This window comes from Pongo abelii, chromosome 7 (assembly GCF_028885655.2).
Source record: "Pongo abelii isolate AG06213 chromosome 7, NHGRI_mPonAbe1-v2.0_pri, whole genome shotgun sequence".
Taxonomy (NCBI): domain Eukaryota; kingdom Metazoa; phylum Chordata; class Mammalia; order Primates; family Hominidae; genus Pongo; species Pongo abelii.
This window is the reverse complement of record NC_071992.2, coordinates 53,871,067-53,943,005: the sequence shown is the minus strand read 5'-3', so window position 1 is coordinate 53,943,005 and position 71,939 is coordinate 53,871,067. Positions and strand designations below refer to the sequence as shown.

The 71,939-nt window shown below is 42.0% G+C and overlaps 2 protein-coding genes across 2 annotated transcripts; one reads left to right on the top strand and one right to left on the bottom strand.

Moving 5' to 3' along the window:
- Positions 1-30,281: 30,281 nt before the first annotated feature.
- On the top strand, positions 30,282-42,149 carry LOC129060970 (transcription factor E2F5-like). Its single transcript, XM_054561542.2, has 7 exons — positions 30,282-30,391; positions 31,232-31,393; positions 34,327-34,373; positions 35,581-35,645; positions 37,272-37,539; positions 40,268-40,315; positions 41,880-42,149. The coding sequence occupies exons 2-7, from the start codon at positions 31,311-31,313 to the stop codon at positions 41,987-41,989; spliced, it is 621 nt and encodes a 206-aa protein (XP_054417517.1). The 5' UTR covers positions 30,282-30,391; positions 31,232-31,310; the 3' UTR covers positions 41,990-42,149.
- Positions 42,150-42,595: 446 nt separating this feature from the next.
- LOC129060786 (ribosomal biogenesis factor) lies at positions 42,596-48,542 on the bottom strand. The gene is made up of 4 exons (XM_054561064.2): positions 48,441-48,542; positions 45,522-45,638; positions 43,044-43,160; positions 42,596-42,752 (listed from the first exon to the last, which is right to left on the bottom strand). Exons 2-4 carry the CDS (start codon positions 45,633-45,635, stop codon positions 42,681-42,683), a joined length of 303 nt encoding a protein of 100 aa, XP_054417039.1. The 5' UTR covers positions 45,636-45,638; positions 48,441-48,542; the 3' UTR covers positions 42,596-42,680.
- Positions 48,543-71,939: the final 23,397 nt, after the last annotated feature.

The following is a 71,939-nucleotide window of genomic DNA, read 5'->3' as shown; positions in this document are numbered from 1 at the left end:
ATGGGAACCCAGATGTCTAACTCCAGAGCCTAAGGGCTTGAGCCACCTCACAGTGGTGCCTCTAGAGAAAACCAGGTAAGCGCACATTCAAAAGCAAAGGACTTTCAGTTGTTTTTAGCTTTTTTTTTATTTTTAATTTTTAACTTCATACAGACATTTATTCTGCGCCTGCCCCGGGGGCGGGGGAAAAATCGGGTGGGGGAGGGGAGGTTCAGACAGCCCCACAGAAGGGGAAGAGGCCCAAGAACCAAGACGATCAGGAGGCTGGTGGGCCTGGGGGCTGGCCTTGTTGTCAGAGGCCGGGGAAGTCCAGGTGGGCTGGGGGAGGCTAGTGGTGGAAGGCCAGAGGTCTGGGAGGGGCAGAGGGATGGGCACAGGCGCCAGGGGCGGCGGCAGGGTCTCCGGGGACTGGGAGTGGCGGCAGGGGCCTCGGGGAGCCCATTTGTGGAAGGACAGAGGTCTGGGAGGGGCAGAGGGATGGGGACAGGGACGACGGCCCGCGGCAGGGACTCCGGGGGACTGGGAGTCCGGTGTCGGGGTTATTCTAGGCTTTTGGCCCTCTCCTGCCGCCGGCTGCTCCAGTTTCTTTCGCTTTGCGGCGAGGTGGACAGGGCTAGCTCTCGGGATCGATGGCAGTTTGGGAAGAGGCCTGGGGCTCAGGACAGGCCAGGGCGGCGGGAGAGGCGGACCGGTGGCGTGGCTGGATCTGGGCGTGCTGTCGAACCTTCCACATCGCCAGCTGCAGGCAGGCGTTTGCGTCCTCGCTGGAGTTGTGGCCGTCCTGGCTGTCCTGGATGATCTGTCCCAGGTAGTCGGCCGCGAGATTCCTGAGGGAACGCTTGTAGGGGAAACCCAGGTAGTGCGGGAAGAGCACGGCCGTGTCCACCACGGTGCTGTGGATCAGCTTGAGGGCCAGCAGATCGCTCTCCAGGCTGCGGCCGATGAGGATGGTTTGGGCGCTGAAAAAGCTCAGCAGGATGGCTTGGACTTCGGGCAACGTGACGCTCGTCTTGGCGACGTCGGCCTCGGTCACTCCGGAAAACCTGGTGTTGTAGTCCACGATCTCGTTGTCGGGCTTGACGAAGGTGTACACCACTTGCATGTCGGCGTCCACCACGGTGACGCGGGTCAGCTCCAGGCCATGCGTGGTGTAGCACATCTCACAGTCCAAGGTGTAGATTCCTGGATAAGCGTCTGTGGAAAACTCTTTCTTGAAGGTCTTCACGAAGCCATGGAGGCTCCCCTTGCGGCCGTCCCGCACGTGCTGCTTTGCCACCTGGCAGCCCACTGAGCCAGGAGCAGCTGCACAGCAGGTGTACTGGCTAACCCGGCCTGCAGCCACTTGGTGGAGCGGATCCGCCCCCAGTGATAATAACACAACTGGTCGCATAGACAGCGGCCCGAGGAGGACACCAGGTAGTCGGTGCCACAACAGCAGCAGACCCTGCAGGAGGAGTCGCCGGGCCCCTTCCCCTGGCCAGTGAAGAGGACGGCGCCTCCGGGCCGCTCGGGGTGCGGGCAGGGGTAGCCGTTCTCCTTGAGCTGGTCCTGGGTGAGCAGGAACTCCTGGAGGCGGCTGCACAGGGCGGCCCTGGTGAGGCCCGGCATGGAGCTGGGGGTCAGGCCCTTCAGTCTCTTGAGGGTGTTCAGGACCACATTCAGGTACATGTTCTTGTTGGGGCTGCAGTCGTAGGCCACCTTCTCCTCGTTCAGCGCCTTCTCCTCGGCCTCCTGCTTGGAGGCGCAGAACTTGAGACACTCTTTGGTGAACAGTTGGAGATAGCCTCGGCGGATGACGGTGGGGACTTGGCAGCGAGACCTTCGGAGGATAATGGGTTTCTTCCAAGTCGGTAAGGATGGACGACGGACGATTCGCTTAGAGCTGAGTGTGGTGGAAGTCTTGCATGCCCTCCCTCGTCTGTTGCGACCAGTCTTCCGTGGCTGTGTGCCGACCCTGGAGCCATTGGAGCGTTGGCTGCTGCCGGCCACCCGGGTTCTCTTGGCATCGGTGCGACCTGCGACCAAGCAGGGGCTGGGAAAGTGGGCGATAATCTTCCTCTCCCTGGGGGCTGAGATGCGGGCTCCACAGGGCCTCTCTGTCAGCCTTGGGGCGGCTGGCAAGCAGCAGGCCGTCCCCCTCTGCGCGGGGAGGTACCACGCCTCCGTCGCCATCTTGGGCCATGCTGGGGGCACCGCCGGACCCCTATTCTGGGGCTCCGCCCGGATGTCCACGAGTGCTGAGGCCTGGTTGTGCATCTGGGGCACGGAGAGCCCGAAGCTCTGGGCAGGCTGATGAGAGGGCAGTGGGAATTCTGGAGCCTCGAGGGCCGCCTCCTCGGCCACCTTCTTGGCTTCTGGGTATGCAGGAGGGAACCAGCAGGGAGCTGTGGCTCGCAACATCTTGCTGCCTTCGGGAACACCGACCTGGCTCTGCTCCTCTCCCAAATGGCGGCTTGCCTCGTGGGCCGCCTCCTCGGCCACCTTCTTAGCTTCTGGGTATGCAGGTGGGAACCAGCAGGGAGCTGTGGCTCGCAACATCTTGCTGCCTTCGGGAACACCGACCTGGCTCTGCTCCTCTCCCAAATGGCGGCTTGCCTCGTGGGCCGCCTCCTCGGCCACCTTCTTAGCTTCTGGGTATGCAGGTGGGAACCAGCAGGGAGCTGTGGCTCGCAACATCTTGCTGCCTTCGGGAGCACCGGCCTGGCTCTGCTCCTCTCCCAACTGGCGGCTTCAATGTGTGGCGTGGCCGCCCCGCCTCACCTTTATACAGGCACAGGGCAGAGTCGGTGGGACTTCCCCTTCATTGGATTGGTCCTTCAGTCTAGTCACACTGAACCTCATCTTCCACGAGACTTCAGCTTGGGAATTCCTCAGGGGGTCCGCCCATGGAATCAACTGGAATTCCCGGTTGCCAACCTTGGAGCTAGGTTCCTTTTCTTAAGTTAATTGACTGTCCCTGCACAGCAGCCCTATAATAGCGACCGGAATTGGGCTACCTAGGATTAAATTAAGGTTCAGGGATGTTGGTCAGCTTGCTGGGCCCACACAGCAACCCATGGAGCCAGGACTGGGCCAGCAGTCTGCTGCATGCTGGAGGGCGTGCCTCTCTCTGGGGTTGCCTTTCCCTGCTCTGTGCACTTCTGCACTGTGGGCAAACTGAAGACAGGAAGTGGACCGCATCCACTTCTCTCCCAGGATTTGGGCAATATTCAGTAAAGGGGGTCTTCCGAAAGTTCATAGAAAATGTACATTTTGAGAAACCTATGCATGGATTTCAATTCGTTTTCACTAAAAGAAACATGTACTAACTTCTTACAACCTTTCTGAACTGGATCTCATTGGAGGCACTAAGAAGGATGAGACATCCACTGAAAAGGCCTCCTATCAGTGCAACTTGAAGTCCGCTAAAATTGCAGCAAGAGCAAACATCCAATTGACGGTGAAGCTTGGGTGGAAGAATGAAGAAATCATTGATGTTTGAAGAAAAGCTTCTAAGGACACTAGCCCAAAGAAATCAACTCTTTACGGATGTATGTCTTGTTTCAAGAAGAGATGAGAAGATGTGGGAGATGAATCCTGCAGTGGCTGTGAAAACCATTGTGCCCAGATCAGCTGCAGTGATGACGAGAGCTATCAGTGGAAATTTTCCACAGGAGGGATCACGATCCTGAGGCATCTCTTTGATGCATTGTAACCGGAATTTGGAACATGGCTTTGCCAATATGATCCTGAAGACAAAGCGTCATCAAAGCGATGGCTACCAAGAGATGGCAGTGGTCCAGTGAAAAGAAAAGGAGGCCAGTCCAAAGGCAACATCATGGCATCAGTGTTATGGGACGCTCAAGGCATTTTGCTTGTTGACTTTCTGAAGAGCCAAACATCTGCTTATTAGGAGAGTGTTTTGCGAAACTTAGACAAAGCTTTGGTAGAAACTTGCTGGGAAAGTCTCACTCGAGTCCCTTTTGACACCATCAATGCTCTGCTCATTCCTCTCAGCAAACAAGGACCATTTTGACAGTTTCAATGGGCAGTCCTTAGGAATTCATCTTACGGCTGCTTTCGTTCATTCCAACTTCTTTTTGTTTCCTAATTATAAAAGTCTTCTTGCGTTGCTTGGAAAGATGAGAGAAAGTCTCCTTGCCTTGCTTGGAAAGATGAGAGATGAGATCCTGCTCTTCTCTCCCAGGACGGAATGGTCAGACTTGAGTTTCCTTTCTCCTCACTCTTGTCTTCCTTGCGGGAGCTGCTGTGCCAGACAGACCTTCTCCCGTGTCTAGACACTGGTAGACTCGTTGAAGATCCTCACAGGCAATCCTCCGTGGGGTCAAAGTGGAAGGACTTATTTCTTTAGGGCTCAGTAGTCCACATCCTGACGCGCACCTTCACCAGGCCAGGGTGGGGAAAAGGAGGGTGAAAGGGGGTGGCTCAGAGCCCGCTTCTTCAGCTTGGGGGTATCCTGGGAGGAACCGTTGTCCAGTGAGCAGGTCTTCATCTCCACCAAATTCCCTAGTGGGAAATTTCTGGCAGCCCTTCTTGTTCAGCAGCTTATGGGGGCCAGGTGGACCTCGGCTAGTCACCAGCCGGAAGGCCTTTCTCCATTTCAGTTAGTTTTGCAGTTGCCTAGGTGACTATTGACCTCATTATCCAGAACAGCAAAGGGACCAGGGGTGAGAAGAGTGGCCATCTGTGTTTGCAGCATATTGCTGCCTTATAGGAGTTGTGCAGTCATCGGTTTTGTGAAATTCCACCTGGCTGACTTGTGGGAACGCCTCCACAAACTCGCTAAATTCAGTAGCTTTTGCCTTCCAAGATTCATTTACACAATGTTAAATGCTTTAAATGAACGAGCATGAAGAGCGCTGGGCTGGAAAGTGACGTTATGGATGGTAAGGCCTCCTCGGAGTAGAGGAGTAGAGTTTTACTATGATAACTAGGGGGCAAATAACAAGGAGCTGAACGTCATGCATAATAAACGAAGCACACACTCACGAAGCTCCATACCAATTACTTTCAAATGGAAATAATGATATTTGGAAATACAACTTAATGGGAAAACATTAAGTAATCTCATCAAACTTTCTTTAGTGGGTGGCAGGGCTATGGAAGGAAATCAGCAATGGTTCTGGTTCCTACTTAACTTTCTTCCATTAAATTCACCCAACAAGCCTCCAGAGAAGATATTACTGCTTTGATATTACAAAGGGAAAAACAGGTACGGCATCTCTAAAGAGCAAAATACTCTAGGACTGGGATGACTTTAAATCCACACGTAAATTTCTGATAGAATTTTGCCATAAGGTACCTTACACCTTACTATAAACTTATTTTACAATAAGTCTTGAACATCATTCAAAGTTAAGATTTTGAAGAGTTTCCTCCATTTGGTTTTGTTTTAGCTGCATAGTATTCTTCTGTAAGGATGAACGTACTCTGATTTAGTTAGCCAGCCTCTTGCTGATGTACAATTAAGTAGTATTTAAATCTTTCACTCTTGAAAATACTGTTTCTCACACATAAATGTATGTATAAAATAAATAGCTGAAGTAGAATTGTTGGAGTTCAAGACCAGCCTGGCCAACATGGTGAAACCCCATCTCTACTAGAATCACAAAATTAGCCTGACATGGTGGTCCATGCCTTTAATCTCAGCTGAGGCAGGAGAATCACTTCAGCCAGGGAGGCAGAGGTTGTAGTGAACTGAAATCATGCCCGTGCACTCCAGCCTGGGTGACACGAGCAAAACGCTGGCTCAAAAAAAAAAAAAATATATATATATATAGATATATATATATATGTATATATATATGTACATATATCCAATAGAATCCTATTCAGCCTTCAAACAGAAAGAAATCTTAACATTTGCAACATGAATGAGCCTAGAGGATGTTATACTGTGTGCAATAAAGCAAAGGCCAGACACAGTGGCTCAGGCCTGTAATCTCAGGGCTTTGGGAGGTCAAGGCAGGTGGAAGAGTTGAACGCAGGAGCTGGAGATCAACCATCTCTACAAAAAATACAAAAATTATCCAGGTGTGGTGTTGGATGCCTGTAGTCCTAGCTACTCAGGAGGCTGAAGTGGGAGGATCTCTTGACCCCGAGAAGTGGAGGCCGTGGTGAGTTTTGTTTGTGTCACTGGGCTCCAGCCTGGGTGACAGACTCAGACCCTGTCCCAAAAAATAAATAAATACATCATAAAGTTTTAAAAAGCAACCAGAGAAAGACAAATACTGTACGATCTCACTTCTATGTGCAATCTAAAAAAGAGGAACTCAGAGTCTTAGAGAGCAGAACGCTGGTTACCCGAGGCAGGGGCCGGGGACGGATTGGGAGATGTTAGTCTAATGATACAAAATTTCAGAGATCTGTTGAACAGCATGGCAACTACAGTGAATTACTATGTATTGTATACTTGAAAAGTGCTATAAGTGTAGATTTTAAACAAATTCTCATCACCATAAAATCAGAATGTGAGGAAAAGGGTTTGTTATTTAGCTTGATTTTTTGTCATTCCACAATGTATACATATATGGAACTTCATGTTGTACACCATAAATATATATCATTTTTATTTGTCAATTTAAAATGAAAATTTAAATAAATTATAAAAATAAAATGAAATAACATACACTAAAAAAGACTTTTACTTATTAAATCTCCAGTAAAGGACTCTAAGTTATAAAGGAAAATAAAATTCCAGGAACGGGAAAATCAATCAGAAATGCCCTACTTCAGCGCTTTCTGAAATTTGTCTGACACAGTGAAAATCCAGTTCTTCACTAAGTCAGTGTTCTGGAAGTGTTAGTGTGTGTGTATATACGTGTGCGTGGGCCCACATACACAAATTAAATTAATGGAAATGTAAGCATCCAAATTTCAGTTTAATTTAGTTATATACACATGCACAAACACACTCACACACCGAAAACATTTACAAAATCAGCCATTCCACCAAAACTAGCTGCTTAGTGTCTCATCTCTCATTGACGATTCCAAATAGAAACGTGAATTTAGAGAGGCATGGTGGTTCATTCTCTCTTGGAGCCCTGTTGGAAGTTGACTGACTGATTCAGACATTGTGTTTGCTCTTGCATCCTTGGTTCTTTTAATTGTGACGTTAGGGTGTCCATTTTAGATCTTTCCTGCTTTCTCTTGTGGGCATTTAATGCTATGTTTCCCTCTACACACTGCTTTCAATGTATCCCAGAGATTCTGGTATGTTGTGTCTTTGTTCTCATTGGTTTCAAAGAACATCTTTATTCTGTCTTCATTTCGCTATGTACCCAGTAGTCACTCAGGAGCAGATTGCTCCGTTTCCGTGTAGTTGAGCGGTTTTGAGTGAGTTTCTTCATCCTGAGGTCCAGTTTGACTGCCCTGTGGTCTGAGAGACGGTTGGTTGTAATTTCTGTTCTTTTGCATTTGCGGAGGAGTGCTTTCCTTCCAACTATGTGGTCAGTTTTGGAATAAGTGTGATGTGGTGCTGAGAAGAATGTATATTCTGTTGATTTGGGGTGGAGAGTTAATGTAGATGTCTATTCGGTCTGCTTGGTGCAGAGCTAAGTTCAGTTCCTGGATATCCTTTTCAACTTTCTGTCTCGTTGATCTGTTTCATGTTGACGGTGGGGTGTTAAAATCTCCCATTGCTATTGTGTGGGTGTCTAATTATCTTCTGATGACACTTGAAAGATCAAGAAGTAGAAGCGCAAAAAAGTTATGCGTCCAATATGACAAAGCTAGTAAGTGGTGGAATTGGAATGGGAACCCAGATGTCTAACTCCAGAGCCTAAGGGCTTGAGCCACCTCACAGTGGTGCCTCTAGAGAAAACCAGGTAAGCGCACATTCAAAAGCAAAGGACTTTCAGTTGTTTTTAGCTTTTTTTTTATTTTTAATTTTTAACTTCATACAGACATTTATTCTGCGCCTGCCCCGGGGGCGGGGGAAAAATCGGGTGGGGGAGGGGAGGTTCAGACAGCCCCACAGAAGGGGAAGAGGCCCAAGAACCAAGACGATCAGGAGGCTGGTGGGCCTGGGGGCTGGCCTTGTTGTCAGAGGCCGGGGAAGTCCAGGTGGGCTGGGGGAGGCTAGTGGTGGAAGGCCAGAGGTCTGGGAGGGGCAGAGGGATGGGCACAGGCGCCAGGGGCGGCGGCAGGGTCTCCGGGGACTGGGAGTGGCGGCAGGGGCCTCGGGGAGCCCATTTGTGGAAGGACAGAGGTCTGGGAGGGGCAGAGGGATGGGGACAGGGACGACGGCCCGCGGCAGGGACTCCGGGGGACTGGGAGTCCGGTGTCGGGGTTATTCTAGGCTTTTGGCCCTCTCCTGCCGCCGGCTGCTCCAGTTTCTTTCGCTTTGCGGCGAGGTGGACAGGGCTAGCTCTCGGGATCGATGGCAGTTTGGGAAGAGGCCTGGGGCTCAGGACAGGCCAGGGCGGCGGGAGAGGCGGACCGGTGGCGTGGCTGGATCTGGGCGTGCTGTCGAACCTTCCACATCGCCAGCTGCAGGCAGGCGTTTGCGTCCTCGCTGGAGTTGTGGCCGTCCTGGCTGTCCTGGATGATCTGTCCCAGGTAGTCGGCCGCGAGATTCCTGAGGGAACGCTTGTAGGGGAAACCCAGGTAGTGCGGGAAGAGCACGGCCGTGTCCACCACGGTGCTGTGGATCAGCTTGAGGGCCAGCAGATCGCTCTCCAGGCTGCGGCCGATGAGGATGGTTTGGGCGCTGAAAAAGCTCAGCAGGATGGCTTGGACTTCGGGCAACGTGACGCTCGTCTTGGCGACGTCGGCCTCGGTCACTCCGGAAAACCTGGTGTTGTAGTCCACGATCTCGTTGTCGGGCTTGACGAAGGTGTACACCACTTGCATGTCGGCGTCCACCACGGTGACGCGGGTCAGCTCCAGGCCATGCGTGGTGTAGCACATCTCACAGTCCAAGGTGTAGATTCCTGGATAAGCGTCTGTGGAAAACTCTTTCTTGAAGGTCTTCACGAAGCCATGGAGGCTCCCCTTGCGGCCGTCCCGCACGTGCTGCTTTGCCACCTGGCAGCCCACTGAGCCAGGAGCAGCTGCACAGCAGGTGTACTGGCTAACCCGGCCTGCAGCCACTTGGTGGAGCGGATCCGCCCCCAGTGATAATAACACAACTGGTCGCATAGACAGCGGCCCGAGGAGGACACCAGGTAGTCGGTGCCACAACAGCAGCAGACCCTGCAGGAGGAGTCGCCGGGCCCCTTCCCCTGGCCAGTGAAGAGGACGGCGCCTCCGGGCCGCTCGGGGTGCGGGCAGGGGTAGCCGTTCTCCTTGAGCTGGTCCTGGGTGAGCAGGAACTCCTGGAGGCGGCTGCACAGGGCGGCCCTGGTGAGGCCCGGCATGGAGCTGGGGGTCAGGCCCTTCAGTCTCTTGAGGGTGTTCAGGACCACATTCAGGTACATGTTCTTGTTGGGGCTGCAGTCGTAGGCCACCTTCTCCTCGTTCAGCGCCTTCTCCTCGGCCTCCTGCTTGGAGGCGCAGAACTTGAGACACTCTTTGGTGAACAGTTGGAGATAGCCTCGGCGGATGACGGTGGGGACTTGGCAGCGAGACCTTCGGAGGATAATGGGTTTCTTCCAAGTCGGTAAGGATGGACGACGGACGATTCGCTTAGAGCTGAGTGTGGTGGAAGTCTTGCATGCCCTCCCTCGTCTGTTGCGACCAGTCTTCCGTGGCTGTGTGCCGACCCTGGAGCCATTGGAGCGTTGGCTGCTGCCGGCCACCCGGGTTCTCTTGGCATCGGTGCGACCTGCGACCAAGCAGGGGCTGGGAAAGTGGGCGATAATCTTCCTCTCCCTGGGGGCTGAGATGCGGGCTCCACAGGGCCTCTCTGTCAGCCTTGGGGCGGCTGGCAAGCAGCAGGCCGTCCCCCTCTGCGCGGGGAGGTACCACGCCTCCGTCGCCATCTTGGGCCATGCTGGGGGCACCGCCGGACCCCTATTCTGGGGCTCCGCCCGGATGTCCACGAGTGCTGAGGCCTGGTTGTGCATCTGGGGCACGGAGAGCCCGAAGCTCTGGGCAGGCTGATGAGAGGGCAGTGGGAATTCTGGAGCCTCGAGGGCCGCCTCCTCGGCCACCTTCTTGGCTTCTGGGTATGCAGGAGGGAACCAGCAGGGAGCTGTGGCTCGTAACATCTTGCTGCCTTTGGGAACACCGACCTGGCTCTGCTCCTCTCCCAAATGGCGGCTTGCCTCGTGGGCCGCCTCCTCGGCCACCTTCTTGGCTTCTGGGCATGCAGGTGGGAACCAGCAGGGAGCTGTGGCTCGCAACATCTTGCTGCCTTCGGGAACACCGACCTGGCTCTGCTCCTCTCCCAAATGGCGGCTTGCCTCGTGGGCCGCCTCCTCGGCCACCTTCTTAGCTTCTGGGTATGCAGGTGGGAACCAGCAGGGAGCTGTGGCTCGCAACATCTTGCTGCCTTCGGGAGCACCGGCCTGGCTCTGCTCCTCTCCCAACTGGCGGCTTCAATGTGTGGCGTGGCCGCCCCGCCTCACCTTTATACAGGCACAGGGCAGAGTCGGTGGGACTTCCCCTTCATTGGATTGGTCCTTCAGTCTAGTCACACTGAACCTCATCTTCCACGAGACTTCAGCTTGGGAATTCCTCAGGGGGTCCGCCCATGGAATCAACTGGAATTCCCGGTTGCCAACCTTGGAGCTAGGTTCCTTTTCTTAAGTTAATTGACTGTCCCTGCACAGCAGCCCTATAATAGCGACCGGAATTGGGCTACCTAGGATTAAATTAAGGTTCAGGGATGTTGGTCAGCTTGCTGGGCCCACACAGCAACCCATGGAGCCAGGACTGGGCCAGCAGTCTGCTGCATGCTGGAGGGCGTGCCTCTCTCTGGGGTTGCCTTTCCCTGCTCTGTGCACTTCTGCACTGTGGGCAAACTGAAGACAGGAAGTGGACCGCATCCACTTCTCTCCCAGGATTTGGGCAATATTCAGTAAAGGGGGTCTTCCGAAAGTTCATAGAAAATGTACATTTTGAGAAACCTATGCATGGATTTCAATTCGTTTTCACTAAAAGAAACATGTACTAACTTCTTACAACCTTTCTGAACTGGATCTCATTGGAGGCACTAAGAAGGATGAGACATCCACTGAAAAGGCCTCCTATCAGTGCAACTTGAAGTCCGCTAAAATTGCAGCAAGAGCAAACATCCAATTGACGGTGAAGCTTGGGTGGAAGAATGAAGAAATCATTGATGTTTGAAGAAAAGCTTCTAAGGACACTAGCCCAAAGAAATCAACTCTTTACGGATGTATGGCTTGTTTCAAGAAGAGATGAGAAGATGTGGGAGATGAATCCTGCAGTGGCTGTGAAAACCATTGTGCCCAGATCAGCTGCAGTGATGACGAGAGCTATCAGTGGAAATTTTCCACAGGAGGGATCACGATCCTGAGGCATCTCTTTGATGCATTGTAACCGGAATTTGGAACATGGCTTTGCCAATATGATCCTGAAGACAAAGCGTCATCAAAGCGATGGCTACCAAGAGATGGCAGTGGTCCAGTGAAAAGAAAAGGAGGCCAGTCCAAAGGCAACATCATGGCATCAGTGTTATGGGACGCTCAAGGCATTTTGCTTGTTGACTTTCTGAAGAGCCAAACATCTGCTTATTAGGAGAGTGTTTTGCGAAACTTAGACAAAGCTTTGGTAGAAACTTGCTGGGAAAGTCTCACTCGAGTCCCTTTTGACACCATCAATGCTCTGCTCATTCCTCTCAGCAAACAAGGACCATTTTGACAGTTTCAATGGGCAGTCCTTAGGAATTCATCTTACGGCTGCTTTCGTTCATTCCAACTTCTTTTTGTTTCCTAATTATAAAAGTCTTCTTGCGTTGCTTGGAAAGATGAGAGAAAGTCTCCTTGCCTTGCTTGGAAAGATGAGAGATGAGATCCTGCTCTTCTCTCCCAGGACGGAATGGTCAGACTTGAGTTTCCTTTCTCCTCACTCTTGTCTTCCTTGCGGGAGCTGCTGTGCCAGACAGACCTTCTCCCGTGTCTAGACACTGGTAGACTCGTTGAAGATCCTCACAGGCAATCCTCCGTGGGGTCAAAGTGGAAGGACTTATTTCTTTAGGGCTCAGTAGTCCACATCCTGACGCGCACCTTCACCAGGCCAGGGTGGGGAAAAGGAGGGTGAAAGGGGGTGGCTCAGAGCCCGCTTCTTCAGCTTGGGGGTATCCTGGGAGGAACCGTTGTCCAGTGAGCAGGTCTTCATCTCCACCAAATTCCCTAGTGGGAAATTTCTGGCAGCCCTTCTTGTTCAGCAGCTTATGGGGGCCAGGTGGACCTCGGCTAGTCACCAGCCGGAAGGCCTTTCTCCATTTCAGTTAGTTTTGCAGTTGCCTAGGTGACTATTGACCTCATTATCCAGAACAGCAAAGGGACCAGGGGTGAGAAGAGTGGCCATCTGTGTTTGCAGCATATTGCTGCCTTATAGGAGTTGTGCAGTCATCGGTTTTGTGAAATTCCACCTGGCTGACTTGTGGGAACGCCTCCACAAACTCGCTAAATTCAGTAGCTTTTGCCTTCCAAGATTCATTTACACAATGTTAAATGCTTTAAATGAACGAGCATGAAGAGCGCTGGGCTGGAAAGTGACGTTATGGATGGTAAGGCCTCCTCGGAGTAGAGGAGTAGAGTTTTACTATGATAACTAGGGGGCAAATAACAAGGAGCTGAACGTCATGCATAATAAACGAAGCACACACTCACGAAGCTCCATACCAATTACTTTCAAATGGAAATAATGATATTTGGAAATACAACTTAATGGGAAAACATTAAGTAATCTCATCAAACTTTCTTTAGTGGGTGGCAGGGCTATGGAAGGAAATCAGCAATGGTTCTGGTTCCTACTTAACTTTCTTCCATTAAATTCACCCAACAAGCCTCCAGAGAAGATATTACTGCTTTGATATTACAAAGGGAAAAACAGGTACGGCATCTCTAAAGAGCAAAATACTCTAGGACTGGGATGACTTTAAATCCACACGTAAATTTCTGATAGAATTTTGCCATAAGGTACCTTACACCTTACTATAAACTTATTTTACAATAAGTCTTGAACATCATTCAAAGTTAAGATTTTGAAGAGTTTCCTCCATTTGGTTTTGTTTTAGCTGCATAGTATTCTTCTGTAAGGATGAACGTACTCTGATTTAGTTAGCCAGCCTCTTGCTGATGTACAATTAAGTAGTATTTAAATCTTTCACTCTTGAAAATACTGTTTCTCACACATAAATGTATGTATAAAATAAATAGCTGAAGTAGAATTGTTGGAGTTCAAGACCAGCCTGGCCAACATGGTGAAACCCCATCTCTACTAGAAACACAAAATTAGCCTGACATGGTGGTCCATGCCTTTAATCTCAGCTGAGGCAGGAGAATCACTTCAGCCAGGGAGGCAGAGGTTGTAGTGAACTGAAATCATGCCCGTGCACTCCAGCCTGGGTGACATGAGCAAAACGCTGGCTCAAAAAAAAAAAAAATATATATATATATAGATATATATATATGTATATATATATGTACATATATCCAATAGAATCCTATTCAGCCTTCAAACAGAAAGAAATCTTAACATTTGCAACATGAATGAGCCTAGAGGATGTTATACTGTGTGCAATAAAGCAAAGGCCAGACACAGTGGCTCAGGCCTGTAATCTCAGGGCTTTGGGAGGTCAAGGCAGGTGGAAGAGTTGAACGCAGGAGCTGGAGATCAACCATCTCTACAAAAAATACAAAAATTATCCAGGTGTGGTGTTGGATGCCTGTAGTCCTAGCTACTCAGGAGGCTGAAGTGGGAGGATCTCTTGACCCCGAGAAGTGGAGGCCGTGGTGAGTTTTGTTTGTGTCACTGGGCTCCAGCCTGGGTGACAGACTCAGACCCTGTCCCAAAAAATAAATAAATACATCATAAAGTTTTAAAAAGCAACCAGAGAAAGACAAATACTGTACGATCTCACTTCTATGTGCAATCTAAAAAAGAGGAACTCAGAGTCTTAGAGAGCAGAACGCTGGTTACCCGAGGCAGGGGCCGGGGACGGATTGGGAGATGTTAGTCTAATGATACAAAATTTCAGAGATCTGTTGAACAGCATGGCAACTACAGTGAATTACTATGTATTGTATACTTGAAAAGTGCTATAAGTGTAGATTTTAAACAAATTCTCATCACCATAAAATCAGAATGTGAGGAAAAGGGTTTGTTATTTAGCTTGATTTTTTGTCATTCCACAATGTATACATATATGGAACTTCATGTTGTACACCATAAATATATATCATTTTTATTTGTCAATTTAAAATGAAAATTTAAATAAATTATAAAAATAAAATGAAATAACATACACTAAAAAAGACTTTTACTTATTAAATCTCCAGTAAAGGACTCTAAGTTATAAAGGAAAATAAAATTCCAGGAACGGGAAAATCAATCAGAAATGCCCTACTTCAGCGCTTTCTGAAATTTGTCTGACACAGTGAAAATCCAGTTCTTCACTAAGTCAGTGTTCTGGAAGTGTTAGTGTGTGTGTATATACGTGTGCGTGGGCCCACATACACAAATTAAATTAATGGAAATGTAAGCATCCAAATTTCAGTTTAATTTAGTTATATACACATGCACAAACACACTCACACACCGAAAACATTTACAAAATCAGCCATTCCACCAAAACTAGCTGCTTAGTGTCTCATCTCTCATTGACGATTCCAAATAGAAACGTGAATTTAGAGAGGCATGGTGGTTCATTCTCTCTTGGAGCCCTGTTGGAAGTTGACTGACTGATTCAGACATTGTGTTTGCTCTTGCATCCTTGGTTCTTTTAATTGTGACGTTAGGGTGTCCATTTTAGATCTTTCCTGCTTTCTCTTGTGGGCATTTAATGCTATGTTTCCCTCTACACACTGCTTTCAATGTATCCCAGAGATTCTGGTATGTTGTGTCTTTGTTCTCATTGGTTTCAAAGAACATCTTTATTCTGTCTTCATTTCGCTATGTACCCAGTAGTCATTCAGGAGCAGATTGCTCCGTTTCCGTGTAGTTGAGCGGTTTTGAGTGAGTTTCTTCATCCTGAGGTCCAGTTTGACTGCCCTGTGGTCTGAGAGACCGTTTGTTGTAATTTCTATTCTTTTGCATTTGCTGAGGAATGCTTTGCTTCCAAGTATGTGGTCAATTTTGGAATAAGTGTGATGTGGTGCTGAGAAGAATGTATATTCTGTTGATTTGGGGTGGAGAGTTAATGTAGATGTCTATTCGGTCTGCTTGGTGCAGAGCTAAGTTCAGTTCCTGGATATCCTTTTCAACTTTCTGTCTCGTTGATCTGTTTCATGTTGACGGTGGGGTGTTAAAATCTCCCATTATTTTTGTGTGGGAGTCTAATTGTCTTTTGATGACACTTTAAACATCAAGAAGTAGAAGCGCAAAAAACTTATGCGTCCAATATGACAAAACTAGTAAGTGGTGGAATTTGAATTTGTGCCCAGATGTCTAACTCCAGAGCCTAAGAGCTTCACCCGTCTCACTGTGGTACCTCTAGAGAAAGCCAGGTAAGCACACATTCAGAAGTAAAGGCCTTTCAGTTGCTTTTAACTTTTTTTTTATTTTTAATTTTTAAATTCATGCAAACATTTATTCTGCGCCTTCCCGGGGGGCGGGGAATAATCGGGTGGGGGAGGGGAGGTTCAGAAAACCCTCAGAAGGGAATAGGCCCAGGAACGAAGACTATCAGGAGGCTGGTGGGACTGGGGGCTTGCCTTGTTGTCAGAGGCCAGGGAAGTCCTCGTGGCCTGCGGGAGGCTAGTGGTGGAAGGACAGAGGTCTGGGAGGGGCAGAGGGATTGCACAGGCGCCAGGGGCTGCGGCAGGTTCTCCAGGAAAGGTAGTTAATACTGTCATTTTTTTGTTTTCTAGTTGTTTGGAGATATTTTCTTCCTTTCTTCCTTTCTATCTTCTTTTGTTGCTAAATTATGTTGTCTAGTGGCATGTTTTGATTCCTTGCCTTTTTATGTATCTGCTATAGGTTTTTGCTTTGTTGTTACCATGAGGCTTACAAAAAAAATCTTACAGTGCGGTATTTTAAGCTGATAACAACTTTGATCCAAAAACAAACAAACAAACAGAAACCTAACAACAAAAAAGCCTCTACGCTTTTATTCCAGTCCCCTCCTCACATTTTGAATATTTGATGTCACAAATTTTATCTTTTTATGTCGTCTATTGCTTAAAATTATTGCAGCTATTATGATTTTTAATAGTTTTGTCTTTTAACTTTTACAAGAAATCCAGAATACTTTAATTCTGTGATGATGCCGCATGAATTGCTTATATCTTTAGTCAGTGTACTTACTTTTAAGCAAGTTTTAGACTTTCAGATTGTTTTGTGTTTTTCCTTAGCATCCTTTTTTGTTTGTTTGTTTGTTTTGAGCTTGAAGGCTTCCCTTTACCATTTCTTGTAAAACAGTTCTGGTAGTCATGAACTCCCTCATCTTCTGTTTTTCTGGAACAGGCTTTATCTCTTCTTCATTTCTGAAGGACAGCTTTGTGGGGTTTGATATTCTTGGCTGGCAGGGTTTCTTTCAGCACTTTGAGTACTGAGGCAGGCCAGAAGCTTGGGGCAGATGTGGCCAGCACAAGAGTGGTGCATTCTGAAGCAAAAGCTCACTGAGATATCCCTGGTGTTCTGAGTTGTCCAGAGCCCTGAACTGCTGACATCAGCCTGGCATTGGTGCAGCCCAGAGATTGAGTTTGCTTTGAAAGCCTGAAGCCTGGGGTTATGTTGTCCTGCTTGGCACCAGGCTGGATCTAGAGCTTCAGCCCATCGGTACTAGCCTGGAACATGGGGTTGTGGTGGTCTCACCAGTGTTGGGTTTTACTTTGGCAATCCTAGCATTGGAGCTAAAGGGATGGTGTGTCTCTCCTTGCTGTGCTTCCTATGGTTGAGGGAGGGATGATGGAGTAATATAAAACTGCCCTTCTTACCCTCTTCGATGTGACTTTTCTTATTATTGTGCTGCAACCAGACAGTGTGATCTCTCATATGGCTTATTTAGCTCTTGTGAAGGTACGTTATAGTATGGATACTTGTTCAAATTGACGTTTCTGTTGAGGAAAATTGCTGAAGAGTCCTACTCTGCCATCTTGCTCCATCACCTCCTAAATAAATCATTGTTTTAATTTCACCAGTAAAGACTGACTGTCCTCAATTATGAGTCCATAAGTTTCCTCTTACATCTTAATATTTTTGTGAAAGTGAGGATATACTTTCTGATGTTCCTTTTCCAACCTAAAATACAATTACTGAAGTAACATACAAATAGTAGAAAGATTAGGGGAAAAGGTTAACATAGTCTAGAGTAAAACTTGCCCAGTATGCAACCACTCACAGAGAACCACTGTCAACAATTTTTAGTATTTCCCATTTCTTGCAACTTTTTATAGCTGAGATCAAATGCTTATTATTCCTACTTATTAATATTATTATTATTATTGAGGCAGAGTCTCTGTCACCCAGGCTGGAATGCAGTGGTGAGATCTTGGCTTACTGCAACCTCCACCACCCAGGCTCAATCGAGTCTCCTGCCTCAGCCACCCAAGTAGCTGGAATTATAGGCATGAACTACCACGCCTGGGTAATTTTTGTATTTTGGTAGAGATGGGGTTTCGTCGTGTTGGCCAGGCTGGTTTTGAAGTCATGGCCCCAAGTGATCCGCCCACCTCAGGCTCTGAAATTGCTGTGATTATAGGCGTTAGCCACTGCACCCAACCTATTTTTCCAAATTGTAAACATGATTTATAATGTCTTCATAATTTTGATCTATCATATTACCCAGAATTAACCATTCTTATTAGTAGGTATATAAGTTTTTATGTTTTTTTCCTATTTCACACAACAAATAATTTGTTCACAAATGTGTGCCCCATTGTTCTTTATTTTAGTAGCTTCCAGATTATAGTTATCAGAAAAAGTCAGAGAAATGGGCACTTCCACACTTTTAACACTGTGAGGAGTGTTTGGGAGCACCTACCTGAGCCTTGAGGATTGGTGATACAAAAGCCATAAAAGGCTTCAGGGAGTAGCTGGGAGCTGACCTAGGAACTCCGGGACTCAAATGTCAGATGTCATCAATATATATAAAATTTAAGAATTTATGGTTATATTACACCTCTACTTAGAACAACGTTCGGACACCCACAAGACCCTGCCTAGTCTGGCCCTCCTTCCTCTGCCACCTCGTCTACACACTCCCTCTTAGATGACTCCAGTCTCACTGACTCTCCTTCAGCACTCTCACATGACCTCTCCTCCCACCTCAGGGCTGCTGCACAGGCGTTTCCTGCTGCCTGAAATGGACTTCTGCACGTGTGTGAACACACACGCACACACACCACCACCACCACTGCACCACGCATACACAAACACACAACTGGCCACTTCTCCAAACCGACTGGTCTCAGTTTTTTTTTCCTTCTTTTAGATGTTTTTGTAGGCAGAACAGTGGTCCCTCAAAGATGTTCATGTCCTGATTCCTAGGACCTGTGAATATGTTCAGTTACATAGGAAAGGGGAACTAAGGTCAAAGTTGCTAATCTGCTGATTTTAAGATGGGGAGATTTTTCTCTTTTTTTTTTTTTTTTTTTTTTTTTTTTGAGACGGCATCTCTCTCTGTCACCCAGGTTGAAGTGCAGTGGTATGATCTTGGCTCACTGCAACCTCCGCCTCCTGGGTTCAAGCAATTCTCCTGTTTCAGCCTCCCTAGTAGCTGGGACTAAAGGTGCCCACCACCATGCCCAGGTAATTTTTGTATTTTTAGTACAGACAAGGTTTCACCGTATTGGTCGGGCTGGTCTCAAACTCCTGATCTCAAGTGATCTGCCCACCTCGGCCTCCTAAAATGCTGGGATTACAGGCATGAGCCACCATGCCCAGCCAAGATGTGGAGATTTTTCCTGGAATATCTTGCTGTGCCTGTTGTAATCAAAAAGTTCTTCAAAGTGGAAGAAGGAAGAAGAGAGTGAGAACCAAGGAGGTGAAAGCTTGAAAATGACCTTTCTGCTGTTGGAAGAAGGGGTCATGAGCCAAGAAGTGTGATAGCCTCTGGAACCTGGAACTGCAAAGAAATTGATTCTTCCTTGGAGCATCTAGAAGGAGCACAGCCTTATCAATATTTTGATTTTAGCTCAGTGAGATCCATTTTGGACTTCTGATCTATAGAACTATGAGATAATAAATTTGTGCTACTATTAAATCATAAAAAAAAGGAAATCCTGTCAGTTTTTGACACCATAGATGAACCTGGAAGATATTTTGCTAAGCAAATAAGCCAGGCACAGAAAGACACATGATCTCATACATAGAATCTAAAATAGTCAAATTCATAGAATCTAAGAGTGGGATGGTGGTTACCAGGAGCTTGGGGAGATGTTGGTCAAAGGATACAAAATTTCAGTTAGACAAGAATAAATTTGAGAGATCTAATATGCATCGTGGTGACTATAGTTAATAACAACATATTTGCCTTCTTGAAAATTGCTAAGAAAACAGAATTTGAGTGTTCTCATCACAAAAAAAAAAAGACCAGTATGTGAGATAATGCATGTTAACTGGCTTGATTTAGCTATTCCACAATGTATACATATTTCAAAACAACATTTTGTAAACAATAAATATATAAAATTTTTAATTACCAATTTTATTTAAAAAATTTGATTTGTCTTAAGCAACTACATTTCTGGTCATTTGCGACAGTTAGCAACGGAAACTAAGGGAATGCAGTGCATACAGATGCTTGTCCTGACTCTTTCCTTAATCTAAAGTGACTGAAGTAGGTTCCTGCTTATTGTGCTTCTCAGCAACCTGGGTTTTTGCCTTACTATCCTTTATCACAATATGGAATTATTTGTTCCTTTGTTTGCCCATGTTTCACTCTAGGCCAGGGACTGTCTTCTGTGTTACCAGTGCTGACCCAGCCAGTCCATTATAAGCTTTCAACAAATAGCTATTAGTTTTGAGTTAAGTGAGAGGACATTCCTAGTCAGCAAGACAGTGTATGTCAGAGCCAAGAGGCAGAGAAACATGTGGGTACATTTGAGAGGCTATAAATCAGATGACTGTTGTATGAACAGAATATTGGATTGCAAGCAGATTTACAGGCCTAAACTAGGTTAGAGGCAGGGACAATAAGAAATGGAGAGATTCTGGTGACTTCACATTGTGGAAGTGACAGAACCTGGTGCTGAGTCTATGGGAATAGGAAAAATTAGCAATGACTGCCATATTGCTGGCTTGGTAAATGGAGTAGATAGTGGTGATTTTCACTTAGAAGTTATCAAAAGGGAGAAAGAATTGAGATGAATGGTAAATTCAATTCTGGACATGAATACGATGCCTGTGGGACATCCTAGGGTAGGTCTCTGGCAGCCTGTCAGAATTATAAGTTTGGAACCCAAGATAAAGTTGAGGGCTTCCTGTTTGACTTGGATATGGTTGATTTATGAAGTTTATGTAAGGAAAATGGTTTTTAGCAGAAAGAGGAACAAGAATGGAACTCTGAAACACTAGTAGTTCAGTAGCAGACGGCAGAAGAAAGGGAAAATAAGACAAGAGAAAAGCCTGAGGGTATGGTAACACCAAGACTAGAGAATGATGTTTAAGGGAAGAGGGAGTAGCCAACCAGTGTCCAGTGCTTCAGAGGATGCAACAGGACTTAATAGTGTCCACTGGTTTTAGTAACAGAGGTAATTAATGTTCCAGAAAACATTTTGGGCTTTTAGACAGTTTATACTAAAGAATTACTGGAGCAGAGTATAATAATCGTTTTTAAGTCCTTTACTTAATGTTGTCAAATTACAAAAAGATGAAATTAGTTTTCAGTCCAATAGCAGCATATGATTGTGACCAACCATCTCACAGCATCAGAAGTAGCATGGCATCTCTGGGTTTACGTCCTGACTTTATAATATTTAGTGCCCTTGGGCAAGTTACTCAGCCTTGGTTTCCTCTTTTGCAAAAATGGGACAATAATATTACCTACCTCAGATGGTTATGTTTAAAGAAGTTATCAAAATGAGTTTTTACTTTTAAAGCACTTAAACAGCATCTGGCACATAGTAAATGCTACATTGAAGTGTTTGTTGGATAACTGACAGATACATAGAGAGATGGATACATACTTGTATACATACATACATACATAAAATAAATGTTGGGTATTCTAATTTTTTTTGTATTTTGCAAATTTGAAAAGTAATGAATAGTATTTTTTTTCAGTCAACTTTATATATATACTTGACATACATTAAAATGTTCCTGGCCAGGTGCAGTGGCTCATGCCTGTACTCCCAGAACTTTGGGAGGCCAAGCGGGCAGATCACTTGAGGTCAGGAGTTCGAGACCAGCCTGGCCAACATGGTGACCATCTCTACTAAAAATAAAAAAATTAGCTGTTCCTGGTGGTGGGTGCCTGTAATCCAGCTACTTGGGAGGCTTAGGCAGGAGAATTGCTTGGACCCAGGAGGTGAAGGTTGCAGTGAGTGGAGATCACGCCACTGCACTCCAGCCTGGGTGACAGAGAGATACTCCATCTCAATCAATCAATCAATCAATCAATCAATAAAATGCTCCTATTTTAAGCAAGCAGTTAAATTAGTTTTGATAAATACTTGTACCTGAATGATCATCACCTAAACCAGTTGTGGAACATTCCCATCACCCCAAACAGTTCCCTTTTGCCTCCTCCCAGTCAGCCCTCAACTTCATCCTCAATCCCAAGCAACCATTGCTCTGCTTTCTTTCCTGTGAATTAGAATACTCTTTTCTAGAGTTTCATGTCAGTGAAGTTGTACTCTGTGCTTAGCTTCTTTCACTTGGCATGTTTTTGAGATCCATTCATATTGTTGCATGTACCAATGGTTCATTCCTTCCACTCCCCGAGTGGTATTTTGTTTTATGGATGTACCACACTTTGCTTATGAATACATTTACTCTACTAAATGTATAGTTTTGGTTGTTATGAATACTGCTGCGAATTCATGTATAAGCCTTCATATAGACACATTTTTATTGTTTTAATGTGTATTCATTTGTTATTCCTTTATTAACTCATTAAAAGTTTGAAAACTTTTTCAAGAATGTTAACTTTTTTGGGTTTTATGAGTTGTATCTTTTGTCCGTGTTTTATTTTGTGGTTTTATGTTTTCTTTTATATGTTTTAATTATTGAGATAGTCAAATCATTTTTATTTCTTCCATATGTGTAACATTTATAAGTTCCCATGAAGGAAATTTTTGACATTTTGCTGTATATGCATGTATGTTTGTGTATGTGTGTGCTCAGTAATTTTGGGAGTTTTAATCAGTTTTGAGAATGGGCTATTGGGCAGTTACAAAGACAGCTAACATGAAAGTTGGGGTAAACTCAAGTCATAGTTCATATTCACTATAATTCAGGATTTTTTGGATTATTTTAAAACCCATGTACATTCTAGTAGATTCTGTCTAGTAAATTTTTCTTGAATATGATAAATCTAGGTTCCTGACACCATTTGTTATCCTTTAGGCAATGAAATCTTGTGTATAACTTAGTTTTCTGATTAGCTTAGGTTTATCTCTTTGTTGCTTTTTTGTTTGTTTTTCTTTTTTTTTTTTTTTCCTTGAGACAGAATCTCACGCTGTCACACAGGCTGGAGTGCAGTGGTGTGATCTCGGCTCACTGCAACCTCTGCCATCCAGGCTCAAGTGATTCTCCTGCCTCAGCCTCCTGAGTAGCTGGGATTACAAGTGCCTGCCACCACGCATGGCTAATTTTTGTAGTTTTAGTAGAGACAGGGTTTCACCATCTTGGCCAGGCTGGTCTTCAACTCCTGACCTCATGATCCACCCTCCTCGGCCTCCCAAAGTGCTGGGATTACAGGCATGAGCCACCGTGCCTGGCCCTGTTATTTATTATTATTATTATCTTTTTAATTTTTAAAATTTTTGTAGAATTTAATACCACGCCCGGCTATGCCAGACACTCTTCTATTTCAAATATTATACTCATTTAATCCTCACAGCAACAATATCTTCATAGTTATCTTACAGATGAGGAATTTGAGGCTAAGTAGCTTGCCCAAGGCCACACAGCTAATAAGTGGGGTCTCCCTCAGAGCCCATGTTCCTAAGCTTTATGCTGTGTTGCTGACAGGGTGAGGTTAAAATATGGAGGCCGGACACTGTGGCTTATGTCTGTAATCCCAGCAATTTGGGAGGCCGAGGAGGGTGGATCATGAGGTCAGGATTTCGAGACCAGCTTGGCCAACATAGTGAAACCCCCTCTCTACTAAAAATACAAAAATTAGCCAGGTGTGGTGGCATGCGCCTGTAGTCCCAGCTACTCAGGAGGCTGAGGCAGGAGAATTGCTTGCACCCAGGAGGCGGAGGTTGCAGTGAGCCAAGATTATGCCACTGCACTCCAGCTTGAACAACAGAGCAAGACTCTGTCTCAAAAAACAAAAAAAAGTAGGTGCAAATCTCAGTAGTAGAATAGCAGATTCACACTTAATCTTTCTCCTGTTTTAGGAAGTTAATACTTAAAAGAATTATTATTTATTTTTTCTTTTTTTTCCTTTTTGAGACGGGGTCTCTCTCTGTCACCCAGGCTAGAGTGCAGTGGGGCAGTCATGGCCCACTGCATCCTCAACCTCCTGGGTTCCAGTGATTCTTCGACTTTAGCCTCCCAAATAGCTGGGACTGCAGGCACGTACCAACTTGTCTGGCTAATTTTTCAAATTTTTTTTTGTAGAGATGGGGAGCTCTCTCTTTTATCCAGACTGGTCTCAAACTACTGGACTCAAGCAATCCTCACACCTCAGCCTCTCAAAGTGCTAGGATTACAGGCATGAGCCACTGCATCAGCCAAGAAAATTTTCAAAGTATGCAATTGAAAATGTAGGCAAGCAGTCTCTAGATCTTAATAATTTATAGGTTTCTGAGGTTCAGCATTGTTGTCCTAGTTAAATAGGCACTTTATCAAATATCTTTTTTTCATTTGAGTCATCTTTGATGATTTCTATTGGTAAACGACAATAGAAATGAATTTCCTTTTTTAAAAGTTTATACAAAGTTTATTAAAATTTTTTTAAAAAATTTAAAGCTTATGCATTCCAAAAATATCAAATACAGTAGCAGTTAGTTTGGAGTGACAAGATGACCCCTGAAGATTTTTTAAGGTGAGATTTCCTTGTGGTAGAGTAGTGACTGGGAATTGAAACATGCGGCTTCTGGAGGGAGCACTTTTTGTCTTTAAAGTAAGTTATTTATTATTCTATATTTAATTTCCTTATTGATTTGGTAGCCCCTACAGACCCATGAAAACACATAGTGGCCTCTTCCAGGAACTATTTCCTGTTTGCTCCCACCTTAAGTAATCTCTCATTTTTCTATCTCTTATAATATTTTGTCTATTTTAGGTACTGTTTCATTTTTTAAACCTCATTCTATAAAGTGTTGGTCACAATCCCAGAGCTTTAGACATGTATGCAATTTTTTGTTACTGTTTATTATTTTTCAATAATAAATGGAAATTAAGATCTTTCTGTTTTTTCAGGCCATTTTATACACTTTATATGAAACTTCCTGTAGACCATTGTTATTTGAATTGCTTCTTCAATGCAGTTATATAACTTGGAAACTTTTGGCTGTGCACCAAATTTATTTAAAGTTGTTTGAAATTATATAAGTCCATTTGAAAGTGTTTTACCACAAATGTATTTATGAATATGCAGTTAATGCTAAATTCCACCTTGATCATTCATTAGCTTTGTGAATCTCTTTCCAATATAACAGGGAGAACACTAAAGCTGCCATGAGCATTAAATTAGATAATGTCTCTGTAAGATTCTATTACACAATTATCCTGTTACTGGCTTATAAAAGGTTCCTCTTAATTGTGGATTGAAATAAAACATTCTGCATTAACAACTAAAGATATAAATTATCTTTAACAGTGTTTAAAATTAGATAATAATTAGTCTAAACCTCATCATGAAATAGATCAACATAAAGTACCATGTGGCTCAGTTGAAAGCAAGTTCTTTCAGTTTTTATTTTAATTCTCATTAAAATACTCTATAGGCAATTTTGGAGCATCAGTTGGGGTCCTTCCCATCTTATTTTCAAGTGGAACTGATTGGTTTTATATAGTACTTCTGTTGTACATTTTTTATTTTGGGATTCTGGCCTGCTTCATCGTAGTGTTCGTTTCTGAATCACAGTAGCTAAACTATTGAGTGCACATGTATTGACTTCTGTGATTTTGAAAGACAGCAAATAAAGTACCTGCTTTGCAGGTGAAGAACCTGAAAGACAGGATGTTTCCTATTATTGCTTTGATATTAGCCTTTTTAATACAACATCAGGGTCCATCAGAAGAACAACCCTGAGCCAATGAGCCTCAGCTAATCCTAACTCAAATAAAGCTACCACATAATGTCTCTCCCTTTCCACAGTTAACACCGGGTCTTAGTGGACTCGTTTGTTCAAATGAAGAGATGTGGCCTCATGATTATTAAAGCTGTTTTTAGCACTTATGGACTACCTATCTCAGCTTTCCTGGTTCATTAGTCTTGAGCACCTCTTAGCAGCATTGCAAACTTTAATTTTGTTCCACCTATAGACATTGCTTTGTTCACCTTTGGTTATCATATTTTTAGAACAGGATTTAACATTTGGAGGGGAGATCTAATTCTTTCAGAGGAATATTTTTGTTTGTTTTTTTCTGTAAATTCAGTTAATGTGATACAGTTAGATGCTTCCTTTATGGCTGTATAGGTAAAATCCTGTGAGAGTAAATGTAGCCTTTTAAAGTAAATGTGATTAAGAAATGCATCTACTTATTCAACAGTTACAGTGGCAAGCATGGGTTGGGAATGGTGACTTGCTTTGCTCTCCACCTACCCCTTGTCTGTACCCAGGCAGCTGTCCAGGGCTGGAGGAAAATGCAAAATAATGCTGATAGGTCTCACTTTATATTCATGATCACCAACTACAAAGGGGCCAGTAGTGCTGTCCAGCATTCCTTCCATGCTACCTATTGTCTTGCTTTTGTACATAAGTATTTTGCACTTTCTTCTCTCCTCTCAACCATTAATAGCTCCTTTCCTTTCTCCCCCATCCCAATGCTGATGAGAGAATAAAAATCAACCAGAAGGAAATGTCTAATCTTTCTCCCTACCTGGTCTACTAATGTACCTATGCCTGTACCCAGGTACTCTGCTGGACTTCAGTTATTAATATGCCCTGTTATTATCTAAGGACAATCCTCACTTATTGAATTCACATCCTGCCTTGCCTACTTATGGCCATCTCTAGCAGTCATCCCTTCTCTCTTCTGCATTGTTAATGATTCCTCTTCGTTCTTTACCAGATTATTCCTATCAGCATACTCACATTTTGAAATAGCTCCCATCTTTAAAAGGAAAAAAAACTTCCTGGAGACCCCACAGTTCCCTAAAAATATTGCCCCATTTCTCCTTACCTCTTTGCAGCAGAACTCTTCAAGAGTTGTCTGCTCTAGCTTTCTTTCCATTCTTTCTTGAAATTTCTCCATTAAGACTTTCAGCCCCACCTCTCTGCCAAAACAGCTCTGATCAAAGTCACCCATGATCTTTCCAAAGGCAAATCACTGATCAGTTCTCACTAACTTGCTCTGACAGCAGTACTTGATATGGTCACACTTTCTTACACTCCCTTCCCTTGGATTCCAAGACCCCACACTTTCTGATTTTCTTCTGACTTCAGTGTCAAGTTGTTCCCTCATTTCCTGGACCTTAAGCTTCCCCAGAGTTGGTTCTTAACCTTCCCTTATATGCTCACCTCCTATGTCAAACTAGTGGATTCCATCTTGTGGTATAAAATGTCTATTTGCTGAAGACTACTGAATTTATATCTCTAGCTTAGATCTCTCCCTTAAGCCACACACTCTCGTGCCCAGTGGTCTTGATTTCTCCTTGTGGTTGTCAGAATGTCCAAGGCCAGTTTCTTTATTTCCATTGCCCCAAACTGGTTCCTTCTGTAGTATACCTTATCTGTAATTGCTCTTATCAAAAACTGAAGTCATTTCTGATTCCTCTCTAGGGACCTGCTGCTTGCCATACCTTCAAAATATATCCAGAATCTTACCATTTTTCACCATCTTCATAGCTACCCCTCCATCCAAGCCACTACCATCTCCGGCATGGATTATTGCCATCACCTTCTTGTTGGTCTCCTTTCCTGTCTTTATCTCCTTTTTCCATTTTCCCTCTCATTATTCTGCCGCACTGGCCTGCCTGCCTCTCCTTGAAGAAGCTAAGCATCCTTCACACTTCAGAGCCTTCATGCTTGCTGCTTCCTCTGCCCAGAATGCTCTACCACCAAACATTCACAGGGGTCTCCTACTCCATTCAAATGTTCAAATGTCACCTTGTCAGAGAGCTCTTTCCCTGAAAATCCTGTTTGATATAGCACCTTCCTCTTGCCTGCATTCTCTCCAAACATAATTATATGTATATTATTAACTTCCCTCTCTTCTTTGAGGGCAGGGACTTTGTTCTGTCACATTTATATCTTTAAGACCCAGAACCAAGCCTGGAACATTTTGGTGTTAAATGAATGGAGGAAGGTAGTGGTGATAGTGGTGGTGGTGGTGGTGGAGATTCATGGTATTATTCTGCTAGGTATTGAAGCCTCAAATTAGTTTTTAAAAGAATTCACACACAACTTTTTCAAACACTATATAAAACAAGGTAAGTCTGTATACACACAAACTTTAACCAATCTTAAACACAGTCTTACTCATGATCCATTTCAACCTGTATTTGATGATGAGGCTGACTAGCCAACATTCAAGTAATCACTATGCAGTAGACATTGTGGTAAGATCATCCAGTTTAATTCCCACAATACTCCTTTCAGTATATGTTATACCATTTTATGAAAAAGGAAATGAGGCTTAGTGAGCTTACAATGAGGCCAGCTGAAGATAGGAAGTGGCAGCCCTGGGATTGGATCTCAGTGTGTTTAGCTTCAGAACTTCTTAAGAATGATGGGACTGGCTGGGTGCCATGGCTCACGCCTGTAATCTCAGCACTTTGGGAGGTCGAGGTGGGTGGATCATCTGAGGTCACGAGCTCGAGACCAGCCTGGCCAACATGGTGAAAACCCGTCTCTACTAAAAATGCAAAAATTAGCCAGGCGTGGTGGTACACACCTGTAGTCCCAGCTACTTGGGAGGCTGAGGCAGGAGAATCACTTGAACCAAGGTGGTGGAGGTTGCAGTGAGCCAGGATCACACTACTGCACTCCAGCTTGGGCAAGACAGGGAGACTCTGTCTGAGAAAAAAAAAAAAAGAATGATGGGACTTTCTAAAATAAAAGCCTCCTGGAGATTCTTTTACATATGATCTGTACATGTTGGTCATTTATATGTTTACATACTTAAATAGTAAAGTATTTGAGAAATAATGTTTAGTTTTAGAAACTAGGAGTTAAATGTTGTGATTGGTAAGCAGTAATAAATATAAATGATAAGACACCTTTTTAAAACTTTGAGCTAAAATTCAAATCTCATGGCACTTTGCCTAATGACCTAAGCTAGATCTTGTGGTCTGGTTCATACAAACATGTTCTGATACCAAAACCAGTGTGCTGGTTTTGTGTGTGAGTACAAAGCTTTTGTGTGTGAGTACAAAGATACCAATAACACAGAGCCATGGCTTGGAGTTCTCTGAGTTACTTCTCTAGAGAGAGGAAAGTGAGAAATGAAACAGCTTCAGATTTGTACCGTTAACTTTGCAGTCATGTATTGCTCTTCATAAAAACAGCTTCGAAGTCAAGAGTGAAAATTCTATGAAGGTAGATAAAAAAAGAAGGGAATTGCTAAGTACAAGGGAAGAAGATATCAATGAAACAAACCATGGCTAGTCCTGCTGTTAATTTTCTGGTTCTCTAGAAGGGACAGTGCCAAGTTAGAGTTGGGGAACAAAGAGCCCCACTCTCCTGCTTTTCCTTCTTCTGCCACATCCTGCTTATTCTCCTGGTCCACTGAGGCATGAATCCCCTTCCTGAGGAAGACCTGAATGATGGGACAGTAGTAACCTGGGGGTTTTGGTGGCACATACAAAGAAATGTGTCTGAGAGAACTGACATTTCTCTTAAGATCTCAAATGCCTGTACAGTCAGTATAGTTGTCAGTGGTACCTTCTCCAGGGGGAAGGTAGGTCCAGATTGCAAGCACTGTGCTGAGCTAGGTTTTTACAGAATCAAGAAAGTAGTAATGCTCTCTGGGAGAGCTGTTAGCAATTATGCGAAGCTGGGAGAGCTGTTAGCAATTATGCGAAGCTAAAACCTGTTCATTTAGATATTTTAGATAATGTGCTGAAAATTGCCAGTAGAGACACAAATATTTGTAACTACCATGAATCTTAAAATGTGGCTCCACATTCAAAATATGCTATTGTCTAATCCACTCTGAAAACTTCTTTGAGGTTCTCTTTGTTCTTTTGGGAACAAACATCAAAAACGTGAATTGGAACTAATCAGAGGAATTGTTTGTTGAATTCATAACATGATAGCATATATTGTTTTGTTGATCTTATCTAATGTGAATGCAACTATCAAGTTTTTGTATAATAGTTGCTAGTGCAATCTTGAGCTATTGATTCTGATTTCTTGCTGATTTTATGCTTTGTGTTAGGATGGCATGATTCATTCCTCTATTTTCATTATGAATCTAAAAATGTAGATATTTATTTCAAGGTATTATAAATGTGCATATAGTTCAGAATTTCCAAGTGTCTTAACTACCAAAATAAACTGCTGAGATGTAATTCTTTAAGATTTTAAAAAATAAGTAACACGTCTTTAGATGAGACTGTTCATGAACAGAGAAATAAGATAGGAGGTGACATGGATAGGCAATTAGTAGCTCCTCCTCAGGATTACTCCATAAAGTGACACAAAGTATTCTTATTGTGTTCTTTTATTTTTGCAGGCTTTGTGTCATGACCTTAATTTCTTTTTCTGTTCCAACATCTGCTAGCTTTTAAATGGAATAATTTCTTTGGTATTTGCAGTGTTTGGGAGATGCTTTGAACATGCTCAGCTATTGTCCGCAAACAACTGACTGGGTGAAATTTGAGATTGGACTTGCTGTGGACTTAATAATCAACCCTTTTTGGCTTTAAAATATGACTTGCCCTTTATTTCACTGTTCTCATTGTCTTTCCTAAACAGGCTGCTGACACTTTGTCTGTGAGGCAAAAAAGGAGAATTTATGATATCACCAATGTCTTAGAGGGAATTGACTTGATTGAAAAAAAGTCAAAAAACAGTATCCAGTGGAAGTAAGTTACAAACCAGCACCCTCTTCTCAAACCTTTATTTTTCTTCTCAATGCTCTGTAAAATTTGAACTTCCTGGTGTTTCTCCCTCCCAAATCCTCTATTTCAGTCAGGCCCCTCAGCTTTCCCTGAACACACCTCTCTGGGCCTCTTTGTCACTCCTGTGTGGGGTGTTCCCTTGCTCTCTTGGATGTTGGGTTTTCACTCTTAAAGTTCAAAACTTACTTTCTCCCTCAAGCTATTACTCATTTGGCACACATTGCATACTGTCTTGTGTTAATCTCTTCCTAACTCTTTACCCGTCCTTGAGAGCAAGAACTACTTTCATAGGAATTTTTACTTTGTAAATAGTAATTGATTGAAATGCATGTTGTCATTAATTGTGGCCTGGTTTTATGTTTGAATGTAACAACTTCTGTTCTTCTAATGTGTCCCCTTTGACCAAAGTTTTTGTCTTGTTTTGTTTTAGCCAAAATTCCACCAAAACATTAAAAAATTGTAATTTATTTTACCAGCAACTCAGTCACATCCTGAGACTGCTAGGTGTGACTGATGAGCACACTCTTTTGGTACCTAGTCACCAACCAGTCTGGCCTTCCAGATGACAAAAAAACACTGTAGGGAAGATTGAGAATTTTTGTAATTTGGTTGTTCTTGCCAATAAATTTTCTAAGCAAGAGGTATGGTGTTTAAAATTTTTAAGGATTTTAGTGCTTGATTTTAAGAGTGTAAAGACTTCTGCCTTGAATATATTACTAAATAAGTCAGTTTTATTACAGTAAAAATTAAGTGATATTAACCTAGATCTGATACTGAGGATATTAATTCTCATATGTTTTTAAGAGGTGTAGGTGCTGGCTGTAATACTAAAGAAGTCATAGATAGATTAAGATTTCTTAAAGCTGAAATTGAAGATCTAGAAATGAAGGAAAGAGAACTTGATCAGCAGAAGTTGTGGCTACAGCAAAGCATCAAAAATGTGATGGACGATTCCATTAATAATAGGTATCCTTTTAAATAAGTTATGCATATACATATAGCTTTGGAATATGTATGTGTAAATTATTTCAGTCTGAAGATCATTCACTTTGTTTTTAGACAGTTAAGTTTTATAAGTAAATATGACATTTTAATTTTATTATATTCTTATAATATATACTAATATTTTCTAAATGTTAACTTTTTAAGTTATATAGTACAGATCCATTACCATTATTCCTGTGTTGCACTGAGGTGGAAAAAGAGATTCGTCGACTTATGGTCTACCTATTGATAGAATGCAGTATGCTAGCCAGTGTGCTTAGGAAATCTGTGACTATTAGAAGCCATTGTTAAGTACATATTTATTTTTAAATAATTATGTTCAGTGTTCTGAAGTATAAAATTCAGCAGCTCTCAAAGTTTTGAAAATTTTTCATTTAAAGATGGGATATCATGTGTCCACAATCAATCCTTGATACTTTCTGCCTAATATGAACCCCAAAATAGTTCCTACTGGAGAACAGGGGTATAAGTCAGGTGTGCCTATCACCAATATATATTGGGGCAAAAAGTTATTATATATAATACATATAATATCATATATAATATACAAAATATATATATTTATATATAATATATAAAAACATTATTTTATATATATATAAAAACACATATCCATGTGTTTCTTACCACTGTCTTCTCTTAGATATCTGTGATTCTCTTAGTTTAGGAACTTACCTGTACTGTCAAAAAAACTAACCATATTTTCCCTTGTAGTACCTCATGAAATTTTGACTAATGTATACAATATAATTTACTTTTCACGTTTTCCTGTATTTGGTGAACAAGTCCATTATCTCATTTGTTATTTCCTTTCAATGGATCAGAGCCCCTTAACAGTTGGAGAACAATGGGAGTTTTCAAGCTGTGTTCTGTGGAGCTCTGAAATTCAAAAGCCATTTATCTATTTTATCTTGGACTTCGCTGCCCTGCTTTACAAGATGCTGGCCATTCCCATTGCCCCAACCATGGTTATGTGTGATATATATAAAGTTTTCTGTATCTTATGGTATTTTGACATCTCCACAAACCTTTCTGGCTGAGGAGAGACTGCCCATCCTGGGACTAGTCACTTCTTAGAAACAGCATGGGCTCATGTCCTTTGTAGGGACATGGATGAAGCTGCAAACCATCATTCTCAGCAAAGTATCACAAGGACAAAAAACCAAACACCACATGTTCTCACTCATAGGTGGGAATTGAACAATGAGAACACATGGACACAGGAAGGGGAACATCACACACTGGGCACTGTTGTGGGGTGGGGCGAGGGAAGAGGGATAGCATTAGGAGATATACCTAATGCTAAATGATGAGTTAATGGGTGCAGCACACCAACATGGCACATGTATACATATGTAACAAACCTGCACATTGTGCACGTGTACCCTAAAACTTAAAGTATAATAATAATAAAATTAAAAAAAAAAGAAAGAAACAGCATGGGCTCAGCTAGGAGAATCCCTTTGATATATAAACTAATCAGTCCAGGTCCAGACCTCCTCTCTCCAGTCCATACACCCCAGGTGGCAATATTCCTCTGCCTTAATCATCCCAGGTCCAGGTACCAGACAACTAGGGGACTACTTGCATAGCTTAGAGCCCACCAAAATTATCCAAACTAGGCAAAATGCAGTGGCTCACACCTGTAATCCCAGCACTTTTGGAAGCCAAGTTTGGCGGATCACCTGAGATCAGGAGTTTGAGACCAGCCTGGCCAACAGGGTGAAACCCTGTCCCTACTAAAAGTACAAAAACTAGCTGGGCATGGCAACGTGCATCTGTAATCCCAGCTACCAGGGAGCATAGGAGAATTGCTTGAACCCAGGAGGCAGAAGCTGCAGTGAGCCAAGATCACACTACTGCACTTCAGCTTGGGCGACAGAGCAAACTCCGTCTCAAAACAAAACCAAACAAAATTATCCAAACTAGCTAATCATAGTGTTCTCCCTACCCTGCATTTTTTTTTTTTTTTCCTCAGATGGAGTCACTCTGTTGCCCAGGCTGGAGTGCAGTGGCACAATCTTGGCTCACTGCAACCTTTACTCCCAGGTTTAAGCAATTCTTCTGCCTCAGCCTCCAGAGTAGCTGTGATTACAGGCGCTCACCACCATGCCCTTCTAAGTTTTGTATTTTAGTAGAGACGGGTTTCACCATTTCTAGACTAGACTTCTTTTTTTATCTGTCCATGTGTGGCAGCCCGTCTGTGCATATGGTCAGGCTGGTCTTGAACTCCTGACCTCAAGTGATCCACCTGCCTCAGCCTCCCAAAGTGCTGGGTGGCTTGAGCCACCATGCCCGGCCACCCTGCATTTCTTTTCCCAAGGAAACCCCAGTAAAAGCTCTGGGCTAATGCTTTCCCCTTGCTCCTGTCTTCTGCCTCCTGACCACCTTGTTGTCTTAACCATGTGGCCCTGAGTAGCCTGCCCTGCCTCCCGTCACTAGGACCTAAGAGTATAATACTTTGTTTTTCTGAGTCTTTCTTTTCCTCTGTGTCCTCTTGTGGCCATACCTGACCATTTAATACAAGAACAAAAAACAACAATCACAGAAAATTCCTGATGTGGAAGCTGATATGGTTGCTGTTGGCCTCCTTTTCCACATCCATTCCCTTCCCCCAGAAACCTTTGCCTCCATGAAGAATGTGCACTGCTTTCCATCTCTCTCCTAAGGGTCCTCAAATGTCACAAAAATCAGAATGGCTTCTTCTAAGAGCAAAGGATGGGAACTCCTTTAATTGTCTTTACCTTTCTAGAGTAGATTTCTTTTTTTATCTGTCCATGGGTGGCAGTCCCTCTGTGCATATGGTCATTTAGTTATTTTGACCTTCAGATGTATTACCTTAATTTAAATGCCTACGGCTTGATATAAATGTTTTTCCTTAACTCCTATGACAGTACATTTTCCTATGTAACTCATGAAGACATCTGTAATTTCTTTAATGGTAAGTACCATTAGACTTTTCCTTGCATTCTTCCTCTCATCAACCGATTCAGTGGAGAGTGATTTAGAATTCCCTGTGCCCTTATCCTGTCATTTTCAGAAGTTGTGGACACAGTGTCTCACTCCACCATGCCATGTATTCATAGACTGCTTTTGTTTCTGTTTTCATGAGAATAGCTGCTTTTCACAGCATTCAGTTCATTAGCTCCACTGGTAGGCATCAACTGTGTGTGGAAGGGGAAGGGGACAGGGACAGAGGGCAAGCTAAATCAGGGCGGGATTAAGCAACTTTCATTGTCACACAGTCACAGAGTTAGTGACCAAACTTGAACTAGAACATGGTTCTCATCAGCACTGTTTATGAAACTATATGCAGCAAGTATATTCTGGTCTCAAATGAAACTCAAAGAAACCATGAGGAAAGAATTAGGTGAATCCATCTTACAACCAGGAAACCTATTCCTATGCAATTTGCTGCCCCTGTGTTTTCTCCTTAAGATAACAATATCATGTTAATAATTATAGTTATTAATATAACTAAAATGGGGGGACGTGTGTTCCCAAAATTACAACCCAAGTAAAATGAAATTGTGCATATTTAAATTTATGTGTATTATCCACTCATTTAAAAAGATTCTGCCAAGTACCTCATCAAGTGGAATCTGACTTTCTATGTAAGACTATGTTGGAAATACGTATGGACCTATTGTTCTATTTTACCACTGTATTTACTGAGTTTTTTAAGGAAGTTTGCTGAGACTTCTGTTAATCTGCAACTCAACAGAGATTTGTTGTAGAATTTGGCTTCAAAAATAATAAAATCATTTAAGCTCAACATTTCACTGTCTCATACCTAATCTCCACTATCCTTAGTCCAATGAACAGTGTTATTTGAGGCTAAATGGTTTTAAGAATCTCAGACTTTACAGGAGTCTTAGTGAAAGCAAAATCAACTTGAGCTGAATTTGTTAATGAGAATCATACAACTAACCCATGTATAATACTGATATATGTATTACCTTATTTAATCCTCAAAATAAATCTATGCAGTAGGTTGTGTGTCCCCCATTTTATAAAATTGAAAACCAAAGCTCAAGGTCACCTAGTTTGGGACTGAACCAAACATTCTGATTCCAGAGCCCACATTCTTGCCACTATATTCCATGATCAACAGTATTTTATGTACCTTTATATTTATTTTTGACCAGGTGATACACTTTTGGCCATTCAGGCACCTTCTGGTACACAACTGGAGGTACCCATTCCAGAAATGGTATGTAGGATAACTTATATTTACATAAGTGGGAAAAATGAATCTACTGTCTCAAGAAGGATATTTTCTTTAGCTGAATGTGAGCTAATTGTGTAAACACTGTGAGTTAGTCAAGTTTTTATCTAAAAGTGTTGATAGCTGAATTTGTATGTCTTTAATTCCTTGGTAAAATTATAGAACTAAATGAATCATAAATGATTTTAAAGATTATTGGCTATATCCTTAGTCATTTATTGATATCATTTAGCTCAAATAAAGTCAATTTTTAAAAAGTAATCAGAATGTTTTATCAAGTGATTTTTGTTTCACACAAAAATTAAAACTATTGTATAAAATTATCTTCAGGCTATGTGAATAAGGTGTGTATGAAACAAATGAATATTGTGTTTAGACTTGGGTCCTGTCCCTAAAATATCTATCCCCAAGTAACCAAATGATTTAAAATGATTTAACATTTTGATTAAATTATTTTAAATTTGAATTTTTTAAGATAGAAGATGTCAAGAAATGACTAATGATATGGCCAATAATCTATAAAAATCAGTTAAAATGACCACATTGGGCCGGATGCAGTGGCTCACGCCTGTAATCTCAGCACTTTGGGAGGCCAAGGCAGGTGGATCACTTGAGGTCAGGAGTTTAAGACCAGACTGACCAACATGGTGAAACCCCATCTCTACTAAAAATACAAAATTAGCCGAGCATGGTGGTGCACACCTGTAAACCCAGCTACTTGGGAGGCTGAGGCAGGAGAATTGTTTCAAGCCGGGAGGCAGTGGTTGCAGTGAGCCAAAATCGCGCCATTGCACTCCAGCCTGGGCAACAAGAGTGAACCTCTGTCTCAAAACAACAACAACAACAACACATCTACAATTGATATAAAAATTGCCACTGAGGAAAAAGTTCAATGTACATATCAACAATCAATTCCTTTAAATTAGGTCTTTTACAAAACATTGTCCAGCTTATTAAATCAAAGACATTTATTGACTATAAATGAGTTCCATGATTTTCATTTTCAGATTCAGATTTTTAAAAACAAACTAATTTGAAAGCAATAACCAAAAACGGGAGTAGAAAAAGATTACTATATTATCTACCTCCTTCCCCCACCCCCTTATTCTAAAAGTTTAAATTTAGGCATTTGTATTACTGGAGTCTGAAGCCTCAGGATACAGATTACTTTTTTCAGCTGGAAGAATGTTATATTTATTTCTCAGTAGGAGAAATTAGTTGTCTTTGTGCTTGCAGATGGGAAAAAAAAGAATTTGATTTGTGAAGCATGTTGAACTGACCAGATCTGTGGTGGCCAACCCCAGGGGATAAAGCTCCTGTATATGGGGAATACCTGGAGCATTGCTTTGCCCTGACCTATTATATAGTCACACATGGTAATATCGGACAGTTGCCAGAATCTACACCAGAGAGTTTTTGATGACTAGTGGTTCAGAGCCCTCAAAATTACATTCTACTCTATGTCTCTACTTTTGTGTTTTGACTTAATGACTTTATTGTGTTATGTGAATTTAGTAAGTCCCTAGTAGCTTTGCCTGTCTTATTTTACTGTCTTAAGTTAGCTAGAAATATTAATAATTGTATATTTGTTTATACCCAATAACTTCAAAGGGTCAGAATGGACAAAAGAAATACCAGATCAATCTAAAGATTCATTCAGGACCTATCCATGTGCTGCTTATAAATAAAGAGTCGAGTTCGTCTAAGCCCGTGGTTTTTCCTGTTCCCCCACCTGATGACCTCACACAGCCTTTCTCCCAGTCCTTGACTCCAGTGACTCCACAAAAATCCAGCATGGCAGCTCAAAATCTGCCTGAGCAACATGTCTCTGAAAGAAGCCAGGCTCTGCAGCAGACATCAGCTACAGATATATCTTCAGGTGGGTTCAGAGCCTTTCTTTTGTAAATTAGAGAGGGAGAAACATAAAAACAGGTTGGCTATCTCTTATCCAAAGTGATTATGACCAGAAATGTCCCAAGCACTTTCAAATTTTTGGAATATTTGCATATACATAATATCTTGGGGATAGGACCCAAGTCTAAACACAATATTCATTTGTTTCATACACAGCTTATTCAAATAGCCTGAAGATAATTTTATACCATAGTTTTAATTTTTGCATGAAACAAAGTATTGACTGTGGCTTGACTGCAACCTATCACAAGGTCAGGTGTGGAATTTTCCATTTGTGGCATATATAGATGTCAGCTTTTACCTGGAGTTTACTTGGTAAGGTTATTTTATCTCTCTTAGTAAGTCTAGGATAAATTAGTGAAATACGTTCCAACTATCTTTAAGTATAGACCATAGTGACTTACGCCTCTTGTTTCTCCATATTCTTTGGTATACTTTTTATTTGGGAAGCTTAGTTTTACAGAAGTGATAAATGGTCTCAACTCCAATTATGTAGGAAATCTTACTTTCCTCAGTTGTTTCATTTATGAAATTTTAAAAAGCTAAAACATTTCACACTGGGTATCAGGAGTAGAGAGCACAACTCTTAATTTGGCAGTATCTTACTGATTCCAAATAAAGGGACCATGGTAGGCAATCTCTCACTGACTACAGAATGAATGAATGGTGCCAATATAGATATCATATTGCAGATAATTTAAAACTATATTGTATATAATCCAAATTGTTTATTTTACCTCTAAGATGTGTCTCATTGCTAAAATGGGAGTTCACAGGTTAAAAGTGATGCTAACAAGATCTAACTGGACATGGAATGTTTTTTAGCTTCTTTTTGCCCACATCTATTCTTTTCCTTCCCCTATAAATATGTCTATACTATAGGCCATTAGGGTGCACAATAGAAAATGTAGTCCTGGCTGGGCGCAGTGGCTCACACCTGTAATCCCAGCAATTAGGGAAGCCAACACAGGCAGATTACCTGAGGTCAGGGGTTCAAGACCAGCCTGGCCAACCTATAGTGAAGCCCTGTCTCTACTAAAAAATACAAAAATTAGCTGGGCGTGGTGGCGCACACCTGTAGTCCAAGCTACTTGGAAAGCTGAGGCAGGAGAATTGCTTGAACCCAGGAGTTGGAGGTTGCAGTAAGCCGAGATCGTGCCACTGTACTCCAGTCTGGGCGACAGAGTAAGACTACGTCTTAGAAAAAAAAAAAGAAAGAAAGAAAATGTAGTCCTTAAAAAGCTTACAATCTAATTAGAATATAAAGCAGGCAAGCTTTACGTGGGTTTTACATGGGTAAGCTTAGACACAATTAACACATTGGCTTCAACAAAGTGTTTTTAAAAAGTGAGTATTCTGTTTTTATGGTTTCATATTTGGAAATCCTAACTAAGGAAAGTAATTTTGGGCCACATTAGAGCGGGCCTTGAATTTCAGAGTAGTTAGGATATTTATCCAATAAACCAGTGAAGATCTGTGACCAAGAAAATAGCATAATTAGCTATAATGGTGCACACAGGAGTAATATGATTAGGAAAGATGGTTTTGGCCCTGGGAAGCAGAATTCAGAGGCAATGGAAACTAGACGTTTGCAGTTATGCAATTGAGAGAACATTAGGGCTAAAACAAGGGCCAAGAGTGGTGGGGCTCATGCCTGTAATCCCAACACTTTGGGAGGCCGAGGCAGGTACACTGCTTGAGCCCAGGAATTTGAGACCAACCTGGGCAATACAGTGAGACCCTATCTCTAAAAAAAAAAAAAATTAAAAATTAGCTAGGCATTGTGACGTGTGCCTGTGGTCCCAGCTACTGGGGAGGGAGGCCAAAGTGGGAGGATTGCAAGCCTGGGAGGTCAAGGCCACAGTGAGCCATGACAGCACGTAATGTACACCAGCCTGAGTGACAGACAGAGATCCTGTCTCAAAATAAATAAATAAATAAAAAGGCTAAAACAGTGATTACAGTGAGATCGGGAAGAGAAATAATGAACAGATCTGAGAAACACTGTAGGCAAAATAACATTTGATGTGTGAGATCTGGAGATAAAGTTAACAGGAGGAATGGAAAGTGATGTTGAAGTTTTAAGGTTCAATAACTGGGAGAATTATGAAACTACTGACCAAAACTGAGTCAGTTTTGGTAGAATGATGCTGAGGTGATTTTTTGTTGTTGTTGTTTTTTGTTTTTTTTTTGACAGGGTCTCACTTTGTCAGCCAGGCTGGAATGCAGTGGCGTGATCTCAGCTCAGTGCAGCCTCAACCTCCTGGGCTCAAGTGATCCTTCCCACCTCAGTCTCCCAAGTAGTTGGGACCATAGGTACGTGCCACCAATGTCTGGCTAATTTTTTTTGTATTTTTTGTAAAGATGGATTTCACTATGTTGCCCAGGCTGGTCTGAACTCCTGAGCTCAAGCAATCCGTCCGCCTCACTCAGCCTCCCAAAGTGCTAGAATTATAAGCATGAGCCACCATGCCTGGCAGATAATGAGCCTTTTGGTCTTCCTCTTGAGTTTGGAAGTTTAAAAGTAATGCCAGGCATAGAGTAGGTGCTCATGAAAACAACCTGTCCACAAAGTACTAGTACTTTATATAAATGTGCACATCAGTCAAGCTGCTGCTGTGACTACTTGTGTTTAAATATAAGTATCTTTTACTGTTAACAGAAATGTAACAAAACTTTATTACTGTTTCCAGCAGGATCTATTAGTGGAGATATCATTGATGAGTTAATGTCTTCTGATGGTAAGTAGGTTAAAATTTTACTAACTCATATATCAGTAATGCTTTTGTGGAATTTATAAGTGAAACATAATTTAAAAGAAATGAACATATATTTGCCACCTGCTTTACTATGAAGATTCATGAAAATTCTCCCTTAACACTTACAGTAAGTAATAGGCATCCTTCAGAATTTATTTCTCTTTGCTTGCATTTTGAGGGAAAGGAATCCATATGGGGATACTTCTCACCTTCATTGAAAATAAACTGTTAGCCCTTTCCACTCCTGAAGGATCTGGTCCAAGAAGAGTAAAATAACTTGTCTAAATCAGCAAGTGATCTGAACACCTGCTTTTGTAAATACCCCTACCCGGGCCAATTTCAAGCTGCCAATGTGAAGTCACTGAATTAGTATTAATATTAACCACGTTGTCATCTAACCTGAAAAATTATTAAATATCAGTTAGCTACAATATGCTAATTACTTTAATAATTTCTCTCCTTCTGTAAGTTCTTGGATCAGAGTCCTAGTTCCTAACAAATATAGTAGAAACCTACGAAGTGGTAGCAATTAAGTTAGCAATGTTATAGTAACTAGAGATGTACTAAACATATATGTAGAAGCAGAGAACATCAGCAAACTTTGTAAGTCCAATTCATTCTTCTGTTTGCAAAGTGGCAAACAGAACACTTTCATTAGTGTTCTGTTGTGTGTTTGCTTTTTTTTTAGGCAGAGTCTCCCTCTGTCATCCAGGCTGGAGTGTCATCTAGGCTGAGTGCAGTGGCACGATCTCAGCTCACTGAAACCTCCACCTCCCAGGTTCAAGTGATTCTCCTGGCTCAGTCTCCTGAGTAGCTGGTATGACAGGCGCCTGCCACCACACATGGCTACTTTTTGTATTTTTAGTAGAGACGGGGTTTCACCATGTTGGCCAGGCTGGTCTCGAACTCCTGGCCTCAGGTGATCCACCTGCCTCTGCCTCCCAAAGTGTTGGGATTACAGGCATGAGCCACTGCACCTGGCCTCATTAGAGCCTTTTAGTTATATTACCTTAGTGATAAGTTCAACCAATAAACAATTTAACTTCTAGGCCGGGCGCGGTGGCTCACACCTGTAATCCCAGCATTTTGGGAGGCCAAGGTGGGCACATCACGAGGTCAGGAGATAGAGACCATCCTGGCTAACATGGTGAAACCCCATCTCTATTAAAAAATACAAAAAGTGAGCCAGGCATGGTGGCGGGCGCCTGTAGTCCCAGCTACTCGGGAGGCTGAGGCAGGAGAATGGCGTGAACCCGGGAGGTGGAGCTTGCAGTGAGCCGAGATCAAGCCACTGCACTCCAGCCTGGATGACACAGGGAGACTCCATGTTAAAAAAAAAAAAAAAAAGAAAAAAAGAAAAATTTAACTTCTATTTCTCAATCTAGTATCAATAATCAATGTATAAATTGTTACTAAATGAGAATCTTTCAAAATACACATTACACAAGTCTTTAATTTGGAATGATGTATTTGAGAGTATTTTGTTAAAGATCATTTACTGTATGTAGAAACCATCTTTAACACTGAATTTGTTTTTTGTTTGCAGTGTTTCCTCTCTTAAGGCTTTCTCCTACCCCGGCAGATGACTACAACTTTAATTTAGATGATAATGAAGGAGTTTGTGATCTGTTTGTTGTCCAGATACTAAATTATTAGATTCAATGGAAACTTGGGACTGTTATCTACCTCTAACTGTGTAACATTTTAGACTTCTTAATAACCTAAGTATTTAAAATAATGAATGTAACACCTCTTTTAGTTCACTGATTCTGAAGTGTTCTTCCCTAATACTTTCTTTACTTCACAAAACTTCAACCATAAAAACAAAGGGCTCTGATTGCTTTAGGGGATAAATGATTTAATATCCACAAACCTCCCCACTCCCAAAAGTAACTAGATTCTGGATTTCAACTTCTAATTGTGAATCCTTCTGTTTTTTCTTCTTACAAGAGGAAAGTTAAAGGACACTACAAGTCATCAAAAACAAGTTGGCCAAGGACTCATTACTTGTTTGTCTTATATTTTTACTGCCACTAAACTGCCTGTATTTCTGTATGTCCTTCTATCCAAACAGACATTCACTGCCACTTGTAAAGTGAAGGATGTAAACGAGGATATATAACTGTTTCAGCGAACAGATTTTGTGAAGTGCCTTCTGTTTTAGCACTTTATCACATTTTGTTGACTTCTGACATTCCACTTTCCTAGGTTATAGGAAAGACATGTTTATGTAGTTTGTTTTCAATATGTGCCAATGCCTGTACATTAACAAGATTTTTAAAAATAAAATTGTATAAAACATTTAATTTATTGGTCTTTGTGAAGAATTAGATGCATCACCACTATATTACAACAGAGCCATTAATCTTGTAGCTTCGTCAACATTAACAGGTTTGCTTTCATGACGCTGCTGAGGAATCTGAAAGGAGAAAGTATTGTATTTAAAAATGTAGACAACAATAGCAGACAAATGACTTATATAAGCTGTTATTCAATTTAATTTTTCTAGTCATATCTTTGGAAGTAGAACAATAAATCTGTATATTCAGACAATGTTTTAGAGTCTGAATATGCTATTTATACTATAGAGCCTAGTACTAGAGAGCCAGTACCAAGAAAGACACTCAACTTACAGGCTTTGAAAACTTGGAGTTTAATTTACTAGCCTCAATTTGTTAGCCATAAAAAAAAGCAAATGATTTCTGCTTACCAGTTCTTTCTGCAGAGGTTCAAGTGAAGTGCTTTTTGAGAAATGTGCAAGTTCCTTTTGTACATTTACAAAAGCTTTATTTACTCTGTTAACTTTTTCTTCATTCATAATGTTTATCTTTTAAAAAAGAAAAAAAAAGCATTAATCTATGATCTCATAACCATTAAAGATAAGATATATTCAATCTTAACCCATTAAATCTAAAATCTAAAAACTCTTACCAACAAATTAGGAATAATTCACTCAAAAATTCTTATAGTCTTATTGGGAAATTACAGACAAAAAGTTTTGATTTTTAAAAAATGGGATTTATGTGGATATGCCTCACACTTATGTTACAGAAGGCCAAGATATGTGACTGTGATACTGTGATTCATAATAAGATATATACATATATTTGGTCTTTGTCCTCATTTCCCGTCATACAGCTTTTTAAATCACTGTATTAAGAGGCATAACAGTGTCTTTTTAATGCTAATGAGATGGCTGGCAGCTGGGAGTCTCTAGATAGCCTCAGGAGGAGGGCTAGTCAGATAAAAACCAGGGTTGGAGGATTAGGACTTTCTGCTCCAGAGAGAGGAGTCGGGAAAAAGGTTAAGCCCATCACTAACGGCCAATGATTTAATGAATTATGCCTACATAATGAAGCCTCCGTAAATCTACAGAAGAACTGGGTTCAAAGAGCTTCTGGATAGCTGAACACATGAGGGCTCCTAGAAAGTGGCATGCCCAGAGAGAGCAGGGAAGCTCCATGCCCCTTCCCATGTACCTTGCTCTCTGCACCTCTTCCATCTGGCTATGCATCTGTCTCCTTTGTAATATCCTTTATAATAAACTGGTAAAAGTATTTTCCTGGGTTCTGCAAGCTGCTCTAGAAAATTAATCAAACCCAAGGAGGGGGTCATGGGACCCTTTATTTATAGCTGGTTGGTGAGAAGCACAGGTAAAACATCTGGGACTTGTGATTGTCACTGGAAGTTGGGGAGAGGCTTAGGACTCAAGGAATCTGACGCTATCTCCAGGTCAGCAGTGTCAGATTTCAATTAAAGGACACCCAGCTGCTGCCTGCTGAAGATTCATCTGCTGAATTGTTAGGTGTGGGGGAAACCACCCCACAAATCTAGTATTAGAAGTGTTGAGTGACCATATGAGAGTGACAATAAGAGAAACTGAGTTGCTTTTTTCCTGTATCCTTATAGTGACCAAAATCTTTCTAGGCTACAGTGCTGTCATCCCGCATCTATACAAGAAACCTGGATCAAATACTTTTAGTCCCTTCTAACATAACAGTACATCTCTGAATCCTTCCTGGACCTTCTTGTCTTAATGGAAGACCCCTGATGACAGCTTCCCTTGCAGTCCTCCTCTTTTGAGTGTAACAGAGGTAGGGGTGGTGCTCTTGTTCTTCACTGCTGCTGCCGCCAAACAATTTCTCCTTCAAAACCCTTACCTCCTTTGCACTTTATGCTGCCTACCCATAGATCTCTCTCTTAGATTCTACCTGGTGGCATATATAAAAGTTCTAGTACCTCCTGTCCAAATAAAATAATCTTCCTCAAATACACCAAGCTTTTCCCTAGCTCAGGGCCTCTGCACTGGCTATTTTTCTTTGCCTCGAACCCACCACTCCCAACACTTCCTGGCTCTTTGCATTGCTAGCTCTTTATCATTCTAGTCTTGGTTTCAATGTTTCAACTATGAAGACTGTCCTATATAAACTGTCATCCCCAAAACCCCCACCATCTGCTTAATTTCATTCCTAGCATTTATAAAATCATAAAACTATTCAACCAAAAAGCTTAACTCAGCTAGCTCATGAAAGTTGAAAGATGAAATGTTAGAATTCTAAGGATTATTATAATTAAACTGAGTCCTGGAGAGCTGACTCCATCTACTACTGAAACTTGAAAACATTTTCTTAAAAATTTTTCTTAAAAGAATCTAGTTAATCTTGAAGAAATTTCTCAGGTATTTTGAAATATAGACAAAGAAAAGAAAGAAACCCCTTTCAAATTGTGCATTTCAATAAATATTTTTTATCTTCATTTTACAAGTTTTTGTTTGAATTGCAGATGTCTTCAAAGAGACAAGAATTACTGAGGAGAAAAAGAATGGGTGCTCACTGACATCCCATGTCTTGCCTCTATTAATACATTCTTGTATTTGAGTTTAGAGATAAGAACTGTTTCCCATACTATGGTTTTTAAATGAGTTCTATGCTTCAGTAAATTATTAAATTGAAGCTTCACACATTTGTAGTTAAAATGTTTATTTCTTTTCAACATTTGTTTTCAAGAAAGGGAGGTTGTTTTTCTTCCTTTTTTTTTATATTTTTTTAGACAAATGCTTGAAACCATCCTTACCTTTCTAGGAAAAATGAAGAACCTTTTTAAAAAGTCATAGCCCACAGTTGTTCAGTAGCTTAAAATGACACTTTGCTTGTAAACAATAAAGTCAGAGTACTTAACTAATACTCACCTTCTTAAGATTAGTGGTAACTGGTTTTGCTTTGTTTTTAGCCTTAAAGTTTTTTTGGCTGGCTATGTGAAATACATTCCTGGACTTCGGCCCTCTTAATTTGTTCTTGGCCATTGTCTAGAAAAGAAAATAAATTCAATTAAATTGCCCACATTTATGAACCGTAAGTCAATTTTAACTTTTTAAAGGTACCAATTAAATCTAAAAAATTCCATCTTACTCTTGATTATTTTTAAAGTTGGTGCATATATTATTTCCATGTCTTTCACTCCTAGTAGATTTTCTGCTCTTTGAGTACAGAGTAGCTAATTCTTCCCTGTATCCCCAGTAATGGGCCCATAGGAGGCATCCAATTAATATCTGCTGGTTGAATTCACTAATATCATCAACACAATAACTGTTATTCTCAGCAGTACCTCACCACCCATCCTTCTGTTAGTCTATATACTACTATGCTATTCTGGTTCCTATCATACTTTAGAGACTGATTCTGCCTCCTTCTTGACTTCTTTTTTATTCCTTTTTACTCTCCCCACTTTCTCTCCTGTGCATCCCATCAAAATCAGTCCTTAATCCTCCATTTCCTACCTCCCTCTCTCCCTTAATTTACTTTTATGACTTCCATATTACCTCTACGTCAATGGCCCTTGCCTTGAAATGTTGGATATTGTCTTTCCTCTGTAGCTAGAGATGAATTAAGCCAGTAAATTCTACCTTAAAACATCTCTCAGATCTGTCTTTAATAATGTATATGAGGAATAATTTTTAAAATATTAAGTTAACATGTATTGAGCTTTTATTGTATGTACAAGCACTACACTAATGTGCTTTAACTCATTTACTCCTTACAACAACCCTTTGTAATAAGTACTATTATCCCCATTTTAAAGATTAAAATTAAAAAACTGACACAAAGAGAAGTTAATTTGCCCAATGTCACACTGTCATTAACCAGGAGATGCCAGGACTTACAGCCAGGAAGACTAGATCAGAGCTAACGTTATGTTGTATTGCACTTCATGTATAAATATAAAAGCTATACAAAAACATGGTGTAATATTGCTTAGTTCAGGACTGGGTTCCTGTTGAAGTCCCTAGGTCCATTTGTTCAAACCACTGTTTGTCAAACTATGCCCATGGACCAAATCAGGCCAAGCACCTCTCCTTGTAAGTAAAGTTTAATTGGAAGCCAAGTGCAGGCGCGGTGGCTCACACCTATAATCCTAGCACTTTGGGAGGCGAAGGCAGAGACCAGCCTCACCATGGTGAAACCCTGTCTCTACTACAAATACAAAAATTAGCTGGGCGTAGCGGCACATGCCTATGATCCCAGCTACTCGGGAGACTGAGGAAGGAGAATCACTTGAATCCAGAAGGCAGAGGTTGCAGTGAGCCAAGACTGCACCAGTGCACTCCAGCCTGAATGACAGAGCAAGACTCTGTCTCAAAAAAATTAATTAATTAAAAAATAAAGTTTAATTGGAATACAGTTATGTCCATTCAATCATGGGCTGATATGGCTGCTTTCCTGCTATAACTATGACCCACAAAGTCCGAAATATTTAGTGTCCGACCTTTAACAGAAAGTCTGCCAACCCCTGGCTTAAGCCATCTGCACAGTGGCTATCTGGCACCAAGCTATGCGATCGACCTTCCCATTGTTAAAAACCAACAGTTTTCCCAATGTATAAGGGGCAACGTGCCTTGGCTTGGCATATTACTGGCACGCTGAATCTACCCTAAATCTGCCACATATATCTCCTGTTACGTCTCTATAAACTCTGCTCTAGCCAGCCTGGTCTAACTGTTCTCCTGCACAGACACCTTGAACATTCTTCCTTTTTTTCCTTTGCTCGGTCGTAGCCTTTACTGAAATTTATATCTTCCTTCAATGTAGCCTTACTACATTTTAAGTAATTAAGGAACTACTTAACCGAAACAGCAATGCTTTTGAACCCCAACAGTATTCCTCCTACTTAAAAAAGAATGCAGTAGAAAATACATGGTTATTACAGAAGATGCAAGAAATAAAATATGCATAATAAAATACCTCAAATGAAGTAATCTAAAATCATTCCAGGCCGGGAGCGGTGGCTGATACCTGTAATCCCAGCACTTTCGGAGGCCGAGGCGGACGGATCACTTGAGGTCAGGAGTTCGAGACCACCCTGGCCAACATGATGAAACCCCGTTTCCACGAAAAAAATAAAAATTACCCGGGCGTGGTGACGCGCGCCTGTAATCCCAGCTACTCGGGAGGCTGAGACACGAGGAGGCGGAGGTTTCAGTGAGCCGAGACCGCGCCACTGCACACCAGCCTGGGCGACAGACTGAGACTCAGTCTCAATAAAAATAAAAATTAAAATTAAATTATTACAATAGTAACCAAAATCCAATCATTCATCTAGTATATATTAATCAATTGCTATATGCCAGGTGTGGTAGTCACAAACCTGGTATACACAAAAAATATATATGGAACATAAATAATGACAGTATATATACGAAACATACACAGACTTGATAGGTATATTGTACATGACACTACCTATAATATATACACATGGACCATGAACAGACAGTCTACAAGTGGAGGAGAGGTTTACTAGGGCTGTAGACCTGAGCAAGGTTCCTGGAGAAAGTAATACACCAGTGGCGGTGTGCGAGTGGAAGGAAATTCTCTGAAAACCACGTAGAAACTGATCATGAAAGACACAGTCGGAAACTGGGACCGCGTCAGGAGATGAAAGGCCAACAAGCACCGGGGTTTCCGGCCTGCTACCCAGTAGGGCTGCCCGAGGTAGAGCGCGATGGAACCGTGCCTACAGGCCACAGCAGTATGAGACCAGCCCAATCCAACCCCGACCCCTGCAAACTTCACGCCAGCCCTCCAGAAAACTTAATTTATTAAACTCTCACCAGCAATTTAATACTTGCGTGTAGCTTTTTAAGCTCCAGGTGACACCATCTGGCACGTACGCCGTCTAGGAAGTTCCGGGGAGAATGAACCAGTCAGGATTCCGCTCACGAGCCGTAGCTCCACCCACTGAATGGAGCCCCGTCCACAGGCGGAAGTCCCGCCCATAGGGCGAGTTCCCACCCACCTGGCATTGTCCCGCCCATAGAGCCAACTCTAAGGAGCAAGGTGCAGTGAGAAAGCGAAGCCCAACCCATAGAGCGAGGTTCGGAAGTTCAGTCTCATTAGCATCCCTTGTCTTCCGCGGTGTTGCAGACTTATCCTCAGCTCAAGCGAGTTTGGGGCTATAGAGCCAGCCAAGTCTCTACTTCCTGGCGTGGGTACTTGTGCAGAAACTGCCCGAGGTGCTTCTGAGACTGCACAGTGAAGACCGCGGCACTGGAGGTCAGCGCTCCGCCGCGGACTCCCGGTTAACTCTGCTACTCTCCCAGGAGGAGGCGCTGTGCACCTCTGGGTGGTTTCCTGGGTTCGGCTGGTGGTAGAGGGAACCTTGAGGTTGGAAAAGATCTAGAGCTATAATCTCCGAAAGGAAGATTTGTAATGCACTGCGAGTTAGAAATGCTTTTCTCATTGCAGCCTCCACGTTTCAAAAAGAGAATTTTTGACAGCACTGCAAAGGCACAAGAAACCAGGCACAGTATAAAACATACAAATAAAACAGGTACCAGGAACTTAAAACATTCAACCCATAACATCATCTAGGTTTTTCTGCTTTAAGAAAATTGACTCAATTCTTCCAAGAGAAAAACCCTATTAAAGCTAAATTTTCACATGTGCCTCTGTGAAGCGGTGGGTCGCCCCTCCACACCTGTGGGTGTTTCTCGTTAGGTGGAATGAGAGATGTAAGGCTGACTGTAGACATACTCGGGATCTCTCGTCGACTTGTCCTCAATGACCACGCTCGAGCGTACCTTCACCCTAGAGAAAAGCCTCCACGTTGGGCACCAGATGAAGGGGGAAATGTGGGGAAAAGCAAGAGAGATCAGGTTGTTAATATGTCTGTGTAGAAAGAAGTGGACATAAGAGACTCCATTTTGTTCTGTACTAAGAAAAATTCTTCTGCCTTGAGATGCTGTTAATCTGTGACCTTACCCCCAAACCCATGCTCTCTGAAACATGTGCTGTGTCATACTCAGGGTTAAATGGATTAAGGATTGTGCAAGATGTGCTTTGTTAAACAAATGCTTGAAGGCAGCATGCTCCTTAAGAGTCATCACCACTCTCTAATCTCAAGTACCCAGGGACACAAAAACTGCGAAGGCCACAGGGATCTCTGCCTAGGAAAGCCAGGTATTGTCCAAGGTTTCTCCCCATGTGATAATCTGAAATATGGCCTCGTGGGAAGGGAAAGACCTGACCGTCCCCCAGCCCGACACCCGTAAAGGGTCTGTGCTGAGGAGGATTAGTATAAGAGGAAGGCATGCCTCTTGCAGTTGAGACAAGAGGAAGGCATCTGTCTCCTGCCTGTCCCTGGACAATGGAATGTCTTGGTATAAAACCCGATTGTACGTTCCATCTACTGAGATAGGGAAAAACCGCCTTAGGGCTAGAGGTGAGACATGCGGGCAGCAATACTGCTTAGCAAAGCATTGAGATGTTTATGTGTATGCATATCTAAAGCACAGCACTTGATTCTTTACCTTGTCTATGATGCAAAGACCTTTGTTCATGTGTTTGTCTGCTGACCCTCTCCCCACTATTGTCTTGTGACCATGACACATCCCCCTCTCTGAGAAACAGCGACAAATAATCAATAAATACTAAGGGAACTCAGAAGCCAGAGGGATCCTCCATATGCTGAATGCTGGTCCCCTGGGTCCCCTTATTTCTTTCTCTATACTTTGTCTCTGTGTCTTTTTCTTTTCCAAGTCTCTCGTTCCACCTAACGAGAAACACCCACAGGTGTGGAGGGGCGACCCACCCCTTCACCTCTATTTATTTTGTTGAGGTCATAGGAAAAACTGGATTTCAAACAAACGTAGATGTAAGAATTAAATAGAGGAGAGAAGCACGAAGGGTGGTTTTATAGTCAACAGGGACAGGTTTATTTTAAATAAACCTGAGACTGGTGGCTGGCCAAGTTAGGTCAGAGCCACACTCTCTTACAGACTAAGAGTTTTTAAGGATTCAGGGTGGGAGAGTTTAACAGAGGCTTGGACTGCTTCTGTGTCTCTTTGCTGTGCTTATCTGGGAGGGAGAGTTGTGTGTCTATTGCCATACATCTTTCTGCAGCTGCAGGCATACCAGCAGCTAAAAGTCTGCTTTTAGCTTCCCTATCTTAGTACACCTGAAGGGGAAGGAATGTGCTTATTAGGGCCCACTGTTTCACTGGGGCCCATTGTATGAGGGTGAGGTTTGGTAGTTACCCAAGAGACTTTCCCCCTACTTCACACTGTGCCTGAGCTGTCTTATCTGTGTTTTACTGACTGCTCTTTCTATCTGCTTGTAATTAGAAGAGAAGTGATTTCCTTGAGATTCATGAGGCTAGAAAGGGAGCTGGAAATTAAAAGTGGCAGTGTTTGTCCGAGATGACGGTGCTCCTGCTCTGTCAGTAAAACTGTCATTTACATGCCATTTTGTAGCTTACAAAAGATTTCAGCCTATACTATGCTCAAAATAGGGTGATAAAACCACTCCTCTTTTGCAAGTGATGATACTACTAAGGTTCAAAGTTTAAGCCATTTGCTGGCAGCCACACAACTAACTAGAAATTGACAAAGCCAGACAGTTTTGTAAAACTAAGCATTTTTTTAAAACAGTTTTTAAAAAGTTTTTGTAAACTTAATAATTCGCAAATCCACATTGGTTAGCACTTGGTCAAGTCCTCTTTCCAACAAACCAGGCTCTTGCCTGCTTACAGAAAGATTAGCAATTTTTGCAATAAATCACTTAATTATGTTTATGCCCATCACACACAAAAAATTAAGGAGTAGAATATACTAAGGGAAGAGGAATAATTGCTTGCCAATGTATGTTTATTCAAACTTTTACATTCTTTCTGAACATCCACCTGTTAAAAACACCTAAAAATGCTGGTATAAAATGCCCATAAAGTGTAAGAGCAAAACAAAAACAGAAAACCGTTAGACTTTTTTATAGGCCAGAGTTATTCACAAATACTGAGGTGAATAAGTTGGGTATAATTATTTGGTTCTTTGAATGTGAGGCTATTGATGTATATACAGAAGGCAAAGAAATAGATGTAACAGAATGACATTACAGTGTTTATGAAAACTGGTAGGTCTCACTTTTATTTTGAAGTGGCGAAATAACATGGTTATTCAGGCAAGAGCAGAGGTCTGAGTGAGGAGGCCTCGGTTTTTGGTTTACCTCTGCCACCAACAAACAGTTTGACCTTGGAAAAATTACTTCATTTCTCTGCCTCCCTTTCCCATATGCATGTAGATGGTCATTATAACCTCTTCAGAGAACATTGATTATCTGCTCTGCATCCCTTTCTGGATAACCACTCTTCTCCCATCAAGTGGTCCTGGTTGGGCTGATAACTACAGTCCTCCTCTAAGAATTTTCCAGCTAGAGCTGGTGGAAAATGCTGTCTCTTGCATTTGGTGTCTTTGTGCTGGGATGATATACAATCAAAGCTACTAGTGGCCATCTCCCCAGCAACTTGGAAGAAGTCTTCCTACAATGAGAGCAACACACACAAGAAGACAGAATTGAACAGACCAGAGGACGCTGATGCGATCATTTGAGTCCTTGGATTCAGCCATAGATGGGAGAAAGATCCATCCCTTCATTTTTCAAGTACCTGAGCTAAAATATTACCTTCTTTGAGCTTAAACTACTTTGGGTTGTTTTTATTTTATTTTTTAGTCACTTTTACCTGAAAGAGTCTTGACTCCACTCCTGTCCTACCTACTTCACAGGATTATTGTGCAGAGTTAGTGAAATATAAAACATGAAAGCATAAAGTATAACTAAAACAAAATAAAGGATTATGTTAATTTTCTAAGAGCCATATTTACACATGTTCCAAATGAATCATACATAAAGAAAATAGCTTAAAGATTTTTCATCTTTAAAAATACATGCAAAAATTAAATTTCCAGTTTTTCTAACCATCTTAAAGATGAATAAAATCATAAATAGAAAACTAATCTTTCAGAAACCTTGGATTTCCTGTGATAGACTCAGCAATGCAGAGTTATTTATACAGACCTGTACCTCAAATAATTGTCTTGGAGGCAATTCAACAAGTAAACAAAGATAATTAAGGAGAAGAAGAAAATGAGAACACCACATAAATTACAAGCCATCTATAACAAAACTCATAGTCCTCTAAGGGAACACAGCCAGCCTTGTATAGATGATACTCCATAATTTCTCTTACTTAGTCAACCTCCGTCTCTTCTCTCCACCACACAGTTTCATTAAGTCAAAATAGTTTGGACACCTAGGCTCTGTAGGTGCTCAAAGGAAACACATACCACATTTCTATCTCTCAGGGCACAATCGTCTGGATTGTAAATGCACAGGGAACAATGATTCTTGACAGAAAGTGGTAAGAACTATGATAAATGCACAAAATATGCTATTTATGGGTGGAGATAATTCCGAATTCCGGAAACATTCATGTTAAAGCTCTTATTTGATTGTCTCAGAGCAGAAATCAGCAGACTTCAGTCCAAAGGCCAGATCCAGCCCACGACTTATTTTTGTATAGCCCACGAGCTAAGAATGAAGTTACATCTTAAGATGGGGAGAAACTCAACATAAGAATGATACATAGCAACACATGCATATTCTATTAAATTCATGTTTCTATATCCACAAAGTGTCACTGCAGCACAGCCATGCTCATTTGTTTACATCTTGTCTGTCTGCTGTCATGTTGTAACGATAATGCTGAGTACTTGCGACAGAAACCGCATAGCCTGGAAAGCCTAAAACATTTATTACCTAGGCCTTGACCAATTTAATTTTTTTTTTTTTTGAGACGGAATTTTGCTCTTGTTGCCCAGGCTGGAGTGCAGTGGCTCAATCTTGGCTCACCACAACCTGTGCCTCCCTGGATCAAGCGATTCTCCTGCCTCAGCCTCCTGAGTAGCTGGGATTACAGGCATGCGCCACCATGCCCAGCTAATTTTGTATTTTTAGTAGAGATGGGGTTTCTCCATGTTGGTCAGGCTGGTCTCGAACTCCCGATCCCATGTGATCCACCCGCCTCAGCCTCCCAAAGTGCTGGGATTACAGGCGTGAGCCACCGCGCCCAGCCCTAATTTTTTTTTTTTTTTTAAACAGGGTCTCATTCTGTTGCCTATGCTGGAGTGCAATGGTGCGAACACTTCTCACTGCAGCCTCCACCTCCCGGACTCAAGCGATCCTCCCACCTCAACCCCCCAAGTAGCTGGGACTACAGGTGCACACCACCATGCTTGGCTAATTTTTGTATTTTTTGCAGAGACATGGTTTCACCATGTTGCCCAGGCTGGCCTTGCATTCCTGAGATCATGTGATCCACCCTCCTTCGCATCCCAGATTCTGGGGTTACAGGTGTAAGCCACTGCACCCAGCCACCAATTTAAAATTTTAAAACATTGCCAATCCCTATATTAGAGTTGAGCAGCATGGTGGTGTTATTCAGAATATTGCTGTTTTATACTCAAATACACAGGCAGCTTAAATGAATATTTCCTCCCGGCATTTCAAGAAGGTAGAAAAATCTTAATGTCACGACTTTGGGTTCCCTTTCATCTGATGGTTATCAATAATTTTCATTCTTCCGGGCTAAAAATGGAAGCTCCCAGTTATGTAGAAGATATTTCCACCTGGATCCATCTTAGAAAGTGGAAAGAGGAAATGGCTTAATCCTAGAGGAGATGATAAGACTGGAGAAATTATCGGGGAAAGGGCAGTTAAGGGCTTTCTGCAAGTGCTTGAGACTATCCCTGTGGCACCCCCTACCACAGCCCTAGGAACAATAGCATAAGATCCTTGTACCAATAAATGTCACAGAAGGGATGGAGCTTTCTGCCTTTAAATGTAATCTGGACTTTGGCATTGAGCATCTCAGCAGCCACTGTGATGAATTGAAGATGAGAGAAAGTTTCCTATTTTCTGGGCAATGGGTAAGCCACCCACTTCCATATACTTGAGACTGAGATCACATTTTTATGCCAAATTAAGAAGGGAGAGTCGAAGTCAGATTTAATTTTATGTAAAATTTTAAGTTTTATGATGTTTCTAGCATACTTATACTCAAGTATTGAAGTGTTATGGTGATCCTCTTTTTGGAGACACAAAGGCTTACTGCAACCTCCGCCTCCTGGGCTCAGGCGATCCTCCCACCCCTCCTCCCGAGTAGCTCAGATTATAGGCGCATGCCACCATGCCCAGCTAATTTTATTTTTTGAGAGATGAGGTCTCACTATGTTGCCCAGGCTGGCCTGGAACTCCTGGGCTCAAGCAATCCTCCTGCCTTGATCTCCCAAAGTGCTGAGATTACATGACATCATGCCCCACAATGATGTTTCTTAAACTCAAGCATTTTAACTGGCAAAAATGGAGCTGTAAGGCTTTGTATATATACATACATATGGCCGGGCATGGTGGCTCACACCTGTAATCCCAATATCTTGGGAGGCCGAGGCCGAGGCGGTCGGATCACCTGAGGTCAGGAGTTCAAGACCAGCCTGACCAACATGGAGAAACTCCATCTCTACTAAAAATACAAAATTAGCCAGGCTTGGTGGCGCATGACTGTAATCCCAGCTACTCAGGAGGCTGAGGCAGGAGAATTACTTGAATCCGGGAGACAGAGGCTGCAGTGAGCTGAGATCATGCCATTGCACTCCAACCTGGGCAACAAGAGCAAAACTCTATCTCAATAAATAAATAAAAATAAAATGATATATACATATATCTGTGTACATACACATATACATACAGCATAACATAAGCAAGCCCTAGACCCAGAGATGGACATGCTATGATTGTGGGAAAGGTCTAATATGGGTGGAGGATGGGGTTGTGGAGATGCTATTGAAGATGAGACTGTAAGATAAACTAATGAAGGGCCTTAACCAGGAAGGGTTCATTTCACTTTAGTATTTTAAAATACTTTAGTATTTCCAAAAAATAAGGATATTCTCCCTCATAAACACAATGCAGCCATCAAAACTCAAAAAAATGGATACGGACACATTACTGCTATCTAATCCATAATTGTCATTCGGATTCCATCAGTTATCCCAATAACATCTTTTATAACAAAAGAATCCTATTCAGGATAAAGTGTTGCATCAGGTTGTCATGTCTCTTTAGGTACCTCTTACCTGAATAGAACCTCAATCTTTCCTTGGCTTTCCTGGCTTGATGCTTTTGAAAATAACTGTTCAATCATTTTTTGAAATGTTTTAGAATGTTTCTCTTTCTATTGTTTCCTCATGATTAGATTTAGTATACACTATTTTGGGTGATGGGGAGAAAGTGATCACAGCACTACTCTCTCCTCCTTATAAGACTTAATGTCTTTTAGACTGAAGAAGGAAGGAAGGAAAAAGGAATAGAGAGAGGGAGGGAGGCAGACAAGCAGATAGCAGAGTTTGAAATTTTATTCTATAGGCAATGAAGGACTTGTTCGCCTCTCCACACCCCACCCCCCCCAAAACACACAGGAGATTGCTTATTATAGGGAATAATTTTGTTAGCTGCATGAAAGTAGCTTAGAAGAAGGAATGGTTGCAGGCAGGGGAGCAGTGGTTCAGGAAATAAGTGACGAAGCCTAACGAGCAGATAGAGATCCTTAGATGACTGTGCAGCCACTATGGCTCCTCTGAGCAGCCAATGCATGAAAAACAGTCAATAAAAATTATATGCAGTCTGCATTTCTGTGTAGTTTCTTCATGGGTCAAATAAATATTAGAGCTACTTTCCAATGAAATTTTTATTTCTTGGCCAGGAAGAGTGGCTCATGCCTGTATTCCCAGCAATTTTGGAGGCCAAGGCAGGAGGATCACTTGAGCCCAGGAGTTTGAGACCAGCCTGGGCAACATATCAACACCTTGTTTCTACCAAAAATACAAAATTAGTTGGACACGGTAGTGTGCACCTGTAGTCTCAGCTCCTCAGGAAGCTGAGGTGGGAGGAAGCTGAGCTTGGGAGGTCAAGGCAGCAGCAAGCCATGATTGTGTCACTGCACTCCAATGTGGGTGACAGAGCAAGACCCTGCCTCAAAATAATGAAAGGAAAAAAAGGAAGGAAGGGAGGGAGGGAAGGAAGGAAGGAAGGAAGGAAGGAAGGAGAGAAGGAAGGAAGGAGAGAAGGAAAAGAAGTCTACATTTCTTATGAGGAACCAATCAGATGAACATTTTCATGATTGACTGTTAAAATAGAGAATCTTTTTTTTTAACCCCCTATTGACAGGAGCATTTATTTCTAGACTATAAATGAAAATTTGTGACACAGCCTATATAAGAAAATGCATCAGAATAAACAGGATCCTAGATATGATCTGTCTAGGTCATATTCCTGGAAATATCTGGACGGTAAGAACCAGTTAATGAAAAGAGATGGTTAATGCTTTGCGGTGAAGGAAAAGTGACTCGCATCAGTAGATTACTTTGAAGCTGCAAGAGGTGAGTCACAGGCTTTAGCTTTTCATGGTATGGTTTCTGTATTCAAATACCATGTTACTTTTATGCACGCTTTTCTCTCATGCTCTTTTCAGGGCCCAGAAAAAAAAGTCACCTTGGATTTCCATTCATGAATACATACTTCTGTGACATAGGAGTGAAAGAAGCATTTGCTGAATGAAATAAAACTTCCTGAAATGTAAAAATAGGCAAGGGTTTGTAGCCCTACACTAAAAATTATTGTAAAGCACTATCACTGTTAGCACGGCCAAGATATACTTAGAACACTTTTTGTCTTCCTGTAGCACTGCTTCTTGGATGTGATAGGTGCTCCACAAGTATACTATTAATTTAATTAAGCAAATTTGATTTAGAATAATCTCCTGGCCAAATGCCTAGGGATCTTGAACCTGAACTAATTATAGTCACAAAGAAGGGCTTGCAGTTGAAATACTCGAGGGTTAAGAATGGTCAAATACATGTCACAAACACAATAAAAATATTCCAAGGGCTTGCGTCGTACTTTTTCACGCTTTATGATACTTGGTTAAAATGCAAGTAATGGTTAAAAATTAGAGGAACTGTGAAATATTTAGCAGGTGCATATTTAAAACGCAGAAATTTGGCAAAGGCAAAGAAGGCAGTGTGCTATTAAATTTAAAAAAATGAAAGGATGCAGTGCTTTGTAATTATCAAGTTTAATTGATAATGTAAACTCTCAGCTATCTAAGTCTCAACTATGATTTTGTGTTTCAGTTTAAAGTGTTATTTTCAGAGTTTCCGCAGACCAAAGCAGACAGTCAAAAACTGAGAGAATGCTTGAAAGAGGTGAAGGAGAGTGTCTTGCAGATATTTAGGGGGAGGATGCTCCAGGCAGAAAGGCCAAGAGCAGGAGAGAGCATGCATGATTAATGAACAGAGAGCACATGGCTGAAGGGGGTCACATAGGGTTCTGCAGGTCATTGCAAGTACTTTGCTTTCATTAATTCATTATTTCTTTTCTTTTATTTTCTTTTTGTTTTTGTTTTTGAGATGGAGTGTTGCTCTGTCGCCCAGGTTGGAGTGCAGTGGTGCAATCTAGGCTCACTGCAAGCTCCGCCTCCTGGGTTCATGCCATTCCTCTGCCTCAGCCTCCAGAGTAGCTGGGACTACAGGCGACTGCCACCACACCCGGCTAATTTTTTTGTATTTTAGTAGAGACAGGTTTCACCATGTTAGCCAGGAAGGTCTCGATCTCCTGACCTCATGATCCCCACGCCTTGGCCTCCCAAAGTGCTGAGATTACAGGCATGAGCCACTGCACCAGGCCCATTATTTCTTTCTTTAATTATTATTATTATTATTAATTTTTGAGACAGAGTCTCACTCTGTAGCCCAGGCTGGAGTGCAGTGGTGCGATCTTGACCCACTGCAACCTCCACCTCCCAGGTTCAAGTGATTCTCCTGCCTCAGCCTCCTGTGTAGCTGGGACTACAGGCATGCACCACCATGTCTACTAACTTTGTATTTTTAGTAGAGATGGAATTCCTTCATGTTGGCCAGGTTGGTCTCGAACTCCAGACCTCGGGTGATCCACCTGCCTTGGCCTCCCAAAGTGCTGAGATTACAGGTGTGAGCCACTGCACCCAGCTTTTTTGATATATTTCTTTACAATCTTTTTTTTCTAGGCATATATACTATATTGCTTATTAAAATTTCTGTGTAGATACAATTTTATAATCTATATATCTATATATATACAGTTTAATAAGTAGTTTGGAAATATGGCATTTAATGCCTTTCAAAAATTATATCATTTTGATATACATAAGTTGTTTCAACCGTTTTCTTGTCATTATCACTTTTGTTGTTTCTAGAGCTTTTTTCTGTTATAAATACACTGTAATTAACATCCTTTTGAATAATCTTTGACAGAATCTCTTAATATTTTCTCAGGCGGCGTGTCTATCAATAAGATATAAAGTTATGAATACACTAAAAATTCTTGATTTAAATTACCAATTTTTTTTCCAAAAGATCATATACTCTACATTTCTACCAATAGTGTATGAACATGCCTGTTTTGCCATATTCTTATTAACACAAATTGTTTATACATTTTTGGTGGGTTTTCTTGTTTTTTTTTTTTTTTTTTTTTTTTTTTGAGACGGAGTCTTGCTCTGTCACCCAGTCTGGAGTGCAGTGGTGCAATCTCAGCTTACTGCAACCTCCGCCTCCCGGGTTCAAACTATTCTCCTGCCTCAGCCTCCCGAGTAACTGGGACTACAGGCATGTACCAGCACGCCAGGCTAATTTTTGTATTTTTAATAGAGATGGGGTTTCACCTTGTTGGCCAGGCTGGTTTCGAATGCCTGACCTCAGGTAATCCACTTGCCTGGGCCTCCCAAAGTGCTGAGATTACAGATGTGAGCCACCGCGCCTGGCCACTCTTTTTTTTTTTCTTTTTTGAGACAGGATCTTGCTCGCTTTGTTGCCCACGCTGGAGTGCACTGGTGAGATCACTGCTTACTGAAGCCTCCATCTCCTGGGCTCAAACAATCCTCACGCCTCAGTGAGTAGCTGGGGCCACAGGATTGTGCCATCACACCCAACTAATTTTTGTTTCTTTTTTTTTTTTATAGACAGGGTTTCACCATGTTGCCCAGGCTGTTCACAAATGCCCAGGCTCAAGTGATCCACCAACCTCGGCCTCCCAAAGTGCTGGGATTACAGGCATGAGCCACCGTGCCCACGCTGATACTTTTTTAGAAGCAGAAAAAATTTGATTAGGAAGAAAGGGCATACAGATTGTTTTAAAATTATACATCTTTTGAATTTTGTTTTAGGCTTATAGTATAGTGGAGTGTTTTTTTGTGGTGTGAAGATTGCTTAGGAGTTAAAACTGACAAAACTTAGAGGTGAAGAGAAAAAGAGAAAATCAGAAATTAATGTGACTATGAAGTTTCTGGTTTGTGCATCTGGTGGATGGTGGTACCATTGGATGAGATTGAAATGTGACAGGGAAGTTGGGACAGGGAAATACTACATAATTCCATGTGAACAATTTAAGTTGAAGTCATTGGATCTAATTCAGTAGATCTAGAGCTGTGCCGCCAGCATAGTAGCCACTAGCCTCATGTGGCTTTTGAGCTCTTGCAATGTGGCTACCCTAAATTGAGATGTGCTGTCAGAATAAAATATACACAGATTTGGAACTCTTTGTAAGAACAAAGAAGATAAAAGACATATGATAGTATCAGTTAAGAGCCAACCAGGAGACAAATCACACAGTAATTTGAACAGGGAAAGTTTACTGTAAAGAATTATTAAGTATAATGGGGCAACTATAAAGATGTAAAAGATAACTCTAAACAATATCCCAAGGCTAAGGAAGTTTCTAATGAGGGATAAACTTGGATGTCAGCCTCCGTTCCAAAGGGATTCAGGTCACTGGAGAAGATACGGTTGCAACCCAGTGGATGACAGAGAAGTTTGCTGGGTTGTCCAGGTCTGAGCTGGTCCACAGTTACTAGACAAGCAAGAAACAGGGTAAAGGTGGGCTAAGACTGGTGTGCAAGACTACAGGTGTGCAGAGGGACTCAAAGCATTGGGAACAACTCTGGCTGACAGATGCATAGCCCAGAGTGGACAGTGTCCATGTCAGGAGGCCATGGGAAACACTCTTTGGGGTGCAGGCAGACTAAGGCTGGTGGGCAGGTATGAAGAGGGAGTTGGGGCATCTGCTTGCCAATAGGGTGGCATGAGGCCTGGATTATGTGGGGTTTGTTTTGGGAGGGGCAGTGAGGTGGTCACTGGGTTGGGACTAGGATTGTCAGCTTGCTGAGAGACTACATACTCTGAGTGTGCTGCTAGGCCGGAGTGCCTGGATGTCTCCATACATGGCCACATGTGGCTACTGAGAGCAGCCCAGCAGGAACAAGAATAAAACAAAAAACACAGCATTCAGGAACCAGGAAGAGAAGTTCCTTTCTCCGGCAATGACCTTCCACTGAAGAAAGCTTAACATTATGCTTGCTGCAAAAAAGAAATGCTTAAAGCTTCATTATCACAGAGCTGGTAATGCAGGGTAAAATTAGATGTGAAAGACAATAAATTGATAACTGAAACACTCATTAATTTTTATTTTTTTTTTTGAGACAGAGTCTCACTCTGTCACCCAGGCTGGAGTGCAGTGGCGTGATCTCAGCTCACTGCAACCTTCATTTCCTGGGTTCAAGTGATTCTCCTGCCTCAGCCTCCTGAGTTGCTGGGATTACAGGCACCCACCACCATGGCCAGCTAATTTTTTGTATTTTTAATAGAGACGGGGTTTCACCATGTTGCCCAGGCTGGTTTCGAACTCCTGAGCTCAGGCAATCCACCTGCCTTGGCCTCCCAAAATGCTGGGATTACAAGCATGAGTTCATTAATTTTTTTTTATTGACTAATGTTGAAATGATATTTTTGATGTATTATGTTAAATAATATATATAATTAAGTATAATTTCACTTTCCTTTTTAGTTTTTAAAGTGTACCTAGTCAAAAATTTAAGTAACATATATGCTTAGCACTTAGACAGTTCTGGAATAGATGTCTAAGCTAGGTAGATTACTTCCATAAGAACTGATGGAAGGGCCTAGGAGGAGAGTGTAGAGAGAGGAGAGATTATAGTAGAAAGCCCCAAACCCCCAAATTTAAAGGTTGGTGTGATGATTAATTGTATGTGTCAATTTGGACCATGAGGTGCTTGGATATTTGGTAGAACAGTATTCTGGATGTTTACATGAGGGTGTTTTTGGAGGACATTAACATTTCAACCAGCAGATGGACTAAGGCAGACTGTCTCCCTAAGGAGCTGGGCCTCATGTAATCAGTGAAAGCCTGAATAGAAAAAAAAAGCTGACCCTCTTCCAAGTAAGGGAAACTTCCTTCTGCCTGATTGTCTTTGGGATAGGGCATTGGCTTTATCCTACTCTAGGATTCAAACTGAAACAATGGCTTTACCTGGGGTCTTGAGCCTGCTGGGCTCTGGACTGAAACTACACCATCAGCTCTCCTGGGTCTCTAGCCTCCAGCTCGCCTACTCACTCTGAAGATCTTGGGTCTTGTCAGGCTTCATAATGAAGTGAGCCATTTTTAATAATAAATCTCATTTTCTCCCTCAGTAAATATACATGGTTTTGGAGACCCCTAACTAACACATAATACAGTTGAGTATAGAAAGAAGGACCAAAGGAATTCCAGAGAGCATAGGTGGGTAGCAAATGGAAAATGTAAATTCAGGAAGAAAGTTTCCTTCTAATGAGAAGAAATTCCAGAACATGTTAGTATGCTGTTGGCAATAATGGAGAAGAGTGAATGGAGGTGGCAATGGAGGCTATAAGGGATAAAATAGTATATGTTCGGCAAGAGTGCAAGGTTTTGCTAGGCACATAGGGCTAGTGCAGCAAGCTTTCAGTAATGAAATTGTGGCATCCAGGTCAGAACTTCTTGGAATGAGGGTAAATCACACCTTCCTAGGTGGTGAGACGGGCATATGGGTACTGCTTTTCATAGAGCAAACTGTTCGGCCAGGGGCACGGTGGCTCACACCTTTAACCACAGCACTTTTAGAGGCCAAGGCAGGCGGATCACCTGAGGTCAGGAGTTCAAAGCCAATGTGGTGAAACCCCGTCTCTACTAAAAATACAAAAATTAGCTAGGTGTGGTGGTCCATGCCTGTAGTCCCAGCTACTCAGGAGGCTGAAGCAGGAGAATTGCTTGAACCCAGGAGGCAGGGGTTGTGGTGAGTTGAGATTGTGCCACTATACTCCAGCCTGGGCAACAGAGTGAAACTCTGTCTCAAAAAAAAAAAAAAAAAAAAGAGGAACAAACCTTCCTGTTCTAGAGGACAGAAAGGAATAGACAAACCTTACAAGAGCTGATGACAGAATGCCGTCACACCCCTAATATCACTCTGTGGTTACATCTCAAAGAGCTGACAGCAATAGAATGACATTGACTTATTCATTCTAGGCCAAGGAACTACGAAATTCTTTAACAGCTGAATTACTTTAGCATGAATTATCTGGACTTTTCAACACTGATCTGATGTTTATACAAGCGTATTTCCTTTCAAATAGTCTTGATGCTTCCTTTTTCTCTTTCACACTTTACCTACTTTTGTAATATGCACAAATAAGATGTGAAACACTACAAAATAGGGTGTAGATAAATTTCGATTAGAAAACTGTATAAAATTAAACAAAACAAAAATGTAGAAATTGAGTTTTAGCAATATGTTCTTTTCTGAGAATAGACGACAAAGAATGTTTGGCTCTAGTTTCTGAAAGCTATCATTGGAGAGGTGACTGGAGAAGAGATTTATTGAAGTTATCCTTTCAATTTTGGTCTGAGAATCCTCATCTTGGCATGAAAACTTGGTCACCTGAGAAAGTCCTTTAACCCTTTTGAGTCTCAAATTCCTCTTTGGGAGATTGCATTATGCAAGCCTAACCATAGGAAAACCTTAGGAATAAGAAAATAAAGAAATCTAAACCCCATATAGTATCAACTCCATAAAGTCAACAATCTCCACAAGATATCAAGTGATAAGACGTTCTTGTGGGTAATACTTCCTGGTTGTACAAATCACAGGACTCAATGAATAAAGGAAGCTGGGCAGAAATTGGAGAGCACCTTGGACTTGGGACTCTGCAGACTGGTGCTACGTCCCTGACCATCTGGCTTGCCTCTCTAGGGGACTGGGGAACCTTGCTCATCTAAGTTTCGTGCTTGGTAAAAATCAGATGATAATAGCTACTTTGGCTCACATTTAGAGTTTTTCAAAATAATACCTGGGGGCTGGGTGCGGTGGCTCACGCCTGTAATCCAGCACTTTGGGAGGCTGATGCAGGCAGATTGCCTGAGGTCAGGAGTTTCAGACCAGCCTGGCCAACATGGAGAAACCCCATCTCTGCTAAAAATACAAAAATTAGCAGGGCGTGGTGGCACATGCCTGTAATTCCAGCTATTCGGGAGGCTGAGGCAGGAAAATTGCTTGAGCCCAGGAGACGGAGGTTGCAGTGAGCCAAGAGGGTGCACTCCAGCACTTCAGCCTGGCCAACAGAGCAAGACTCTGTCTCAAAAAATAAATAAATAAATAAATAAATAAATAAATAAATAAATAAATAAAAAGAATACCTGGAAAAATGTGCATCTCAGGGACAGTCTGTATACATGCCATAATAAAACAATATGAACTTATACTCTGATATTTCCTTAATATGTTACTGTGTTAATTAAATATTTTCATGGCTAGATTTGTAATTTACAAGTGCTGCTTTATTATGACACACAGTGTCACTGAAGAGGAGAGTGGACTTCAGCACATTTTGTTCCTTAAGGGTGCTTAAATTGGATCTAAACAGTTCAAAAGTGAAGTGAAAAAAAAACACACATCTCCACCAACCAAAAAAAGAATGAGGTGGAGATGATGACCATATCGTGGGTCCGCATTTCTGGGTTATTTGGTTAGTGTTAGTCTTTTTGTTTTTGTTTTTTGTTTGAGACAGGGTCTCACTATCTCACCCAGGCTGAAGTGCAGTGGCATGATAACAGCTCACTGCAACCTCCGTCTCCTGGGCTCAAGAATTCACTGCAACCTCCACCTCCCAGACTCAAGTGATTCTTCTATCTCAGCCTCCCAAGTAGCTGGGACCACAGGTGGGTGCCACCATACTTGGCTAATTTTTTTTTTTTTTTTTTTTTTGGCAGAGACAGGGTCTCACTGTGTTGCCCAGTCTGGTCTTGGACTCCTGGGTTCAAGCAATCCTCCTGCCTTAGCCTCTCAAAGTGCTGGGATTACAGGTTGTGCCCAACCAGTGTTAGTCTTCTTTTACTTGGTTACACTTAATCGTTGTGAGCCTGGAGACAGAGACTCCTTGTTAAGGAGAAACCACACAAATAGTTATGAAAGATTATTTAGTAAGTTAATGGATTCATTGATTTGAAGAAGTAAAAGATTTTTGTTTCCTGGTTTTTTTTTGAAAAAAATTCAAACCTACGGAAAAAAAGTAAGAATATTATCATGAGTTCCCAAAGATCCTTCAGCTAGATTAATCAATTATTTACTGAGACATTTGGAAGTCAGTTTCAGACATCAAGATATTCAGCCCCAGCAGTTTAGGAGGCCGAAGCAGGTGGATCACCTAAGGTCAGGTGTTCAAGACCATCCTGACCAATATGGTGAAACCCGTCTCTACTAAACATAGAAAAATTAGCGGGGTGTGGTGGTGTGTGCCGGTAGTCCTGGCTACTCAGGGGGCTGAGACAGGAGAATTGCTTGAACCAGGAAGGCGGAGGTTGCAGTGAGCCGAGATTGCGCCACTGCATTCCAGCCTGGGCAACAGAGCAAGACTCAGTCTCAAAAAAAAAAAAAAAAGTATTTCAGCCCTGTAGCTTTAGTGTTGAACTCTTAAATCATTCTCAGTACCATTATCACACCTGAGAGAATTAGTATCAATTAATAATATCACATAGATGCTGTCCATATTTAAATTTCTCCAAATGTCCCCCAAACATTTATTACAGCTTTTATGTAACCTAGAATCTAACTAAGTGTCATACATTGCATTTGGTTGCTACATATCTTTTGTCTCTTTTAATCCTAGACTGTGTGAATATCCTATTCCCCAAAAACCTTTCATCCAGAAGTTTTAGTACCCATTACTGATCCTTGCCTGAATCAGATATTATACAGAGATTATATGGGCCTTGCAAAAATGGTGGTTTTAAAATTTTATCATTTCATCTGTATTTATTAGTGGACATAAAGAAGATCTCTCATTCTCTCTCAGCATCACTATGCACTGATGGATATTTGGTGGGTAGGGAGTTATAATCTATTACTATCATTATTTCTTTTGAGGGTCAAATTATCCCAAATTTGTCAGCAGTTCCTCCTTCAAGCTACCTTATTGGTGCATATCTGTGTATGTGTGTGTGTGTGAATATGTCTGTGTGTGTGTGTGTTTGAATGCTTTCTAGCTTTCTGGCATAAGAAATATGTTCCAGGCTCATCTTAGTCTTTCTCTGCTCTAGACTTAAAACTGTTATGTAGGTAGTCAGGAACACATAAGCAGGGCAGGAGAGCCCCTACTGCCCCCCAACCAAGAATGTCAGACAACCATCAGGTGATGGTCAGGTGGTTATTAACCTGCTTCTCTAAAATAATAATTGGTTGCAGCTGGCATCAGGAAAAGGCAGCCTCCCAATAGATAGAAACACTTAAAGTTGGTGATCAGCAGCTTCGCAATAGGATCTCAGGAGTTGGTTGAGTGGTCTCAAGCATGCACACTAAGAGGCAAATGGCAGAGTTTAACTGGTATATGACCTTCCTCTAGGAACACTCAACTGGTAAGGGAAAAACCCCTCAAGTGAGCATGTGCACAATTTTGGTAAACACACTGGGCATACAGCCCCTTTCAAGTGCTGGCAGTCCACTATGCCTATGGACAGCCACCTCAAAGAAGAATCAGGGAAGAAGGATTGCAAGACCCGAGGAGCATGCCAATGTATAAGACCCCAAGTCAAAGGTCAAACAGTGCACTTCAATCTCTCAAGTTGCTGGCTTGGCCATCTTCCAGGTGTACTTTACTTCCTTTTTTCCCTCTAAACTTGTTAGTGAACTTTCATTCCTGCTCTAAAACTTGCCTTGGTGTTTCATTCTGCCCTATGCCCCTTGGTCAAATTCTTTCTTCTGAGGAGGCAAGAATTGAGGTTGCTGTAGACCTGTACAGGTTTGCAGCTGCTAACAAAACTAGTCACTTCTCCAAGTAGCTCTGGTTCCTTCGAATGGGGAATGGTGTTTAGGAAACAAGATCTGAGTGCTAGTGTTTAAATTACCTTTGCAAAAATCATAATAGTGAGAAAATTATAACAGTGAAAGAGGTCTGACCTAACCGACTTCATCTTGCCTTTCATCTCCAAACTGTCCTTGATCATTTCTGTGTGTGAACCAAGCTAACTTTGGGAGAAATTTAGTTTATAATTTCAATGGTAATAACCCTTCCCAAAGCTATTTGCTCTGGAGCTCACAACATTTGCAACTTCCCCAATTACTCCCATAAATAACATCACTATTGTAGAACCTAAGATTGACCTTTTGAGATGTTTTTTCAGGCATTTGCATTTAGGATGACCAGATGGCCCCACCCAGACCAGCAACTCCTCTGTGGCCCCCACCCAAAGTGGACTCAGCTCATGAGGACCATTTTCTACACCCCTATAATTGCATTTCCAACCAATCAGCATCACCAATTCCCTAGCCCCCTGCCTGCCAAACTATTCTTGAAAAACCCTAACCTTGGAATTTGGTGGGAGGCTGATTTGTGTAATAATAAAACTTTGAGTAGGGCATGGTGGCTCACACCTATAATTTCAGCACTTTGGGAGGAGGCTAAGGAAGGAGGATTGCTTGAGCCCAGGAGTTTGACACCAGCCTGGGCAACACAGTGAGACCCTGTCTCTCCCTGCTACAAAAAAAAAAGTTAGCCAGACATGGTGGCACATGCCTGCAATCCCAGCTATGTGGGAGGCTGAGGCAGGAGGATGCTTGAGCCTGAGAGGTGGAGGCTGCAGTGAGCCATGATTGCACCACTCCACTCCAGCCTAGGTGACAGAATAAGACCCTGTCTCAAAAAACCAACCAAACAAAAAATCTCCAGTCACTCATTTAGCTGGCTCTCTTGCAATTCCCCTGTCTTGATCAATAATTAGTTCTGCCTAGGCAATGGGCAAGATGAACCCATTGGGCAGTTTCAGTGTCTCATAGCAAGGGGTAGATTCAGATTTGTAGAGCCTGAAGCTACTATAATTTTGGGACTTTTTTTTTTTTTAAAGAAAAGGAACGTAAAGTTACAAATATAAAATTAGTATATGGCTTTAGAAGTGGTTCCTCAGTGAAGGGCAATAGATTTTAAGGTTTATTAGCTTCATTATTATTGGGATATTATTGTTTTGGGGATCTTTCAGTGAAGAGAGTGTTCAAATGCAACACCACAGGTTTATTACTTAGCTTCTGTCATTTCCTATTTTTGTATAAACCAGAATGAAAATCATGCTTCCAGAGATTATCAATATATTTGTTCATTTGCTCTATCTTATGATTTTCACACAAGTGGTTTCCAGCCAGGCACAATGGCTCATGCCTGTAATCCCAGCACTTTGGGAGGCTGAAGTTGGTGGATCACTTGTCAGGAGTTCCAGACCAGCCTGGCCAACATGGTTAAGCCCCATCTCCACTAAAAACACAAAATTACCAGGGCAGGAGGGCGGGCACCTGTAATCCCAGCTATTTGGGAGGCTGAGGCAGGAGAATCGCTTGAACTGGGAGGTGGAGTTTGCAGTGAGCCAAGGTCACACCATTGCACACCAGCCTGGGTGGCAGAGCGAAACAACATCTCAACAAACAAACAAACAAACCAATAAAAAATGGTTTCAGAAGCATAACACCAATATCCTACCAAAAATAAACCTACTAGTAATGTTTAAGATTTTCTTGCATTTCTTCTTAATATGTTATATGTCCTAGTAAGGATATACAGCAAAAGTACTATCTTCGAATGCTATTTAACTTTTTCTTTATGGTTACATTATCAATTCAATATACAATTGATTTTAATTGTTTCTGTTTGAATTCAATTTCAGGGTTTGATTTTTTATTCTCTTTGATTTAATTTTATTTTTTTAAAATGCAGAACAATGTTAAAAGAAAAATCTTAGCCAAATTAAATTGAAAAGAGTTTAATTGTGCAAAGAACAATTTGCAAATTGGGCAGCATCTCCAATCAGAATAGGTTCAGAGAGACTCCTGCCCTTCTGTGTGGTTAGATTGATGGACAGAGAAAGGAAAGTGATGGACAGAAAATGGAAGTCAGGTACAGACAGCTGGTTTGGTTACAGCTTAAAGTTTACCTCAGTTGAACAGGGTTTGAACAGTTGGCTGCCTTTGATTGGCCAACACTCAGTGATTGGCACAAGAGTGGGCTGCAGTCTATTTACACATGTAGTTAGGTTAGAGTTCACTATATACAGAGAAAACTTTAAGCTGAACTAAAATATGTAAGGAGGCAGCTTTAGGCTAAAGTTAATTTAACAGCATTTATGATTAAAAGTCAAAAAGATACACTGAGAAGTTTCACTCATCCCTATCCCTCTGTTATTGGAAAGAGGTCCCAATCCAGACCCCAAGAGAGGGTTCTTGGATCTCATGCAAGAAAGAATTTGGGTCGATTCCAAAGAATAAAGTAAAGGCAGGTTTATTAGAGAAGTAAAGAAACAAAAGGGGCCGGTGGCTCACACCTGTAATCCCAGCATTTTGGGAGGCCGAGGTGGGCAGATGACAAGGTCAAGAGTTCGAGACCAGCCTGGCCAACATGGTGAAACCCCATCTCTACTAAAAATACAAAAATTAGCTGGGCGTGGTGGTGTGCACCTATAGTCCCAGCTACTCAGGAGGCTGAGGCAGAAAAATCGCTTGAACCTAGGAGGCGGAGGTTGCAGTGAGCTGAGATCATGCCACTCCTCTCCAGAGACTCCATCTCAAAAAAAAAAAAAAAAAAGAAACAAAAGAATGGCTATTCCATCGACAGAGTGGCCCTAAGGGCAACTGGTTGTCTACTTTTATGGTTATTTCTTGATTACATGCTAAACAAGGGGTGGATTATTCATGAGTTTTCTGGGAAATGGGTGGGGATTTCCTAGAACTGAGGGCTCCTCCCACTTTTAGATCATATAGGGTAATTTCCAAATGTTGTCATGGTATTTGTAAACTGTCATAGGGCTGGTGGGAGTGTCTTTTAGCATGTGAATGCATTATAATTAGCATATAATAAGGTTTGAATGGAGTTGCTGTGGTTCCATTGCCTCTGACACTTCCAGTCCATTCACACTCATCCTCTACAAGGAACTATTTTTATTAATTTATGGCTTATTCTCTACTTTTTTGGTAAAAATCTGAAAATATGTGTGCAGGTTCTTATTTCTATTTTTTTCTTAAACATGCAGTCTATTATATACATTCTTTTGTTCTTTTGCTTCCCCCACCCCCACAACCTCAATACATCCCAGGACTCACTTTACATCTGCTCTGCTCATGGAGATCTTCATTCTTTTTATAAATGGACAATAGTGCGCACCGCTGGGTGCGGTGGCTCACATCTGTAATCCCAGCACTTTGGGAGGTCGAGGCCGGTGGATCACCTCAGGTCAGGAGTTGGAGACCAGCCTGACCAACATGGTGAAACCCCATCTCTACTAAAAATACAAGAATTAGCCAGGAGTAGTAATGCATGCTTGTAATCCCAGCTTCTCTGGAGGCTGAGGCAGGAGAATCGCTTGAACCCAGGAGGTGGAGGTTGCAGTAAGCCGAGATCGCACCATTGCACTCCAGCCTGGGCAACAAGAGTGAAATTCCATCTCAAAAAAAAAAAAAGAAGTCCATTGAATGATGGATGCTCTACAGATGATCTAACTAGTTTCCTATGAAAGGTAATTTGATTGTGCCAATACTTAGGTTGCTGTTTTAGAAAATTATATAGACTGCGCTATGAATTTAAACAAGAAGGAACTTGAAACCACTACTGCAAAATTATAATTGAGACAGTGAAAGAGATCAGACCTAACCAATTCCATCTTATTTCTAACTTCCAAGCTGTCCTTATTCATTCCTAGGCATAGGCTGAACTAACTTTGAGGAGGAACATAGTTTATAGTTTAGAACAAAGACAATAACAGCCCTTTCCCAAAACAAACCTTCTTGCCAGGGGACTAGACCGCCTTTGTAGGACTAAAAATTTAGTCAAAAGATTAGAAATTATGGTTTAGGATTTACACAGCTGAAGGCTGTATGATTCTGACCCTCCCCAAATTGCTCCTGGGAATAACATCACTATTGTAAAGCCTAAGACCAGTGCTTGAGATATGTTGCAGACCCTGCACTTGATGGATCAGCAGGCACCACCCAGCTCGATAAACTGGCTCATCTGATCCCATGGCCCCCACCCAGGAACTGACTTAGTGCAAGACAGCTTTGACTCCCTGTGATTTCACCTCTGACCCAAACAATCAGGTCTCCTGACTTGCTAGCTCTCCCCCACCCACCAAATTGTCCTTAAAAACTTTGATCCCCAATGCTTGCAGAGACTGATTTGTGTAATAATAAAACTCCAGTCTTCTGCACAGCCGGCTCTACATGAATTACCCTTTATGTATTGCAATTCCCCTGTCTTGATAAATCAGCTGTGTCTTGACAGCAGGCAAGGTAAACCCATTGGGTGGTTACAAACTGTGTACCCAAGCAATAAAAGTAACAATTTGGGAAGTATTTGAAAACCACCGACCAAAATTTCTTTAACAATTTTGATCTATTCAGTCATTCATCCATTCATGTAACCACTATTATTGGGTATCGAGAACTAATATTTACTTAGAACGTTAAGAACATTATTCATCTTGACATACCAAATCATCCAAGTTACTGAAAATGGGTTTACTAGGTTCCTTACAAAGAGGTTGCTTGGATTTATAAAATATGAGGTAGTTGACCCGAGACAAGGAGGTAGAAAGTGGTTCATGTACCTGATTTTTATTTTTCACTTTGAACCCAGAACACTCACTACTCCAGGCCAGAAATTCAAGGCTCTGCGGCTAGTTCTGACTCCAGTCCTTGGGTAACAAGCCCACCAAGCATCCAAGAAAGATGTCCTGAAAACCTTTCTTGCGGGGTCAGGAAGGCAGCACAATTTTGGGACCAAATCTCAACAGCTGGTTTTGGTTTCCTCACTCACCAAGCCACAAGCCTGCAGAGTGAGAGGAAGAGGCAAGGA

What these genes read in the sequence shown, in the direction of transcription:
- LOC129060970 (XM_054561542.2), top strand. Translation starts at nt 31,311, where the DNA reads ATGAAGGAAAGAGAACTTGATCAGCAGAAGTTGTGGCTACAGCAAAGC. An exon ending in GACGATTCCATTAATAATAG is followed by an intron (nt 31,394 to 34,326) that starts GTATCCTTTTAA and finishes CTCCTATGACAG; the next exon opens with TACATTTTCCTATGTAACTC. An exon ending in TGAGTTAATGTCTTCTGATG is followed by an intron (nt 40,316 to 41,879) that starts GTAAGTAGGTTA and finishes TTTTGTTTGCAG; the next exon opens with TGTTTCCTCTCTTAAGGCTT.
- LOC129060786 (XM_054561064.2), bottom strand. Translation starts at nt 45,635, where the DNA reads ATGGCCAAGAACAAATTAAGAGGGCCGAAGTCCAGGAATGTATTTCAC. An exon ending in TTACCACTAATCTTAAGAAG is followed by an intron (nt 43,161 to 45,521) that starts GTGAGTATTAGT and finishes CTTTTTTAAAAG; the next exon opens with ATAAACATTATGAATGAAGA. An exon ending in AACCTCTGCAGAAAGAACTG is followed by an intron (nt 42,753 to 43,043) that starts GTAAGCAGAAAT and finishes TTCTCCTTTCAG; the next exon opens with ATTCCTCAGCAGCGTCATGA.